This window comes from Cavia porcellus, unplaced genomic scaffold (assembly GCF_034190915.1).
Source record: "Cavia porcellus strain 051 isolate PalLab524CR breed Dunkin Hartley unplaced genomic scaffold, mCavPor4.1 scaffold_1, whole genome shotgun sequence".
Taxonomy (NCBI): Eukaryota; Metazoa; Chordata; class Mammalia; order Rodentia; family Caviidae; genus Cavia; species Cavia porcellus.
The window spans coordinates 110922813-110994901 of record NW_026947484.1 but is presented as its reverse complement, the minus strand read 5'-3'; the positions used below and the strand labels follow the sequence as shown (position 1 = coordinate 110994901).

The 72089-nt window shown below is 38.5% G+C and overlaps 1 protein-coding gene and 1 pseudogene across 1 annotated transcript; both read left to right on the top strand.

The window, feature by feature from the left end:
- Positions 1 to 14959: 14959 nt before the first annotated feature.
- On the top strand, positions 14960 to 55072 carry LOC100712697 (guanylate-binding protein 1-like; annotated as a pseudogene).
- A 1219-nt stretch (positions 55073 to 56291) lies between these two features.
- LOC101788145 (high affinity immunoglobulin gamma Fc receptor I-like) lies at positions 56292 to 58943 on the top strand. The gene is made up of 4 exons (XM_063249613.1): positions 56292 to 56328; positions 56477 to 56734; positions 57635 to 57925; positions 58801 to 58943. The coding sequence occupies exons 1-4, from the start codon at positions 56292 to 56294 to the stop codon at positions 58941 to 58943; spliced, it is 729 nt and encodes a 242-aa protein (XP_063105683.1).
- Positions 58944 to 72089: the final 13146 nt, after the last annotated feature.

Sequence of the window (72089 nt, the reverse complement as noted above, 5' to 3'; positions counted from 1 at the left end):
TTTTGTTTTGTTTATGTTAAATCTGATGGCATGAGCAGCTATTTGAAAGATAGCAAAACATATGGTAACCATTTGGATTTATTATTGGCTTGTTTTGAAGTCCTCTATTGCATTCATTGTTCTGGTTTTATTGTTCCCATTCTATTCTGTTCTGTTTGATTTCATATGTCTGAAGATACCTGCAGCTATTTTAAAGACAAAAAAAGGCATATGGACTATTGTTGGTTTCAGAAAGTTTTTTAAAATTTTATTTAAAGAAAGACAAAACAAAACAGAAAATGGGCAGAAATAATACATACTTTCAAAGAAAAGAAATAAACAGTAATAAATCACTAGTTGATGTATACATACTGTCCCCCCACAAATAATTGTTCAAGATACAAAAGTGGAACATATAAATGAGAATTCAACCAGGGAGACTGAAAACAGTTATTTTCAACTATCCAACAAAAACTAAGTAATATGGCTATCAATCCTATACACTTAGATATGTATGCATTTATCCATATCTTCATTTATGTTGAAATCTAGCAAAACTTAGTAGATTAAAATCATTCTGAACAAAGATTAATAGTATTGCTGGATTTCACATCATGACATTCCAGAATCAGCACTGGGGACTGCAGTGTCCCTTTTTTTCCTTCAAAATATTTGTTCATTTCATGTGTCATAAGATCAGTTCTCATGAACTGTTTATAGGTTTTACGCAAGCATGAGTCTTAACATGTATTTCTATCTTTTCTATATTAGAGGGAGAAACAGAACAGAACAAAACATATTCCTATAGACACACAAAAATAAAAAGACATATCAAACTGCTATATAAGGAGTTCTACCATGGTCACTGTGCTGTCTCTTATTATCATCAACAGAATCGGCTATATCATCAGATAAAGTATAATTGAATATATCAATACGTAACAGAGTTAATAGAAATACAACTTTGTAGATAGTGTAGAGCTACAAAAACAGGTAGCAATCAAATTGGAATGGTATCATAGTAGATTATTGTCATTTTAAGTATAGTTGTCTATACTCCTCAACTTCATACCATCAGCCTAACAGTTTTTAATAAAATCTGTCAATAATAAGCAGCAAACAAGTCAGATTTAACTAAGATCAGTCATGATACAGCAGTATAAGTCATACAGGGTTCTGGATTAAGTTAATAGGAAATTAAAGATGACCACTGTGCTATATCCTGATGTGTTCATGAAATCTGTTTGTGCCCTCAGATCCAGTGCTTACATACAAACTGGGATGGAACAAATTCCATTAAAGCAGAGTGGTGCGAGTAATAAAGGTTTTAATTCCTGATACACAATTAGCAATATCTTCTGTGGTCTTTTGTAAGACTATTCCTCCCCTTTCACTACCCCAGGATGTACTGTGTATTTTTGGGTCTCCCCAACACTCTTGGTTTTATACTAGGGGGGCAACCTGCTATTTGCCTAAGTATTTTCAAACTTTCTCACTCCTGGGCTTGATCTCTAGTTGTGTTTCTTCACTTATTAAAGCCTTTCTTCACTTCTCCTCACTCGTCTGTCTTTTCAACCTATCCATAAATACTGGTCCAATTACCCCTAGTACTCTCTGGTTCCCTATCACACCGAGTTCTGTTTTCTCGTATTTGATTTTGGTCCATATACTCTTCTTCAAGTTAATTATGTTTCTTAAAAGAACATCTCGGTGGACTCTACGTCTTGATGCACTCTGCCTGTGATTCTCTCTTTTTTCCCTTATGTTAGTGTATCTAGGCCATCTATATTAGAAATTATATCCAACCTTCTCTGTCTCATTTCTGTTGTGCTCTTTTTCAATCACTAGTTGTCTATTTGTCTCCTTCATTTTGCTTTTTGTTCCATTCGTTGGGGCCTCTCTGCCACTGTTCCTGAAATCCCGGTGCTTTTCTCTCTCTTTAGAATGTCCTGCAGTATTCTCTGTAGAGTTGGTTTGGTGACTGTGAATTCCGCCAGTTCCTCTTTATCTTGGAAGCATCTTGTTTCTCCATTAATTTCTAGGGACAGTTGTACAGGATACATCAATGTGGGCTGGAGGTTATTTTTTTTTTCAAGGCTTGGATTATTTTGCCCCACGCTCTTCTCGATTTGATGGATTGTGCCAAGTAGTCTGCCATAATTCTGATGGGTTTTCCCATGTAAGTGATCTATTTCCTGTCTCTGACAGCTTTTAATATTTTGTTATTATACTGGATTTCTGGAATTTTGATTATTATATGTCTGGGTGTAGTTCTGTTTTGGTTGTAGGTGGCTAGAGTTCTGTATGCCTCATACATCTGAATATCTTTTCCTTTTCCTATATTTGGGAAGTTTTCCTTGATTATTTCTGTGAATTGCCTTTGCAGTTCCTTTGTTTGTACCCCTGCTTCTTCATTCACATTCTTTATTCTTAGGTTATAGATCCTCTTGTCATCTTCTAGCCTTTGTATTGTTACTGCTTGTTTCCTTGTTATTTTAAAGGAATTTTTCCCTTTCATGTTTCCACATTGCAAGCCTGTCTTTCAGTTCCAATAATCTATCCTTAGTTTCTTTCAAGCAGTTTTGCCAGCTTTCAATGTAGTTTTTAAATTCTTGGTAATCTTTTTGAACCTGCTTCGTTAATTCTATGTTTTCTCCATCAAACAATCTCCTTTTTGTTTTTCCATCCTTCCATCTGTTTTTCTTGGGAGGCATTTAGCATTTCTTTAATTATTCTATTTATATCTTGCTTTACTTGGTTAAATACTTCACTTTTGAACTCGTCTATGAGGTCCCGAATATATCGCTTTTTGTCTATTGGTGCCTTGTCTGATACTGCATGTTTGTTGTCCTCATTCTCCTTTGCATTTACCTTTCCTGGATCAGTGTTCTCAGGATTGGGGACTGAGGACCCTTTCTTGTTGCTCATCTTCTCATATTTTTTGTTCCTCCCATACAGGCATATATAGGAGGCCCAGTTTCTTTCTTTGTTGGTTTCAGTTTGTCTGAAGCACGCTGATTCGGTTTCATAAAAGTTTGAAGTCCTGTGTCACTTATACTGGCCTATTTTGATTGGCTTTATTTTGTTTTATTTTCCATGGTTTTAGCCTCTTTAAAATTAAAAAAGAAAAACTGCTTTGTTCCTCTATAAATGTGTCTATCTCGTGAACTTTAATTTCTTAGCATACAGTTGTTTTTAGTTTGGCCTTATGACTCTAATTTTTTTTGTGTTAATTGCAATGTCTATCATTTCATTTTTGGTCTTAGGGTTAGAGTGGAAGTTGTTTCCATTTCTGTTGCTATTTCATTTTTATGGCTGTTATTGGTAGTGTTTGTTGGTTGGTTGGGGCCAATCAAACTAGTAAAAACTTGTTGATTTTTTTAATCTTCTCAATGAACTAATTTATACTTTCATCAATCCCTTTATTATTTTCTTATATTCTCTATTTCATTATTTTCCACTCCATGAACATTCAATAATCTAATCATTTTCTTCTTTCTACAGTGTTTGGTACACTTTGCTCTTCTTTTCTACAGTCTGACTTTGAAAACTTAAGTTGTACTTTTGAGGTCTTTTATTTTCTGAGTTCGTACTGTAGGTCTTACCATATATAACATCAGAATATGCCTCATGTTTATGCTAAATTGCTTCTACTGAAATATTACACATTTTACTTTTCTTGTGAATATTATCATAAGTAATTATTGTGAGTCACTCTTACAGCTATCGTTCTCTATGCAGTTTTTCTCATCTCTGTGCCACTACTGTCATACGTAGTAAATGTATATATGTTAAAATTCTATGACATTAGGATAATTAAGAGCTCATATAAGTTTATGCCTTTAAAAGATACCAAAGGTGAAAGTATAACTTTACAGGGTTTTCTTTGCTTCAATTTCTAGATCTTTATGTTTATTCCTGTAAGCAAGCATTAATGTCTAATGTTGTATCTTTTTCCAGTATAGTCTTACTCCCAACTACCTTCCTTGTACTGGCATTTTTCAATACACTTCTACATGTCACAGGCCTGTAATAAAATTATACACATATTGTGCTATGTGATATAATAATCAGTTAAGAGGAGATAAGAGAAAAATGTTTGCTTGTGCTTTGTTTTATAATTGTGTAATTCCCTTAGCAGTGTTCTTTTGTTTCTGTATTTATCTGTATTACTGTCCAGCTATGGGGGCCTTGGCCAGAGGTATGTCTAAGATAGGTATGTAGAAGTAAGGGACCTTTAGAGTCATATGCACAAGTCCTTCCAGAGTTCATGGTTAGAGATTAAAAGAGAGTTCACAGGGCCACAGTCCAAGTAGGTATGATCAAAACCCACTGCCTTAAGAAATGAATGCCCCAACCCTCTGCTCCCCACACTCCAATTGATTATTTAGATTGGCCCCAAGATCAATCATGTAACAGATCACCTGTCATTTCCGTGTCCTACCCCTGTTCCATAAGTGAATTCATGCATAGATATTCTTCTTTTGTCCTTTATCCTTGCTTTCTGGTTCTGTCAATAAAAAGCCAGAGAAGTTTCAGTTTGGGGCTGTCTCTGTGAGACTCTCTCACATGGAAGGGTCTTGTTAAATACAGTCCCTTTGGGCCTTCTCAGAGTGTTAACTGGTCACTGACTGAGTAATCTCTCATCCTTTGCACCTTGACACAGCCGTGAACTGCAATATTCGTCATCACTCTTTTCTTGTTTGGAAAAATTTAACATTTCTTGTACAGTGCATCTCCTGGTAACAAATTTTCTTCTAGATTCTCAGTCAGAATTGACCCACAAATCATTTCAGATAAGTTCACATCTAGAGAGAGTTTCAGAGCACTGAGTGTCTATCAGCTCTGACTTCCCTGGGAAATGCTGGTCTTGCAGGGCAGGGGCAGCAGCTGCTGGGCTTTCTCATGGGCCTCTGTAAGCATAGAAACTGCATGAAACCAGAGTGAGGGTGATCAGGCCAGGTGGTTTCAGCCACTATCCCTTGGCTACAATTTGAGCAATCTCTATAACTTGGAGTTGTAGGGACTTGTTGCTGTCCCTACCACTCCTATGAGACATATTGTCTTGCTTAGAAGATAATGCAAAGGAATCTCAGCCTTGCTGGCCATACCCAACCAGTAGTGGAATGCAGAAAATACCCAACCAGTGCCCTGGAATGCAGAAAAACAAGTCCTGACCCATACCCTAGACTCGCTATTCATTCTAGAGTTGTAGTAAATTTTCTGGAAGAAATGTTTCATTGTTTATGTATTCTTTTAGAATAATTGTAGGATCTTAAATACTTGAAATAATTTTGATACAAGTTGTAAAAAATGAACAAGCAACTTAAAATAGCTTCAGAAATTATGAGGCTAAAATATTTGGGAAAATGGAGTTTCAATAAAATGGTTTTATAAATGTAAGCAAAAAAGATTTCAGAAACCATAGTAGTTCATGCCTTTAAAGACAGTTTGGGAAGTTGAGGCAAGAGAATTGTGAGTCTGAGCGCAGTACAGGATACAGAGAAAAACACCAAGAAAGAAGAGAGAAAGAGTAGGGGAGAGAAACAAGTGAAAAGGAAGGGACCAGGTAAGGAGAGGAGAGAAGACAAGAGGAGGGGATGGGAGGGGAGAGTAGAGGAAGGGAGGAAAGGGAAAAGAAGAAGAGGAGAGGACAAGAGAGGAAAGGAGAGGAGAGGAGAGGAGAGGGGAGGGGAGGGGAGAGGGAACAGAAGAGAAATAGAGGAAAAGAAGGAAGAAAAAATATGTGTGAAATATGTGAATAAAAGATAATTTATGTGTGAGCATAACTGAACTACAAAGTTAATGTTTTATATAGGTCATTTCACTATTTTTCTACACTTCAAAGTATATATTTAAATCACTAAAATATTTAATTTATTACATGTTCTGGGTCATTTCATACTTAGTCACAAATAATATGAATTGAGTTTCCGTCTTGTGCCAAGTTCTGCTTTGTGATAGCATGAAATTCTAAATGTAATAAGAATGAATTTCAGGTGGTCAAAAGGAGCACACATTTTTAAAAATGGGTTGTGATTTGAACAAAGGATCCAGGCAGTCTTCTCTCAGAACATGTCCATTTGTAGGCATCCTCAGGTACATGAAAAAATTAACTTTGCCGTTATCAGTGATAACAAAGATACAGATGCAAATATTTGTGAAATAAAGATTTCAGAGGCAGGAAGAACATGGTCTGTCAGAGCAAATGAGCGATCCGACAGAAACTGGATTTCAAGAGTAAATATTACCTCCCCAGAAATATTCTAAAAGGCTATGGCAAAGAAAGGAAAAACAGAGAATCTATTCATCAAATTTCAGACACAGGTGTCTAGCATGAAGGAACACAGAGTACAGGAGGATGAAAAGAAAATATTGCAAATCTCTCACTTCATTCTCCTTTATCATTTCCTACTGTATAGAACAATAAGGAGGGGATAAAAGGTTGTAGAGTTTAAATGGCTTAAAATTGTATCACACCATTGTGACTTCCTTAGGGAATCTGAACAGAAATATACCTCTCTTCTGTCAGTTTTGTGTTGCCACAAAAAAATTGAAAAAAAGTCAGCAGCTGAGTCTCTTATACAGAAAAAAGATTTATTCAGCTCACATTTGTGGAAGCTGAAAGTCTAAGGTTGAGTGGCCTCTTTAGTGAGCCTTTAGGAAGAGCACAGCAAGCCGTGAGGTGTATCACAACATGGTGAATGGTATCAGGTCAAGAAGGCCTGCAGTGAAGGCGTGAGGACTTGCATGATGGTACAGAAAGTAAGAAGAGTCAAAGGTTACTTTCAAAAGTTATCCTGGAGTTTTCTACAAGAGTCAAAGCATCCTGCCACCAAATCCTAAGCACTTCCCACTAGGCCCTACCTTTTATAGATTGAGAGCACTTCGGTGTCACCACTCTGAGTTCAACACTTACATTAAGTCAAACTATGTAGGGCACATTCAAACCAAAGAAACCACAGTCTTCTTCTTGAGACTTATTGTTCCCATTACAGAGTAGAGACAACATTATTTATTTTGCATGATTGTACTCAGGACAGATTCTATACATAACTTAAGAAGCTGAAACAAAACAATATACAAGAAAAAGCCATTATTTTTCAATTATTTAGCCAGGAAACATGACTCAAAAAGCTTTGTGGTCAAAATTACTTGGATTTAGATTACTTAGAATTCTAAATTTGAGGCAAATGACAAAGCATTCTGTGACTCACATACTATAAAATCAAGGAGAAATGTTTGCTATGGGATTTATGTGCAATCCATGTAAAAAAAGAAGCCTCCTTCTGTATGCTGAGTATCAGTACCTGGTGAAGCCTGTTGCATTCATGACAGTGCAAGGTGCACCCTTTCTCTCACCAAATGCATCTCCTAGAAAATTATCAGCTTCACTGTGGGTGAGTCTGGTACCTCATGAAACCATACTTGAAAAATAAGACGATGCTTCCTAATTTCAGATGCTCAAACCCAAACTTGAGAAACATTGCAGTACATTCCACACCTAAAGGATATTTGTAAAAACAGAAAATGATTTCTAAGACGTCTTCCAACAAAATGTTTGATAATTCTAGTTGACAAACTTGCCTTAAGAGGCCCCTAAGCCAAAGCTCATTGCCAGGTTAGCCTCTTAAAGCAGAACTGTGCTCTGAGTCAGAGACCCCAGGGCTAGACTCATTTTCCCAGGTAGTCTAGCAGGACTGAAGGGCCCCAGGGCACTGTCTGCCTTCTCCCTCTGACTGTCATCTCTATGGAGGAGCTCTAAGGAATCATGACTATAGAAAAAATAAACAAATAAAAATAGCCTATTGCTAGACATTGACATATGCCTCTTGGTTTTTTGCTTTAGTCCTGTATTGAGGACATGACCTAGATCCCCAGTCTCCCAAATGAGTGTGTAGAAAAGCTTAAATGCATGAGGTAAGTGGTATGATTTTACAACTCCAGGAGGCTCAAAAGCCTCTGCAGACTTCTTGACTCTGGAGGCTAAAATGAGGGCTTCTATGGGCAGCCATATTTATTACATTTTCAAACAAATAGAGGGGTTACTGTGGAAAATATGGGAAATGAGCAGGACCATGGGGGTCACTTCAAGGACTTCTGCAATTAGCAAACTATGCCAAATCAGAACTGTATTATTTCCATGATGACACTTATGTTAGGAATGAGACAGCAGGAATGAGATGCCTGCAGCTGCAATCTCTATTTACTTAATTGGGGTTGGAACCAGGTGTCCCCAGCGGTGGCCTTAGCTTTCACTTCGAGTTATTGCTGGCCTCACAGGCCACTACAAACCTCAACTAGAATCAGTGATTCATAAGGTTCACTTACTACGAATCAGCTTCCTTCAGGCAGGGGGCCTAGGCCTAGGACAGACTCAGATAAACATAGAAAGCCAACTAGTTAATTTTAAATCCTGCTCAAAGCCACTTCATAGTGGTATCCAACAATCTTGGTCTTCTTTTCTAGTCAACATGTGGTGACAGGAGTAATGAGAGAGTAGGAAACTTGCTATTTCTCATCCCTTAAGTGCTAAATGGAATAGCTTTCACTATTTATTTTTTATTTCATGATTCATTTTTAACTATGCATATAAATCGAGTCCCAAAATGAAAGGTTTTTTATTCTATATAAATACTGTAATATATGCTCCCAAGCCATGTACACTATCTTCCCCTTGTAGAGACAAAAATCAAGAACAGTCAAAGATTTAAAATAATAATAAGCAGAGATCCCATACATGCCATTAGAAGTAAATAAAGGTGTGAGGTGACAGAAGGTATAGATGTGAGTGAGCCAGAGGCTAAAACAAAAGAAGCCATAGAGTTGCCAAAATTCTTGTGACAAAATAAAATACAGAAAATATATTGTTCTAAGGAAAAGGTTTTGATTCCAATTATTATTATAAGAATTCTCTGCTAATTGACTCATAAAAGTACTGACTAGTTTTATGTAAGAGAGATATTATAATTTCAAGTTAGCCAAATACATCTAAGTGCACTCTGGTCTATTCACAGTTGTCCTATGTGTGCTTGTCTGCCTGCCTGTCCACTCTATAATCAGTTACAATACTTACAGCTGTTATATTTCAGCTCAGCAATTTCTTCTTCTTCTTCTTCTTCTTCTTCTTCTTCTTCTTCTTCTTCTTCTTCTTCTTCTTCTTCTTCTTCTTTTTCTTCTTCTTCTTCTTCTTCTTCTTCTTCTTCTTCTTCTTCTTCTTCTTCTTCTTCTTCTTCTTCTTCTCCATTTCTTGCCTTTTTGGATTTAAAAAAATATTTGTCTATAACTTAATTTGGCTCATAGATGTCACCAGAGTTAAGGACATATTCCTACTCAAGTTGTCAACTGATCAAAGTGATGCTGAGACTAGTTTTACAGATACAGTACATATTGTTGGCCATGTGCAATAACTTTAGTCTTTCATTGTTCAAAAATAATGTGTTATAACCTGGCTTTCATAAATCATCAAAAATTTATGACAATTAAACAGAGACTCACTTAGGCTTGGAAAAACCACACAAGATATCTCTTGGTGAATAACAGAATAGCTGCTTAGAAATAAATAATTTATTCCAGACTTTGTTCATTAATGGAACCCCAATAGTTTCCATAGACTATGTGAGACATAGCCCAATAGATGTTGCTGAACATATTATTGTAATGTGTTTATGTTGCTTATCATAAAAAGATTAAGTTTTCTATAAACAGAATAATAAGATTTTCTTGGCTCTTGGTACACAAATAAATTAAGAGACAAAGATTTCCATATAGCTATGACATTCATTATTATTAATTTTATGAACTATTATATTTGTGCCTTTCAATTGAACAGATATTCTAACATATAAAACCAGGATTGTTTATGGTGATAACTTTTCCTAGTCTCAAATATCTGCCTTGCTCTTGTACTGCAGCTAATTGTGATAAGAGACATGTATCAAACCAACACAAAACCAACAACCAAATGATAGGTTCTTTTAAAGACTTATACAATGTATATGTTATATAAGTGTCACTGCTCCTAAAGATAATTAGGCACCAAACAGTCCAAACAATGTCACACACTAAAATTAGAGGCTAGACACTATAAACTTCTTAGGTACATTTATAGGTGAGTGTGTTCTGTTCAGATAACATTCTATTAAAAATAATGAAATAGGTGAGAGTTTTCTTTGTGTCATTTAATATATTGTGATCAGATGGAGGTGTTGACCAAAAGGTTCTTCTGTACTAAGATGAGCATTTACAAAAACAATGTCATCATGATTGCCATGCTAAAATACTATCTGTGGATCTTGATCTTAAGCTTTCTCCGTAAAGTATGTAACTGCTACCTATCAGCATTCTACAGAGATACAACTACCAAAACAACCATGCTTAGTAAGAAGTAACAATCCGCTGGCTGTACTTTATATTTTGAAGTGCTTGACATGTAGATAAACTACACTAGTTAAATTCACTGCCCCCACTACAATATTAATGTCACCGTTCAGTTCAACAACTAAAATCTAGAGATCAAAAGTAGAAAGGGAACTGCATGAAGATAACATCCAATATTTTTTGCCTGCCCCTCTATGGTCAATGAGAACCCAGGGCCTAAGAGAACCTCTTTCTAGGAGATCCTACAACTTTGGTGAGTGACCCAACCTTCTAAGCAGGGAGACTGCTTGACTCTAAAAGATGAAAGTCAGGAAATATGTAGTGTGCCAAAGGAGGGTCACCAAGAGGAGAAGTCTTCCATGTTCCACAGAAAGAAATACAGTCATCAAGGCTGTGACCTATCCTGATGGCTGACATGAACAGAGGAGATGAGATGTTCCATATATGGTTCCAAAGTAATGCCTAAGGAGACTTAAATGACTGTGATAGACAAAACGAGGTTAATTTTAATTAACACAGATATCACTTTAACTTGGTCTTAAACACCCAGCAAAAAGTACAGCCAAAGGATACATAAAACAATGCTACAGTAACAAACTAGATATAAAAGAGAGGCTCCAATTTCTGACCCATTCTGGCAGCTTCCAGCTTAATGACCACTATTATGGGTCACTAAGAAAAACTATGATAGAAGTTATAAAAGCTGAATGAGAGCCTTTAAAATTCTTTAACTAAAATTGTCCTTCAAAACCACCAAACTCTCCATCTTTTAACAGCTAAAACTGGAGAGATTTATAACAAAATAGGACTTCATCAGCAAACAGTTCTAGGAACCAGCAGATTAAACTCACTAGTGCAGTCCCTTAAAAACAATTCTAGACTTGGCTTTTCCCCCACCCTATCCTTTGGTTATGGTACTTATGCTCTGGTTAAACATGCTCTAATTTTTAAAAGTTTCTTTGTTCTTGCCTAGAGGCTGCCAGGCTCCGAGCGATCATGCAGACAAAAGGAGTGCTTGGGTCCTTTACTGAGATTCACCAGATCAACCTTGTAGATACAGCATTGTGCAACATGTGGAGGCCTTGTATAACTATACTCAGTGGGCTTTAAAGGAGACCTTGACTGGTCTCTCTCTTTCTCCCCTAAATTAAAACACAATACAATACAATTCAAGAATTAAAATAAAATAGGCAAGGTGTCCTGTAAAGCTGGATGATATTCAAAGTTCTAACAATAGCAGAAGGGGATACTTATGCCATTTAAAAAAAAACTACATGTGGTGTGTACATTCCTGATCCTTCTACTAATATAAATGACGGATTAATGCCATGTCAGATTCTGAAACACCCTGGACCTTCTCCTTATACTCTCTGTGGAAGAGATTTTTTGGTTACACTCATAATAGACTTTCATTGTTTGGCCTCTACACACTTAACTGTTTCTTTGGCCTTGTCTCCTACCGACTTAAAGCTGTATGCCTATCCAGGACACAAACACCTGACCTCTATTAAGAGCCTTTTAGAAAGATCCTCTGGAGAGTGTCTCTGACTGCTAATCATGACTACCACTCCCTTTATCAGAAAGAAGCCAGGATGATGATTGCATCCTGCCCCATCATGGCTGTGTCACACAGCTCTTCAGAGGAGAAAATATTATAGACACCTAAGACAGGAATAAATACTATAGGCAGTTAGGGAAGGTTAGACCCTTGAACAAGCCAGGACAAAGGTGAAACACATCTCAACTATGGCTGGAAACATATCTGCTAGAGACTGGGCCTCAAGATAAACATGTGATGACCAGGCTTATATGCGTCTTTGAAGGACAAACACCTGGCTTGATGAAGCCTAGAAAGGCATCAGTCACCCCAGTAGGTGACCAAGACTGCCAGACCTATCATTTCCTAGAAAAAGTCTCTGTTCTTTCCATGTACCTTTGTTACTTGATGTGTTTCCCCACCGGAGTATGGTTACCTAAGTAACTATATTTGTAGCTTATTGGTTTATCATAGCTGTAAACCACATTGTTCTCACATGGGTATCGCTATAAAGAATTTTTCTGTAGAGTAGGGTCCTTGAGTAACCCTTTGGACCCCCTCCTACCTCTCAAGAGCTATATCTCTCCCTATCAATGAATATCTTTCTGCTCTTAATCTCCATTGTGCTTAGAATTCATTCTTGGATTTTTAGAGAACTCAATAGGCATATCAGATATCTAACAGTTTGCAAGTTATAATATTCCCTTATATCATATTTAGAGGTTCTGGTATCACCCCTGCAACAGTATCAGGATCTGGGTGCTCATGACAGTGTACAAGATGCCCTTTCCCTCACTTACCTAAGGAATAACCAGCCCCATTGTGGGTCACTCTATTATTGGACTCCAGTAGTATGATGTCTTTTCAGTCTAATAGGCTAATACTGACCCCCAATCTTGAGAAACATTCCATCAGATTTAAGAGAAAAAGGACTTTTTTTAATCTTCAAATGGTTCCTAAAATACCTTTCAACAAAATACTTTAAGATTCTTTTTGTCAAAACCTCTCATTGGCATAAGCTTCACAAATTCCCTTGATGGTTGTTGATTCACTAAGACTAAATAATCCCTTTCATATCACTCTAAACCTATCACAGTTTGCTATCATTTTCACTGTTTGCTCAGGGAAGGAAGACTAGAAACCTCACAGGATTTTTGGGGTGTAGGGGCTGGGATAAAAGCCCTACAATCTAGTGAGAGACAGAGATGAGAGAAGTCTCACAGAGGGAAAGATCGGGTAGGACACTGATTTCACTTCCAGCAGCCTTTCCAGCTCTGAAGGGGATTGGCCTTGCAGCCTCTAATCTAGGTTTGTTACTTCCCTTAACAACTACCAGAACTGGACAAATCTGTAGTTGAGCTTGAGATGTGACAAGAAGTGAGATAAAATCCAGGCATTATCAGAACAGCAGATACTCTTGTGCCACTACTGTGCATGTCTGGTGTTACCCAAGGCACAAGACACTAGACGGAGCCTGTCAAATGGCAATAGGGTTGCTTTTCTCTTTGTTGACTTTGTCTCTGTTGGCTGGGGACATCATTAAATTACCATAGTTCTTCATAGGTTTGCTCAGAACTGCTCCTGCTGCTGCTAAGGAATTCATAGTGTTAGTGTTGCCTGTGGGCTGTTTTCAGGAGAAGAAGAGCACAGAAATGAGATGCAGAAGGGCAGCCACCCACACTGGTAAAAGACAAAGAGAGAGAATCCTGGAACCAACCCAGAGAGAAAGACATAGTTCAAGAAAGCAGTAAACTGGCTAACCATGATCTGAACTTGGATAACAAATGCAATTCTTCCTTCCAAGTAGAGCAACTCGGTGGCTTCTTAGTGCCCACTCACTGCATGCCACACATATGAAGAATTCAGCCCCATGAGCTTCCACTGAAAGAATTTCCTGTACTAAGGATGTCATCTTTCTTGCTTTGTGACCAAATATTCCTGTCCTCCAGATTTTCCTCCCATGAATTCTTGGGCAAAGAGTAGCCTCATTCATCAATTTTTGTCTCAATTCTCTCTCCTTGTCTTTATCCTCTGCATTCCCTACTCCTCCCCACCCATTCTCATTTCTCATTCTTCCCTACTAAATTGGGGGATAGGAGAAGAAAATCTAAAAGTGCATTGCTAGAAATATATTTTCTTTGAACAGCTCTCTTTTGATCTGCTTCCTGATTTCATAATCTTTATTTCTTTGTCATTTTTCACAGTATCTACTATTTCCAATTGTGTTCTCACCTCTCACTCAATTTGAACCTTTTCACTGTGAAGCTCACATAGGTCGTGTTGGGCACTGCTCTTGTACAGGCTCACTGGTCCCTGGAAGGGACTTCATGACATGCTCCCATGTTCACATATTTTCATAAAATTAGTGGAAGCAAATTGTGTTGGTTGCATTTCTGTGAAGGCATTCTGCATACCTTCCTAAAAGAATTAAAAACATCATACCACAGTGATGTATGTGCACCCATATTTATAAAAGCAGTTTGTAAGAGCCAGATCTTGGATCTTGAAGGCCATGTGAGGAGCACTGTAGATTCTCATGCAAGTGAAGTGAGCAGAGCCACAGGGACAGGAAAGAAGGAACACATATTAAAAACAAAAAATTATTTGTTCATTAAGATTTTTATTCATTAAAAAAATCAATGAATGTTGGGGAAGGGGATTTAGCTCAGCAGCACAAGCACCTGCCTGGCAAGTGCAATATCATGAGTTTAATCTCTGGTACCAAAAAAAGGTTTTTAATTAATGAATATATAAATGAGAATAGATTCTTACATATACACAGGATAAAAAGAAATTGTTTAAATCTTACTGTTTTTCATTTCATGTTTTACAAATATTGTTTATCTGAATCCAGAAAGAATACTGCAATAAATTAAATGGAAGATGTGAGTTTGTAAGGGCAGTTCATTGTGAAGAAGTCATGGCTGTGCCATCATTTTTAAATGAATCACTTTGGTAATATTTCCATCACTCCCTCTCATAACCTGCCTTCTGAGTGCAACAGAATCTGGAGATTCTGATTCTTTCCACTTCTTACCTTGCAGACTAGAGCACATGCTGAACATGGCCTCCCAGATCCATATGTCAGCCCCAGTGTGTCTCACTGTGAACACCAAAGGGCAGCTGGCAGTGAACCTGGAAGCTCTGAAGATCCTGTCTGCCATCACTCAGCCCATCATGGTGGTGGCTATCGTGGGCCTCTACCACACAGGCAAATTCTACCTGATGAACAAGCTAGCTGGGAACAAAAGGTGTGAGTGCCACCAGCAAGGCCCTGCTGAGCCCTCTGCCTACCACACTGCCAGTATCCTGCATGCAGGAGGTTGGAAGGAAAAAGCCACGAAGGAACAGTGCAAGCCAATCTACCCCTCAGTGAGCTTCATGTCTTCAACCTGTTCTAGGGTATGAGAGTGGGTCACTGGCTCTATTATTTATGCCTTAGTTTCCCCTTGAAAAGCATAAATTGTTCCTTTCCTAAAGGAAAGCAATACTATCAGTAACTACTTTATATACTAATAAATTATGACTCATTAAAATGTTCATATAATCAGAGCAAATTTCCTTTGGTTTTTTAAGGCTAAAAAAGTTTGATTTATGTTGCATATTTGTTGTTATTTAATATCAACATAATAAAATATCTATCCTTTTAAGAAATCTTTTTTAGCTATATTGAGGCACTAAGCAAACTCACATTTTTATGCAGCCATCACCTCCAGCCATCCCTAAAACCGTCTCGTCTTCTACAAGAGAAACTCTATTAATCAATAACTCCCAAAGCACTCATCCCCATTACTGTGCATTCTATCTCTGTGAATTCACTACCTAGGAATATCATGCAAGTGAAATCACACAAAATTTGTCCCTTGTGCCTTATGTATTTCTCTTAGCATATCTTCAAGTTTCATCAGCATTGTAGCAGATGTCTAAATTTTCTTGTTTTTCAAGTCTCAGTAACTGTGTTCATATACCAATTTGTTTATCCTTTCATCTGTAGATGGATAATGTGCTTTCTTTCACCTTTTAGTTTTAAGAATAATGCTGATAAGTATGTATAGCAATATCTGTTCAAGACTATATTTTAAATTCTTCTGGCTATATACCCAGCAGTAGCATTGCTGACTTACATGATGTCCATTTTATCTTAAGGAATCACCAGCAATTTTTTCATATTGTCTGCCCCAGTTTGTTTTTACCACAAATGTACAAATACTCTAATCTCTGCACATTCTGCAAATATTTTTTATTTTCTCTTTGCTTTTGTTTATTTGTCTAGATAGGGCCATTCTGATTCATGTGGAGTAGTAGCTCATAGTTTCAGTTTATGTTTCCCTATATAACTAATGGGGGAAATCATCTTTTCATGTGCTTATTGGTCAGTTGTGTACCTTCTTTGTAGAAATCTCTACACAAGTATTTTGCTCATTTTTCTCTAGTTGTGATGCATTGTAGGAATTTCTGATATGTATCACATACATGTCTGACAAATATTTTCTCCACTTCCATGTGTTGTCTTTTTACTCTATGAAAGTGTATTTTGATACACAAAAGTTCTCAACTTCGATGACGTCCACATTTTCTATTTTTTTCTCAACTGTTGGCTACATTTCTGATGCTGTACCAAGAAATCACTGCCAAATCCAATGACAGGAAAGTTTCTACCCAAGTTTTCTTTTGTGGGTTTTATAATTTGGATCTGGTGTCTAGGTCTTTCATCTATTTTAGTAAACTTGTGAGACACTGGAAACAGCACAATGCCTTCTTCTTCCCTTCTCCTTGCCCCTCCCCCACACTTGGCTTTATTCTTCTCTCTGTGTGCATTTTTCTACTTTTTCTCTTCCTAATGCTTTCCCTCCTCTTCTTCTTCCATTCTTGGTTTTCTGCATGTAGATATCCAGTTTCTCCAAAGGCATTTATTGATAAGTCTATCCTTTCTTCATTAAATAACAAAATGGTATGCCTACTGAAAACCATGCATATATTTGTTATAATAAAAGCAGTAAGTGTTATATAGGATAAAAGAATAATGTGTATGTATATTACTCTTGGAGTTTCTATTTTATTTTTGATCTATATGTCACTTTTTATACTAGTTCCACACTGTTTTGATTACCAGTTTGTACTATCAGAATTCCAATACCAGAAATTTTCAAAATTTCTATTTTCTGAAAGAAGTTACATTTATCAATTTTTATTTTTATTCTCTTTATATACATATTGTCAGGAAGAAACATGCCCTGCAAAGTACACAAAAGAAGAAATTTATGTAAATAATTCATCGTTCAGAAAATTAAAGTTGAAAAATATTTCCCACATTAGTAGAGCTCACAGTATTTAAACTACACCCAGCTTCCCTCCTTATATTTAAAACTACATTGTCTTAGCAGAGAATAATAAGCCTAGTCAGGATTGAAATGATCAAGTTTCTAGTTGTTTTCAGCACATAAGTAGAACTGCAGCCAGCTTCATTCAGCCCCTTCTAGCATAGAGCAGATTGGTGAAAACTGCTTGGAATGAGTCCCTCTCCTGTGCACGCACCAATAACCAAGGCCAAGGTTTCCCTAAAGGTGTCCCTAACCAACAGCACCTGAGTGGCACACACTAACATGTTGAAGACTCCCTGTGGTTTAAGCAGCTCAGAAGGGAAGGCCAGCCTGCCCCACTCCTGCTTATACTCCAGGAGTCAGCAGCAGATTGGAGGAACCAGAAAAAAGCAGAAATCCCTAGCCAACACACTTCAGAGTAATTATAACCAATACAGGAAGGGCTGGAGACCCCACTACCCACTTGTCTGAAAGAAACCAGGAACATGACAAGAGTAAGAAACAAAAGGCAGTCTCCAGCCTCCAACCCAAGCAGTACTGGTCCAGGATGTAAACATGGAAGAGATTAGGGGTGGCACACCTGCAGTATCTAAAGCAACAGCAACTGACATAAAGAAATAATTTTGTGAAATTATAAAACAGTTTAAAACAAATACTATTGCAAGTAAAGGAAGATATAAGAAAAATAATCAAAGAAATGCTAAGCATCTCTAAAGAAAGCCATAGATGGAAGAATAGAGGAGCATTGAAAAGAAAGGGAAACCTTCAATGAAGAATATAAAAAAAATTTAGAAAACATGAAGCAGATTCAAAGAGATTACCAGGAAATTAAAAACTCCATTGAAAGCTGGCAAAACTGCTTGAAAGAAACTATCAAACCCTGAAGACAGGCTTGCAGCTTGTGATTGTGAAAGGGAAGATCTCTTACAAATAACAAGGAACCAGGAAGTAACAATACAAAGAATAAGAATAAAAAATGTGATAGAAGAATCAGGGGTAAACACAAATGAAATACAAAGGCTATTTACAGAAATAATTAAAGAAAACTTCAGGAAAAGAAATAATATTCAGATAAACGAGGCATACAGAACTCCAGCCATCTATAATCAAAATAGATCTATAATCAAACATATAATAATCAAGATCCCAGAAAGTTAACACAAGAACAGAATATTAAAAGTTGTCGGAGAAAAGAAAAAGCTCCCCTATAAAGGAAATCCTATCCAAATCATCACAGAGTTCTCGACAGACCATCACATCAAGAAGAGCTTGGAGTGAAGTATTCCAAGCCCTGAAAGAAAATAACCTCCAGCCCAAATTGATGTACGCTGAAAAACTGGCTCTCAAAATTAATAGAGAAACAAGATGCTTCCATGACAAAGAGTGACTGGGGGAGTTCATAACCACCAAACTAACACTACAAAAAATACTGAAGGACATTCTAGAGAGAGAAAGAGCAAAGACCATGGTTTCAGAAACAGGGTCAGAGGGGGATCAATGAACAGGGCAGAGAGTTGAATGAAGGGGAAAAGTAGACAAACAAAGGCAGAAAAATAGCATGGCAGAGATGAGGCAGAGAAGGTTGGCCATAATTACTAACATAGATGGCCTTGATACACATCAAAAGAAACACAGGCAGAGTGGATAAGGAGATAGGGTCCATTGAGATGCTCTATATAAGAAATATAGTTAACCTGAAAATAATTTATAGACTGAAAGTCAAACATGAGAAAACAATATTCTATGTGACGGGGAACCAGAAAATAGTGGATGTAGCTTGCCCATCAGCTGCAGATTGGTTGTAAAGACATTAACTTTTATACAATGGAGAACTACTTAACTTGAGGCTCTTGTAGGTAAATGGATACACCTTGAGATCATACTCAGGGGTAAAAAGGCTCAGAATCACTTAGGTGAACTTAGGTGAATAGTGGGTTGCCTCCTTAATCTAAAAACTAAAGGAGTTAGTGAAATACACTAATGCATTGTGTGAAAGTGAAAGGGGAGGAATTGTATAAAAAGGGAAGGCAGTGAGTATTGTTAATCGTTTATCATGATTTGAAGCCCATATTGTTTTCATCACTCTGTTTAGTTTGGTTATATTCTGTCCCAGTTTGTCTACTTGTAGTTTGGTGGCATGAACAGCTATTCCAAAGATAGCAGGATATAGTATGGTAACCATTTTTGATTTCCTATTGACTTAATTTGAAGCCCTGTATAGCTTTCACTGTCTTACTATGACTATTTTATTTGAATCTGTTTTGTTTTGATAGTATCAAATCTGAGGGTGTAGGCAACTACTTTGAAGACAATAAGATTCAATAAGATACCATTTTGGTTTGACTAATATCTTTTGAAGTCCTATAATGTCTCCAATGTTTTGTTTTTATTAATTTTGTTCTGTACTGTTTTGTTTAATTTTATTATGCCTGATGATATGGGCAATTCTCTTGAAGATAATAAGAGGCATTATGGTAACCATTGTTGATCATCTTGTATTTAGGTTTTAAGCCATGTATTATGTCCATTTTTTTTTGACGGACCCCATTTTGTTTTGTCTCATTTCCTCTCTTCAAAATAAAAAAAAAATTTAAAACAATGTTTACTAAGAATTTCAAAAGAAATTAGAGATAATTTTTCTCCCAAGCTTATATAGACTTGGATTTTGAAAGAAACATTAGTATAAGAAAATGAGGTGAGTGTTTTGAGAAAGAAAAGTGTTATCATATTTCAAAATGGTGACAATTACCTATGGATAACTATAACAATCAGAAGAAACAATTTTATTATACACTCAGTTGTAAAGCATTTTTTTCCTCTCATGAATAAGCTAATAATATTTCCATTCACATAACTAAATACATCAGTATCAATCAAAGTTTCTTCAAATTACATGTGCACTGTTATCACATTGATTTGATATTCAAATGACAAATATGAAACATATTGTCATGTGATACAAACTTATGTTAAGCATAAAAACTTATATTGCAGTTTGAACTGCAATGATTAGTTCAGTTTGAATAACTGGAATTTATCTCTAAAGGTATAGCACAGCTCTAACAATTTCTGCTCAGGAAATTTTCTCCAAGGAGAAATACACTTGAGCAGAAATTTAGGATCAGATTTAAGGATGTGGCCCTGCTGACGTGCCTGTCAGTTTTTCTAGGGAGTTATAAAGGTTTTTGAGAAGCATTCCCAGAAAATCTGAGGTTAAACAAACACTTTTGCCTGCTTTTTTTCTTTTACATTAGAGCTTGAAAAACAGCCAGATGAATTTTATAAACCAAAGTTGAAAAAATTTTCAGTTCATTGCTCAATTTTACTTCAAATGACTTTCCGTCCCCTAGAAGAGGTAAAACAAGGATTTATTCTAAGCCAGTAGGCTACTATGTCCTTGTTCAGAAGTAAGAAGACCAGGGGAAAACATACCTTGAGGAACCCAGGAAGGGGCTACAAATAACTAGCATTTTATCTGTGTTATTTTTGAGCTGCAAACACCAATGTAACAAAGTAGAGTTGCTCAGCTATACACCTTACTGCCGGCATAACATTCACACTTTGATTCATTAACATGAATGGGGATCCTACTAGATTTGTTTTAGGTACTCACCAGACAAAGCACAACCAACTAACAAGTGAGTTATGAGTTAGAACATCAGGTTAAACACCAAGTTGTTAAACATCACCCACTATTAAAGTGTGATGCTTTTGTTGCAGGGACAAAAGCTCAAAGATTGTTTCTTGAACAAAAATGACAATTCATTAGTCTGGGCTTTGAAGGAGCTTTATGTGATATATTTTGTTGTTTCTTTCCCACACTACATTGCTAGGGAAAAGTACATAATATATATTTTAATCAGTTGATGAAGCTTCATATTAGAAAAGAATAACTGTCTTCACAACTAAAAATGGCAGCTTTATTAAGTATGTAAAAATAAGAAAATTGAAACTCAGTAATATTAAATTACTCCCATCCCTGCATGATAGCATCGAAGTCCAGATAAGAATCCAAATCATTTAACTTCTGGTTTGATATTTTTTCGTAATGTCTCCAGAAAAAAAAATTTTTTTAAAAAATAACCCTTTAAGGAGGAATATTGCTGTCAGCAGTTTTCTCAATCCTGCTGTGCACTAAAATAAATTTATAAAATATAAAGCTTCCCTCATCCTTATGCTTCTGCTGACTAACTAGATCTAATGAGTTTACTGGGAATGCAGTGCACTCGTTCTGCCAATCAGTCTACATGCTAAGACCTACACCACCTGATCAGTCTACTCAGTTTAATGTGAAAAGCACTGGGTTTATTCCCCAACATGAAGGAAAGGGAGGAAGGAAGGAAGAAAGGAAAGAAGAAAAAAAGGAAATAAGGAAAACGAAAGAAAGAAAGAAAGAAAGAAAGAAAGAAAGAAAGAAAGAAAGGAGTCTTCCTAGTTTAGAAAAGTACAGTCTCTCTTGCTTGTTACTAGGTATTTGGTCTCACATTTCCTGAAAGATGGCAGAGTGGTAAGCAGGAGAGAAAGAGCCTCTCCGAGAGTGGCTATCCAGAAACTGGAATATAGCAACTCAAGGAAGACAAGAAGGAGAGCAGTGAGTCCCCTGACCTAGGAAGGCTCTGAAGCAAGAATGGAAGTCTATAGCAAGAGTGAAGAGAGAAACTCAAGGGAGAAGGAGGTAGCCAATGGACCCTTTTCCCTCAGTTGGGGCTCACTACTTGGAAGGAGCAGTTTAAACCTGTGGAAACACGGCAAGTGCTGGCAACACCAAAGGCCACCACAGAGAGATGCAGCAGTGGAAGGGAGCAGTGGACTTGAAGGACTGCACTAGCTGGGAGTGAATGCTGATGACTCAATCATCCTGAGGGAGAGAGTGATTGGTCAGGAGCCATTTTGCAGAGGGACCAACTGAGCTTCAGAACTCAGAACAACAGCTGGTGCATCCAGCAACTCCCAGCTGAGTTCAGGCCCACAAAAAGTACATTGATAACCGCAGGCTGAATGGTCTCAAACTTATAGCCAAAAACCAGCCTGAATTTCATTCTCACAAGACTAGCCACCACATTGCCATAAAGCTACTGCTGGCTTGCTAGAAAAAAATCAACTCAGACCTAGACTCTGTCTCCACACGTTGTCTACCAGTTATAGCACAGACAAATCTGGAAGTGGACTCTCTCTCTCTCTCTCTCTGTCTCTCTCTCTTTTGTTTGTCATTGTTTTTATTTCTCCTTCCTTGTTTGATCAGGTTTTTGTAACATGGTTTCTAGCTTCCTTGTGGTTGTTGTTCTGCTTTTCCTTTATTTACCCCTTCTCTTTCCTTCCTGTCTTCTGCACCAGGTTCCCAAGGTTTGTGTGATTCCTCCATTGTCCTCCAGCCTTGTTTCTAGTCTCTCTGTCATATATGTCTCTACTTTTTTCCTAAGCTCTTCTGTTCCATGAAGGTAAAATTGATATATTGAGGTCTTATTTACTGAATATAAGATTCTGGTTTACTTCAGAATTAGTTTTATTTCCACAAATCTAGTACATATGATCAAAGATCACAAATTAACAGTTACCTTAGTTTGCCATTTTGTAGGTTATATTTCATGCTGTTGTTATTGCTGCTTGTACCACTTTAGCCATTTAGGCATAATTGTCCTAACCAGTGATTCTTCCTAGTATTCTGAAACAGAGATTGCCTAAGTGTCATAGAAAACACTGGGGCCAGTGCCAAAGAACTAGGAACAGGCAGTCACCTCTCATCCTCAGCAAACTGAAGATGTAGGATCTTGAAGCAGATTCAAAACCCAAAAAATAGCCATACCTGGAAGATACATCAGAGAAGTAGTCATTTCCTAATGGTTCTAAATACCAACAATAAACAATCCACCATAGGTAATTTATGGGCATCACCTCAGGAATTAATATTTTAAAAAAATAAAAACAAGAAAATTAGAAGACACTTAACTGAGAAGACATTCTAGAAAGAAATATCAAGGACTGCAACTCTGTGAACTCCAACAGAATGAATCCACCAGGCAAGGCAAACAATTGAGCAGAAGGAAGAAAAAGCAGGAAAACCAGACTTCTAGTTCACCAAAGGCAAAACCAGGAGGCAATGAGGTGGGGCAATCTGAAAACCACCAACCTGGCCTCTTCTAAGTGGTAGCAACAAAGCAAATGAATGACTCAAAAAAAATCAAATCAGAAATAATTTCTCAGATAGCTACAGTGATAATGACTGCAATGAAAACCATGTTTACTGACTCCAGAGCAGGAACAGATGAAAGATGGATGAGCTTAGAAGCCATGAATGCCCAACATAGGAAAACTCTTCTCTCCCATGAAATGGAAAGAAATGGAATCCATCCATGGGTTTAGCTGAGCTGCACAAGCACCCACTTCATAGGCAAGAGGTCCTGAGTTCAATTTCTGGTACAATAAAAGCGGGGGGGGGGATAGAATCCATAAAACAAATGCAAGCAGATATCCAGGAGATTAAAACTTCCACTGAAATTTTCCACAGTAGAATAAACCAAATGTGAGGACAGAATCTCAGATATAGAAGATAGACTTGCAGTTAGCAATCATGAAACAAAGATTTCTTTAAAATAGCAAGAGACAGGAGATTTAGCTCAGTGGTGGAAGAGCCTGCCTGGCAAACATGATGTCATGAGTTTTATCTCCAATACCAAGGCAAAAAAATAATAATAGCAAGGGACCATGAGAAAACAAAACAGTAGCTGCTAGATGATATAAAGAAGAATAGCATAAAATTGATTGAAGTCAATAAAAAAGCAGGAGATGGCATATATGATATTTAAAAAGAAAATTCTTCAGAAACATCATGGCACAAAACTTCCCTGTCAGAGAAAAAGAATTTAACATACTCAAGTGAGGGATATAGAATTCTAATTATCCATAATAAAAAAATCTACAGCCAAGCATATCATAGTCAAGAATCCAGAAATTCAACACAATAATACAATATTAAAAACTGTTAGAAAAAAGAAACAAATCACTTCTGAAGAAAAGCCTATTAGAATCACATCTCACTTCTCAACACAAACCCTCAAGTCAAAAAGAACTTGGAATGAAGTCAAAGAGTTTTCCTAAAGGAAAACAATCTCCAACCTCGATTGATATACCCCACAAAACTATCTTTCAAAATTGATGGAGAAATAAGATACTTCCATGACAAAGAACACTCAAGGAAATTCTTGAACAAACCAGCACTCCAAAATGTTCCAAAGAATGTTGTAGAAAGATATAAAAAGCACTATAATTCTATGGTAGGAAACAGAGAAAAAAACAAAAGTACATTCCCCACAGCAGGAGTGGGCCCATGAGAAAACTCAAGAGTGAGTTGGAGTCAGGTGTCTTGGTGCATGTCTATACTCTCAGCAATTGGGAGGCTGAGGAAGGAGGATCCCAGAGAGTTCAAGGCCAGCCTGCAAGACCATATCTCAAAAAGTGAAAAATTTAGAGAGAGAGAGAGAGAGAGAGAGAGAGAGAGAGAGAGAGAGAGAGTTTGAATACATTGCCTCTTAGCTTTTAAATTTGAGGTTAAAATTTTGAGGTTAAAGTAAACTTGGCAGAGTTCCACTTGCCACTGTAGAAGAACACGGTGTCTGGCACCTGAATGGAGCCCATGTGCAAAACTGAGAAGGCTTGGCCTAAGGAAGCTGGAAAGCAGCAGTCTCACGACATACAGTTCTGCAGGCCATTTATGGACACTGGATTTTGCCCTAATTAGATGGGAAGCTTTTAAGAATTTTGTGCAAAAAACTAAACATGAAATTTAACTTGTGTTTTTAGAAATCACTATGATGTCAAGTCAGGCATGCCTATAATCCCTGCTTTGGGAAGGCTGAGGCAGGAGGGCTGTCAGTTAAAGGGTAGCCTGGACTACCTAGTGAGACTGTCTCAAAAAACTAAAATGATAATGATCATTATGATTGCTGTTTGGAAAATAGATGGGAGAAGGACCAAAAGGATGAATCCTGATAAGGGCATCAGCCCTCAAACAAGATTCATGCACAACTTCCTGAAGTGACCACACCATTCACAGAAAGACTTAAATGACTGCAGTGTCAATCCCTGGGACACAAAATCAGAAAACAAAATTTAGCAACTGTCAAACATGCTATTTTTCACATTCTCCCTCCAAGCCACATATTTTCACACATTATGTTTCAAAATCACATACCATAAAAGTTTTCAAACAAGAAAACAACTTCTTAGTTTAATTCAAGGTTATTTGCAAAGGCGTTTTCAACAGAAGGATTCACATAGAAAGTGAAAGTATTTAACTTTTTCTATAATAGTCTCATTGCTAGAAAATGAGTTGTTTGGCTATTCAACCAAAGAGATGATTTTCTAAAATCTAAACTTTTAGCAGGTGAGATAAACAGTGATCAAGGAGAAAGAAACAGCATCTATAAATATGAACCTGTATGATTTCTAGACATCCTATTCTTCGAGTGAGATTTTTTCACAATAACTAGTGAAGAACACTGAACTGCATGCCATGGCTGGGACACCTTCATGACTCGGCGGAGATCATCAAATCTCAGACATCTCAAAACATGAAATTCAATTTCAGCTGCATTCTTCCCTCTATCTATATTGCATTTTCCCACAGAGTTTCCCAAACTGGGATTTTTGCTGTCTATTTGAACTTTCACAGTTTCCTCTCTTGTAGCAAAATACATACTGGAATAGAATATTACGGAAAAAATAAAATAAAAGCTTCTTATTTTAATCCCTGGCTCAAACATCGTCACACCAAGAGCATTGTGTACCTACAAAAATTGGAGCAGAAGAGAAGAACCAAAGAACGTAACTGTCCACAAAAACCTAAACAGTGAGAAAATGATTGCTAAATTATGCTGTTAGACCAATTTCATCTTAACCAGAAAAAATGCAAGTGAGTAGAGAGAATAAAACTGAACACAGGAGGGGGTGAGAGTGGTGTCTCTGTGGGAGAAGAGGCAAGATTGGGCCCAGTGAGGGCTCCTGGAACTCTTTCAAGTTCTGAGGGGCAAAGAGATCTTAGGAAAAGAGCTCTGTATACATTCGGGGACATCCACTATGCTCATAGGGGCTCTTGTTCTCCTTTATATTTGGCAGCCAGGCTGAAGGGTATCCTGTCCAGTGCTGTGTCAGGTTACATTTCTCCCCAGAAGATAACAGGTCACATTCACACTGATTGCAAAAGTCATGGTACAAGGGATCAGGCAGGGGATCAGCATGATTTCACCTAGCCTGAAAAACCACCCTGTGTCACAGGGAAGTTATGATGATCGCTCCATGATCTGCTTTTAATTTAGGTGGGCATGCACTTTGGAATGGTTAGCGAGTTATAATTTCATGACTTCTGGAACACAACTTTCACCGCTTCACACAAGAAGCACAGTCAGTCATCCTTGATACAGATTCCCACCATAGACCACACTTGAAAGGCTCAAGCCTGAGACTGAGATATGAATTTACACAGACTGGTCTTCCTGCTTTTCTTACTGCTTTCCTCAAACAAACCATTTGGGAATTTGCCTAAAATTTTAAAGTGATCCACACCTTGTTACTTTATAGAACTAGGGAAAAAAGACTAATCTCCCACCCATTATATCTTGGCTGTGTGGCCTTGCATTGAATTTTCAGCTTCCGGCTAAAGAATCAGGCCCAGGTTTCCAGGTTGGGAAAATGCAAGGTCCAGCTTCCCTTGGCAAACCATGGCCAGGCAGACATCGACTAAACAGGTCTCACTTAAAAGCCACATGGCCTCTGCAGGGAAAAACATAGTCCCCCATATCGAGGATCTTCTGATTGTGGATGAGAGAATGAGGCATTAGGCTACCAGCAATATTAAAGGTGTCCCATGTGGAAAACTTCCATAATCGCCTGGTCCAGCTCAGCTCTTCTTCCATTCACACTGAGGCCGAGTTCTGTTACTGCAACCTCTGCTTAGCTGAGGGGTCTCAAAACAGATAGCCTGTTTCAGTTAGAATAATGAGTTTTTCTCTGATAGGTGGTCTTAGCGAGCTCCATTGTGAACTGGCATATCAGCGAGAGTTCTGAAGATGAATTCTGGACAAAAGGAAAGGAGGTCCATGTTAGATATTCCTGAGCTGATTCAAGTTCTTCATTGTATATCATGAGTCCAAACAGAATGCCCTCGAATTTAGATTCCTGTCTAAAACTGGTACTAAAATATATTCTCACACTAGTCTTTAATTTGAGCTACAGTACAGAATAGACTAATTTGATTGTTTTCTCTTTTTTGAGAAAGGGCCTCAATTTGTAAATTAGGCTGGACTTGGATTCACTATATAGAACAGACTGGCTTTGAACTCATGGCAGTCTTCCTGATTCAGCCTCCCAAGTGGTGGGATTGCCAGCATGCACCACAATGCCCAGCCATGAATACCGTAAGTTATAACAAGTGTAGTCAGCCAGTCACAGAAAGACATATACAACATGATCCACTGATATGAGTGTATTAGCCAGGATTCTCCAATGACACACAATCAATAGCACAGAGAGAGATTTATGACCCGGGATTTACCAGAGGAAGCAGTGTCTGGGCCTATGGAGGCCAAGAAGTTCCTTGAGTGGCCTTCAACAATCAACAGATCTTACAAGGCCAGGAGCGTGACTCTGTCCAAGTCCAAAAGCCTGAGAACCTGCATTTCTGGTGTCCAAAAGCAAAAGAAAAGAACACCCCAGATCCAGGAGAAAGACACCTGCAAGCGCACTTTCTATTCAATGCCCCCTGTGCTGACCTGACCCTGTGTGCCAAATGGAAGGAGCATCTTGTCTGCTCAGCTCACTCAATAAATGCCAGTCTCAGAGACGCTCAGACATATGGCTTTACCAGTTCCAGAGGTTTCCTTAATCCAGTCAATGTCACCTCTAAGTTTCACCACCCCAAAAGTATAACTAAAATACTCAAATTCTTAGAAACAGTGTAGGATGCAGGAATAGGAGAACGGGGTGTTGCTTAACACATAAGGGGTTTCCATTGGGTGAGACAAAAAATCTCTACACTTCCTTGCACTAAAATGTGAACAGTCTTAACATTACTGAAATAGATGCCTAAGACACTTATGATGGTAAACTGTATGTGGTTTTTCAGACAATTAAAAAGAATATAGAAAAACTCATGCTTCTATACATATTTGAATGGAAATGCAAAAAACAAAGAAAACCCACCAAATAATAATGAAAGATTTAGAGTTTTGAAAACTGAAAAGAGTTCCTGCTGCCCTGAAAATTAGCACTTGGGAGGAGGCAGGAGTTCAAGTTCAAGGTCAGTCTGGGTTACAAAGCCAGATGCTGACTCAAGAAAAAAAGGAGTTGTGAATGAATATGGCAAAAATCTATGCTCTAAAGTGAAATGAATTTAGTAAAAGTAACATCTGTCTATCAGTTCATACTTGCACACTATTTTCAAAAGTGGAGAAACATCATGAAGTGATCCTGATTTTCACCCAGAGAAATGAGGTGATCATAGGTGTTAAAACAACCCACCAGGAAAACAACTCACTACAGTCTGAAAAAGGTGTGTAAGGTTTACATGATTACAGTGTGATTCTGAGATTAGTACAATAAAAAAGATGGTTTAAAAACATTTAAAAGTCAGAACAACATGTGAACCACATTGAGAAATATTAAATGCGTTTTACATAACTGACAGCAAATCAAATTCCTCACTTGCTTAAGGTCTCAGATGTCTCTCTTTGTGATCTTGGCTTCAGTTCCATAATCTGCCTTCTCCCTTCCTCTCCTCTCAGGACTTTTCCTTCATTTCAAGCTGCAGGCCAATCTCACTCATGAGAGTAATTGCTGTGAGGAATGGGACCATGTGTGTGAATCCTCACACTCAGAACAGCACAGGGCTGTGCAAATCAAGCATCTGCCTTACACACACACACACACACACACACACATACACACACACACACACACTGTAGTTTGTCTTTCTCACAGCCAGGTTTTACTTGCTTTCAAATAGACTCAGTGATCCCAAATGAGTGACTGAGTCCCTGCTGCTTTGTGTTCTGGAGCATCTGTGTGGAGTTCTTTACATGAAAAACAGATGATTATTTTGAAGACTCCCAAGCAAATATGGTAGTTCACATCTTTAATCCCAGCACTCTGGGAAAGATTGCAAATTGAGACACAGTCTGGGTAATGTAGTGAAACCTGGTCTCAAAACTTAAAAGAATAAAGAAAGAAAGCAGAAATGGGTGGAGGCTGAGGATATAGCTCAGTGTGTCTAAGGCCACAGGGTTAATACCCAAGACAAAAAAAAAAAAAAAAAAACCTAAAGAAAACAAAAAGAGAGAGAGAGAGAGAAGAGATCAGACTAGAGGAGAAAGGACAGGAGGAGAGAGAAGAGGAAGAGAGAAAAGAGAGGACAGGTGGAGAGAGGAGAGAAAAAGAGAAGAAAAGAATCCACACAGGGAATTCCTCGGGTTGCTAACATTTGTGCCATCACTGAAACCACAAAACATAATACTGACTACTGAATGAACTTGATTTGGGCTGTCAGATGGAATGATAAAAGATTCTATTGACTGCAAACTAAATCAACAGGAAAGGTAGGAAATGTAGCTGCCTCATATGCCCTTTGAAAAGAAAAAATTCTAGAAAATTTTTCGCAGCCCAAATTACAAACAGAACCAACAAGCTTCCTGCCAACTCATTGTGCTAGGAAAGGATCTGCTTCTATAACCTCCCAGTTTGCCAAGAAACAAAGAGCTCACTGCACTTTCAGTTTCCTTTCAGAATGAAACCAGTTTCAAGCCATCCTGAATCAGCTCCAAAAATACTTTATTCAGGAATAAAACAAGAGAAATTGAAATTTGTCACTTATTTATTCTCATCTATTCAGCCTTCAAACCTAAGGAATATAAAAGGAGAGACAGATTAGCAAAAATTTCAGTTCACTTTGGAAATCACAGACACATAAAGGAACCCAACCTGAGCTTCTTGTAACACACTGACTCATTCTTCCAGGAAACCACAAATCAGCCTGCTGTCTGGACAAGCAGGTGAGAAGCAGCTATTAAATTACAGTAGCCATCTTCAAACCTGTATGCACTCTGCTGGGAAAAGTGCAAATACTGACAGCTACATCACAAGCACATAAAAAGAAAAATTCATTAACATTTGTAGTGTAACACTTGCTGCCTGTAGTAGACCCCACAGGCCTGTCACTTCTGGTCACACACACTCCAACTTCTTTGCTTCAAGGGAGCCAAGCAGTGAGATTAAATGGGAGACAATGACCCTACAAATACATGATCTTTCCCAAGATCAACCAAAACTTGCTTGTTAAGGTGTCACTGCTGCCCCTCTGTGAAAGGAGACAAAAAGGTCCAGTGACACTGGGAGCCAGGGGAGGGACTGCAAATATTTTCTAGAGCAAACAGCTTAATGTCTTCAAAATCCTTCCAAGAGCATCATCTGTACCCATATGTCCTCTGCACTGTGTGGAGTCATCCATTCAAGGACTCTGACTGAAGACTCATTACTCTTCTCAGGTGGTTGGGCACCAGAATGGCTCATTAGAGCTGAGAAATGGCGAGGTCTCCAACAGGCTGTGAACATCTCTTCTTGGTCTAGAGGGTCCCTAGCATCTTGGACCTTGACTCTAAAAAAATATGATTCATCACAGCCTCATTTCTTGACTATGATATGCTTGCTTGCAATACAGCCATTCTGTTGTACAATTTCCTGAGAGCCACCATTTACAGTAACTGTGACCTCTCCCATAAACTGGGAATGGGGTGTGCTCAGCAAAAAGGTCAGCACATCTTACCTAACTTTACAGTTAGACATTGAGATCCATCCAGCCCCTCCTGGTGTCTCCTTGAAAGACTTAGACACATCAGATTGCAGTCTTGCAACCAGACCCATGTGTATAGCAACACAATATACCATAAATAAATCTGGAAAGAAGCCTATTGGCCCACCAAAAAATGCAAGTGGTATTTGTACATAATAGGCTGTTACTCTGCCATGAAAAAGGATAAACTTGAGTCATTTGTAAAAAAGTCAATGCACTTTGAGACCATATTTTTAAGTGAAATCAATCAAGCTCATATGTTTAAATACTGTATGATTTTTCTTATATGAAAAACCCAAAATACAAATAAATTATAGAACAAAATAAAAGATAAATAAAGAAGAGGTAGATCTTTTGCACAACAGAAGGTCCAAGAAATGGAAGGCGAGGGAAAGCAGAGAGGGTTAAGAATGAAACACAGAATTAACATGTGTTAGGTACATACACCAACTTCCCACAATGAATGTAATCAGCATTTACTTCAACCATGTTCTAACCAAAGTCAAAATTTTTAAGAACAAAATATTTATTGTACACTGGAAATTTTCCAACAGGGTTGAAATGAAATTAATTAATTACAATCCTTTCTTGGTTTTATAATTCACCAATATCCTTAATCTCTGGCCCTTTATATTTATTCTTGTAGGTGCAGGTGAACGTAGCGTCATCTATTGCAACACAGCTCCACTCTCACCCACGCTGTTAAAGCTATTACACTGCCATATGCAGTACACCCTGCAATGCGACTATACACATGCAATCGTCTTTTTAATCAGTTTAGAGGAGACAGAAGAAACATACATCTATGTTGTGCTTTATAATTACATAAATCTCCCAATTGTGACCTTTGTTTTTCTATGTGGATTTGCATTACTATCCAGGGCCCTGCCGCCCATCCCGAAAATCCTCTATAGTATATTTCTTATGACGTAGATCTATAAACCATACATTCTCTTCAAGTCTGTAAGTAGAAACTGCCTGCATGCTATTTTCAGGCACAGCCTGCCCCTTAGCTCTTTGCTTTCCTGGAACCGCCTCCCTTCCTGGGGAAAATCCGCGAGCTCTGCTCTTCCCTGGGCAAGAGCAGCAGCTGCCTGGCTCCCGGCCTGCCTCTGCAGCAAGGCCTGGGAACCACAGTGGAGAAGGGAATGAGTCTGAAGGGGGTCAAGCCAGGGTTCTTGGTCCCTGTGCCTCAGCTAGAGCCTGCGCTCTGTGAGTAGAGCGGGTCCCGCCGTGGGAACACTGGACCTGGTCCCTGCACTAGGAATTTAGTCCCTGAAACTTGAACTGCAGGGCAGAGATGCCTGTGCCCTCTGGCTCCAGTTTTACCTAACTTCACAGTTAGACATCCAGATCCATCCAACCCCTTCTGGTGTCCTCCGCCGAGCTGGAGGACAGCGCCGCCTGCCGGGAAGTCTGAGTGAAACTGCTCAGCTGCAGTCTCACCCTAGGGCTGGACTTCCCTTCATCCCAGAGTGGAAAGGAATCTTCTAGAAGAAATGCTTCACTGTTTATGTAGCTTGAAGGACTATTTGCTGAGAATTTAAATAATCTTCACAGAACTAAGGATGATATCCTTAGAGAAAAAGGAAAAATGACTTTAACATGGCTTTAGAAACATGAAACGAAACTAAGCAGAAGGAAATGGACAGTAGGAATAAAATTATTTTGCAAAGTATAATCAAAGCAGTATAATGGAATTATACTTTCATGTGGTACACAATTTTAAGTGCTTCTGTGAATGAGTTAACATATAGATATGTAGGGATTTCAGTATTTCATGTATGCTCAAAATTCATACATCCCAATGGACACCCATGTGGGGCTGGCTGCATATCCGGGTCACCTTGTGCTTCGCCACATGTAGCATCCACCGAGCTTCCATCACAGGCCAAGCCCTGCTCCAGATCCTGGGGCGCCTCTGCGGATGCATGAAGCTGCAGGCAGCGTGATCTTCAACTCCAGGTTGTAAAAAGAGAAATGAAATTAAAATAAAATAAAATTAGGTGGAGACAGAGAAAATGCCATGGTAGAATTTTCTAAGAACTGTCAATTTATGGAGACCTCTAGATGAGAAACAAGGAATGTTGCCGAGATGGAGGCCAGTAAGGCTCAGAGGCAAAGCACTGTGGGTGTAAAGACTGATGAGACAGCGTGCTAGGATTGGGAGGACCCACCAAAAAATCAGCCAGCCAGCCTTTCTGGTAAGCCCTGCAAGCTTCCCTGGTTCCAGGAAGAGAGAAATCAGGTAACAGCTCCAGTGAGCCTACCAGGCATGGGAGGGGCTGTCCTGAGAATTAAACACCCTTCCTCCTCCCTCGTCCCAACTCGGAGTAATCCACTGGTTCTGAGGGCAGGCTGAGTTGATAGCAACTAAAGTTATTTACAAAGCAATTCAATGCTTGTATTGCTCGGTTGATTTTGCAGGCCTAGAGCCAGCAGTCTGAGCATCTCTTAGGAGGATGACAATATGAAATACAGCAAATAGGGGGGATTTCATTCTGTCTTGTCTTGGAAATCCAATATTGTTCTCACTGTTTTGCTTTGTGATGATAGTTTTCCTTTGTGAAGCATTCTGTTTGGATTGGTTTTATTCTGTTTTGTTTTTGGTTTGATTTTGCTATACCTGATGGAATGGACAACCATTACGAAGTTAACAATATATGCTATATTAGCTATTGTTGTTATCCTAATAGCCAGCTTTGAAGTTTTGTATCAGTTTTGCTGCATTGTTTTGATAGGCTTTGTTTTGTTGGATTTTACTATCTTTAAAATAAAAAGAGGTAGCCAAAAAAGACCAGTGAAGAAAGGACATGGCTGTGTTCTAGCAACTGAAAGGCTCGGATGCACATTAACTTTAGAGAAAATGAAAATGCTACTTGCCCACAAATATTTTATTTTGCTTTATTTACTTTGCTGGCACAGGGTCTTCCTGTGCAGCCCAGGCTGACCTTGAATTCAATATCCTCATGCCTCAGCCTCCCAAATGATGGAGTCACAGGTATATGACACTGCGCTCGTCTTCAGAAATACTTTAAAATATCACAGTAATAAAGGAAAAGAAAAGAGAGAATTGATCTGTGTCCTTTAAATTGTAGGTTCTGGCTTCAGGGCATGGAGCAATACATAGTACGGTGAAGTCAATAGAAAATTTTGTAAATCTCTGCCTTCTCTCTTCTCATATCTTTCCTTATAGAATGAAGGAAAACAGGAATAAACAGAAGGAAATTTCAAGTGAAAGCACTTAAAATGTTAATCCCACAATTGTGACCTGCTTAGAAAATTTAGGTGGAATATATTGTCAGTTTGTGATGCTATAAAAAATAATTTAAGCAATAAAAAAATAATTTCTGTATTTTACATGCAAAAATGATTTACTGAGTTCACACTTGTGAAAGGAGAAAGGCCGTGGCATCTGCCCCTTGCTCGGACTCTGGGAAGGTTATCTTTGGTACCGCACACCATAGCAGATGCCTTCATAGCAAAAGCCCTGCTTGTCATCTCCTTTCAACGCCTCTTCCCCTCTTAGTGTACAATAGCTTTGTTTCCACGTTTTCCTTTTATTCTTTTTTTTCTTTTCCTCTTCTTCATTTCCCCCTCCCCACCCCTGCTCCCATTTCCATTTGAATATTGTCTTCCTATTTTACAATATCTATTATATTTTGGTCCTTATTTATACCTTTGATTGCTCCCAACACAGAAACACCGTAATATTTAAACATGAACGTCCAATTTATTTCACCTAAGAGTATGTTCTCCAGGTGCATCCATTTACCCAGAAATGTCTCACAGTTATCCTTCCTTATGGTACAGTAATACTCCTTGGTATTAAAACACCCACATCTTACTTATCCTTTCATGCATTGATGGACATTTGGCTATTTTCAAATTTAGCTATAACAAACCATACTGCTATAAACACAGATGTGCACATATCACTGTGGTGTGATGCTTTTAATTCTTGTGAGAAGATACTAAGAAAGGAAATAGGCTAAATGTAATCTCTAATTTTAAGGTTTTGAGCAATCTCCACTCTGATCCCCACAGGGGATTTTTGTTTTTTGAGACAATTTCTTGCTAAATTGATAAGTTGTTCAGATTGGGCTCAAACCAGCAATCCTTCTTATTGAACCAGCTTACTATACTGTCTACATGTTACTGAGTAAAATACAGAACAAAAAGTGTTGTTACAGTTGTCTACGATTTTGTAAGAGCTTATGTTACATGTGAATTCATTCCTGACCACAATCATACAAATTATGTGGTAATGTCTCTTTCACAGTACAGTAATGAGAATACAGGATGGTGCCGTGGCTTAGACATGGTGTACCTGTGTCCCTTGCCAGTTCATTTGCTATGAGCTTTGTCCGCTGGGTGGCAGTATTGAAAAGACATGGAACATTTAAGGAGTGTGGCCTGTTAAGAAGTGTGGCAAGTGATTGGAATTTAACAGGGTTAATACCTTTCTCCAAGCTGTGTGTCGTGGCTTTGGTAGAAAGTCCCAAGGGAGTCTGTTGTTTGCAAAAATGAGTGTGACACATCTTTCTGTCTCACCATGTGTTGTCTTTTTTCTCACTTCTTTTCATGTGAGGGCTGCCATGATTCTTCTGTAAACAGCACTGGGGATGCAGCTCACAACAAACATGCTAGATTTCATTCCCAGTACTGCAGGAAAAGGAAGAGGAGGAGAAAGGGAGACAGGGTAGAGAAGGTGGGCCCTTGTCACATTCCTCGTGGTGCTGTGGTTGGAGACAACTGACAAAACCTGTCTGCCCTATGTGTTTCCGTAAAATTGTAGGGAAATGCTTACTGTGTGTTTAATCCACCTAAGTCATTTGACATTGAGCCTGGAACACTCCTGTAATGTAAGGAGCCCATTTCTGGCTGTGTGTTATCAAGACTCTAGATCTCTTACAATAACTTCTGAATTTATGACTATTTGCTGATTCAAAAAAATTCAAGAAGTTTCACAACATCGGTGGAGATAATAAAGCACAGGGACCAAGTGAGAGACTGAGAAGTGAGAAGCCAGTCCAGCCACACATACTCCTACACTGGTACCTGCTCTGCACAGCAGAAGCACAGGTAAGATGCTGACTTCCTTTCCAAGCTGCCTGTCCAACTCTTGAGCTCAAGGCAACACACAACTTCTAAACCTGGGGCAAGAAGGGGAAGAAGTTAGTAAGGATTGTTTACTTTCCTTAAAACACACCATGATCATGAAGGAAAGAAGGTGAGCCTGAGCTGGGACAGCTGATCAGGTAGGACCCAGATTCTATCAGAGCGGCAGGTCCCCTAAGGCCACGACTTACTTGAACTGTCTTAGGTGCTCAGTACATACATTCCAGGGCGCTGAACTGAACTTAACTTCCCATTTGTTGACTTTGTGTTGAGAGGGGACACATTTAAATTGCCAAGGTTCCTGAAGGGCTTGCTCAGAACACCTCCTGCTGCAGCTCAGCAGCAGTCACGGCTGCCATGGGCTGTTTGCAGGAGAGGAAAGCATAGAAATGAGACAGAGGTAGAAAGATGAAGCTTCTGAAAACAACTTACCTCTTAATCACACATCTAGACTTGATTTCAAACTTGATGTCTTCCATCAGAAGTAGTGCAGTCTCAGTGATGTTTTGGAGCCTGCTCCCTCTGTCCCTCTCACCAATAGAACCTGGGCCCTTCCCTGAAGGGAAGTCAGCATCTTACCTGTTCTGCTGTGCAATCCAGATCCAGGCCTCCCTCTGGCACAGTCTCCTGTAGTGTAGCACCATGAATGGCTCCCTTGCCTGTCTAAGTAACTCCAAGACCTCAGACAAATTTTGCTGTCTTTGAGAAAGAAATTCCTCTCCTGAATTCCTGGGCAGGGTCTACCTCCATCCATTACCTCTGGTCTAAATTTTCTGTCCCATTATCAGCCGCATGTAGTCCACCTCTTCTACTCATCTCTTCTTCCTCTTCCTCTTCCTCTTTGTTCTTTTCTACTAACTAGAGGCCAAAAAAGCACAAAACTTGAAAGACTACTGCAGGAAATGTATTTTCTTTCAACAACTCCTTAATTAGCTAATACAATCTGCTTCCTGATTTTCTAATGCTTATTTCATTATTTCATTCATTTTTAGCATCATACACTACTTGTGATTGCACGCTCACAACTCTCTGCATTCACACTCAGTCAGTGTGAAGCACAGGTAGCCCCAGTGCCAGGCACTGCCCTTGCCTGTGCCCCTCCCAAGCCCACGGAAAGGTCCCTGCTTATGTCCAGCCACAGCCAGTTATTTTCATAAGACTTGCAGAAATAATTAATATTTCTTTCCCTTCTGGGAAAGCAGTGCTAGAATCTCTGTGCATTCTAATAGCCACCTTGGGAAGGCATAAAGAACACACTAAAATCCCAGGGAATTGTCCAAAGGACATGCATCAAGCAATGAACCATTTATTCCTGGGGTCTTTGTTCATTATAAAATTAATTAATGAAGAAATCTTTCTTTTATTTTTATATATACCTAGGATAAAAAAGAAATTCTCTAAATCCTATACTGCTCTTCTATTTACTGTCTTGTGTAAATTTTTAATCACAATCCAAAACAGTTTTTTCACAATAATCTAACTAACTGGAAGACTTGGGTTTTAAGAGTATTGGTATATTGATAAGATACATTTGTTATATCAACTGTTCATTTTTGAAAATATTTTTTACTCATAGTGTCCATGTTTAAGGTATTTTACTCCAGCATACAAGGTGGACTAAGCCAATAAAGCTTTGGCGGCTTTTATGCTGAATCTCACATAAGGGATTTTGCGCAGAGAACACACAAAGCTGCTATCTTGAGAGAAATTTGGAAGAAGCCAGGGCAAAACAGGGGAGCTGTACTGAAATCCCAAATACTGTGTGTAGTCATCTAAGTATTGTAATTTTGTAACTTTTTTATAATTTAAAAAGTTATAGTTGTAATCCCACTGAGCTGTTATTGGAATCCCAACATTAATTTTAATTTTAGATTAATTTTAATTAAGATTAATTTTAATCTACCATCCTCAATGCACCCCACAACAAGAGTAAAGACACCAAGACATACTCTAAATTAAGGGCAGCCAAGAGGACTTAAATCTAATCGCTATCAGGACATGTGGACAAAGACCTTGATCTTAGGCCTCTGCCAGAATTTATTATCTTGTGAAGAAGAGGGCTGGCTCAGGAATGAGTGACAGTGAGGATGGCAGAAGTTATGTGAGTCACTTGTATTGACTAGCCGATTGAGAAAAGACATCTGTAAATTGTAGAGATAAAGATATATAAAAGGATCAAAGTATACAATCTAATTAAGGTGGCAACTGAATTGTTTTGGGAGGCTGTTGCTTTGGCTTTTGATACGTAAACCTTTGTGCCCTGGAGAGTCATAGGCTCTTTACCTTAAGGCTCCTACCCAGTTGGCATTTTTGGAGCTATTGGGTCTAACATCCCACTGTGCTCATATACTTTATACAGAGAACACTATATGAGGAAACAGGACTGTTGGTTGGCTTTAGAGATTATGTATCTCTACCTTGGCTAGACTTATTGATAATGCTGAGAGCCAATTAAAAATACCATAGCCAGCTCACTACATATCCATATAATGAAATGTCTCCAAATAATCAAATTGCATTAATCGTTTTACATTCAAGGGGTGTCACTAGAGTTGTCTCCCACAGTGCAGGAACAAGGTCATAACAGTAGTCCAGGTAGGAGGTTGTTCACTTCACTAGAATGGTAGAAGTGAAATACACATAGAAAAATAATACTAAATTGTTACTTTAAGGTAGAGCCAACAGGAGCCAACTAGAGCTCCCCTAAACTGGTTTCAAAATATAAGAAAAAAAGCATTCAAAGATGGCTCCAAATTTTCAGAAGGATGATTTTTTTTCAAATATTGAGATTCTCTCAAACATTGATAAAAGAAATAGGTAAAGAAAAAGGTTTAATGGAGGAAATTCCAAGAACTGTGATATTTAAGAGTGACCAAAGGAGTGGAAATAGAAGTTAGACAGCATGCTGACTTTGACATGCAGTGAAGGAATTAAGAAGGACAGACTGACTCATGGCATTGTAGTAGTGTTTAAACCCTGTCGTGTGAACAACAGCAAATGGGATGGGAGGACTAGGAAGTGGCACTAACAACTCTGACACAGGGCTGTGTTAAAAAAGGAGAACACAGTAAGAAGCTGAGGAGGGCAATGCAATACAAAATTTCTCCCATCTTTTTCTCTTTAAAAAATTGTATTTATTCATTATGCTTTCATTTATTGGCACTACTGAGGCTATATCTGAAGACCTTTTGCACACCACACATGTGTTGTAACAATAGTTCATATTTCATAAGTATTTTAATTATATTCACATAAATTCCTCAGATGATACGAGGTTTCCTTCATGTATCTTGGTGATGTACACAGTACTTATTTACTCATGCTGGGGAATTTTATGAATCTATTTTCTTAGAACAAAGACTAGATTCTGACTCTTTTCACTCCTGTCCTTGCAGACAGAGCACACACTGGACATGGCCTCCCAGACCCACATGCCAGCCCCAGTGTGCCTCTTCAGAACATGGAAGGTGAGCTGACAGTGAATCAGGGAGCTCTGAAGATCCTGTCTGCCATCACCCAGCCCGTCGTGGTGGTGGCTACCGTGAGCCTCTACCACACAGGCAAATCCTACCTGATGAACAAGCTGGCTGGGAAGAAAAATGGTGAGTGCCACCAGTAAGGCTCTACTGAGCCCTCTGTCCACCACACTGCCAGCATCCTGGTTGTGGGTTGGACAGGGACGGGCAGAACAAAAAAAAAAGTAGTGCAAGCTAGTCTGCTACTCTCTTGTAGAGTTTTTAATCTTTTATCCCCTCTGCACCAGAAATAAAAGTCACCTCGTCCACCTACTATGCCCTAGATTCCTTTCAGAAGCATAATCCTTTTCTAGAAGGAGGAAGACAATAATATGAATAATTAATTTGCATAGTACTATGCCATGACACTTTTATTAAAGTGTTCATGTAGTAAGTGCAAGTTTTCATGGATTTTTAAAGTTTAAAAAGCCTTGGAACTTGGTTTATTAGCTCAGTAGCAGAGTGCTTGCCTTGTGTGCTTTGAAGCCTTAGGCTCAGTCCTCAGCATCACCACTACCAAAAAAATAATTTAATTTGTATTCCATATTCTTTTTTATTATTTAAAATACATATAATGTGCAACTTATTCTCTTAAGTATTTTATGTGTGCATATGTACATCATTAGACATTTTTGTGTAACTATTTTCTATCCATCTCTAGAATGATCTCATCTTATGGAAGAAAATCTATGTCCATCACCTCCCCACACCATCCCCCACCATTCTATACTCCGTCTCTATGACTGTGATCATTCTGAGCAGCATATAATCGGAGTCATTCAAAACTTGCCTTTTCATGACCTAACATGATGTCTTCAAGGTTCATTGGTGTTGTGGCATATGTCAAAATGTCCTTTGTTTTTATTTTATTTTTTTTTTTATTTTATTTTAAGGAGGGTAAAATTAAACAGAACAAAACAGATCATAAGAAAACAATGTAAGAGACACAGATTTTAAAGCAATACAACTGGAGAGCTTCACTGTCTGTTATGGATTAAGAACTGGTGGCCAATTCAATGCCAGCTGGATTATATCAGCATGGCACTGAGCAAAGGTGCTCCACCTGAAGAAAGTTGCCAGCATAAATAGGTGGAGAAAGAGAAGGGAGGCATTAATGTGTTGTTGCACTGAGGCATTGTGGGTTCTCCAATGTGTTGGCTGTGATGCCTTTCAGGACAGCACTGGTCTTTGTTATGAGTGTGACTTCTTGGCTACAATGTAAAACACTCATCCCACCAGCACAGCTCCTACACCCCACTGGCATGGACTTTCTGGCTTGCACTGCTGACCTTTTGTCTTTCCCAGCATGGATCCATAAAAGAGACTGGTGTGCGTCCTTCTTGTGGGCTCTGAACCCAGTTGGATTCATGGGAGGCGTTGTTACGAGCTCTGGGTTTTCATCTGGACTCATGTGGGACATTGCTGTGGGATTTAGGCTCTTGACTAAATATTCTGTGCCTTTGATGTTGCACATAGATTTCCTGCATTTTCTTGTGTTAACTCCCAGTGACCATTATAAAAATAATATTATAAACTCCATGTCCTGATTCTAATTGTAGTCTGTGTACAACCCCCAACTACAACATTGTCTATCACACTGTCTCTTGTTTTCTTCCAAATAGTTGTCCATATCTTTTCATACAATGAATTCATACAAAACAAAATAGTATAAAACTGTTCAGAACACGATGATGAAGGCATTTTAGGTCTTCAAAACCAGACAATAGGGAAGTCAACAATGGCTGCCATAATGTCCCTAATTCCCTTGAAAATAGCTGTCCATACCTTCACATATGTTGAAGTTAAACAAAACAAAACAGACTAAATTACTCTGAACAAAGAATAATAGTACTGCTGGATTTCACATTATGATGCTCTAGAATCAGCACTGGGTACCTTAGTGTCTCTTTTACTTTAAACTAGCTGTTCATTTCATCGTGAATTATACGATCAATTCTCATAAACTTTTTAGAAGTTTTACACATGTATGAATCTCTCCATGCATTCCTATCCTTTCTGTATTGGGGGAAAACAAGACAAAACAAAACACATCACTAGAAAAAACATACTATGAAAAAGACATATAAACAACAATAGCAAAGAGCCCAGAACACTGACAATACAGGCCTTCAAAACAATGTGATATGAGTGTAACTAGAGTTGTTATTTTACATAATGATCTTCAAGAGTTCCTCAGATCACTGTACAATAATACGCACAATTGTTCCAGTCCTATCAAGGTTAACTATTTTGATCCAAGAACTTATAGACTTTGTAGCTCAATCATCTTAGCTATCCTAAGTGTGTTTATATACTTTTAAACATTTTTCCTTTCACTTCCTTTTTTATTTTTCCTCATTTTCCCTGAGATATTAATTATTCTTTAAGCAGCTTCTTGTCCTTTCACTAATTATTGAGTTATTTGTATCTTATGTACTCTTACCATTTCTTTTTTTTAAGGATAAAAAGGAAGAAAAAAAGCAGAAAAAGTGTACAAGTTATATAGAATTTCAGAAAAAGAAATACACAGTAGGAAATCACTAGTTAATGGATTACATATTGTCATCTTAAAAATATTTGTTCAAGTTACAAGATTAAATCATATAAAGTGGACATTCAAACAGTGAGACTGCAAACAGTTCTGTTCAGTGATCCAACAAAACTCAGTAATATCATTGTCTATCTTATACACTTAAATATACGTACAGTTATGCTATTTCTTACACTAGGGAGACTATACATTTTTATTTACACATGTGAGCTTGATTTATTTCACTTATGAATATGGGCTCAAGTTGCATCCGTTTACTTAAAATTATCTCAATATGATCATTCTTTATAGCAGAGTGGTACTCCATTGTATTAAAATATCACAATCTTTTTTATCCATTCCACAGTTGATGGACATTTAGGGTGTTTCCAAAATCTGGCTATTACAAATTGTGATGCTATAAACATGGACACATGTTTGCATATCATGTTTTTATGCATGTTTACATGCATGTGTTTATAAACATGCACAGATATCACTGTGGTATGATGTTTTTAGTTCTTCTGGGAACATGCCCAGAAGTAGAATAGCTGGTTTAAATGGGACTTCCAAACTCTGCTTTTTGAAGAACCTCCAGACTGATATGCACAGTGGTTGCACCAGTCTACACTCCCACCAACAGTGCAGGAGAGTTCCTTTTTCCCCACAGCCTCGCCAGCATTTGTTGTTGGTAGTTATCTTGATCCTGGCCATTCTTTCAGGAGTGAGATGGAATCTCAGTGTTGTTTTAATTTGCATTTCTCTAATGACCAATGATGATGAACATTTTTTCATGTATTTACTTGCCATTTGTATTTCTTCATCTGAGAAGTGTGTATTCATCTCAGATGCCCATTTTTGGAATGGGTCTTTGAAATTAGGAGATCTGAATTTTGTTAATTCTTATATGTTTTAGATATAAGGATAAAGGTCCCTTTGTATGAGGGACCATTCACTAAAATTTTTTTCCCAATGTGTGGGCTTTCTTTTGGCAGTTCTGGAGATTTCTTTTGTGCAAAAATTTTTTAGTAGGATGTGATCTCAGTTATTGATTCTGTGAAGCATTTCTCATGTGGTTTGATTCTTGTTCATGAATTCTCTACTTACCCCTATATCGTCAAGATTTTTAGCTACTTTGTCTTCCAACAAATTTAGTGTTTCTTTTTTAATATTTACATCTTTTATCCATTTAGTCTTTAGTTTAGTACATGGTCATAGGCATGAGTCTAGTTTTAGTTTTCAGCATATGGGGAGCTGATTTATCCAGCACCATTTATTGGAGAGTCTATCTTTATTCTAGTGGATGTTTTTGGCCCCTTTATCAAAGATAAGGTGGCAAGTGTGTTTCTAGTTGTACTTGTATCTTCTGATCTATTCCATTGATCTTCAGGTCTGTTTTTATTCCAGTACCATGCTGATTTTATTAAAATAGTTTGTAGTATAACTCCAAGTCAGGTATAGTGATGCCTCCTGCCTTGCCTTTGTTGTTTAGAATTGCCTGTGCTATTCCCCATCTATTCTGACTCCAGAAGAATTTTAGGAATAATTTCTCTAGACATGTGAATTATGCTAGTGGTATTTTGATTGGGATTGCATTAAATCTGTATAACAATTTTGGGATAATGGCCATTATCACAATGTTTGTTCTTCCTATTCATGAACAAGGATGTCTTTCCATTTTCTGAGGCCCTCTTCGAATTCTTTTTCAGGGAATTATAATTTTCCCTGAACGAATGTTTTGCTTCTTTTGTTAGATTAATTCCTAAGTATTTCATTTTGTTGGATGGTATTGTAAAGGTTGTGGCTTCATGTATTTCTCTCTCAGTGGTTTTCTTATTAGTGTATAGGGATGGTATTGATTTTTGAGTGTTGACTTTGGATCCAGCTACATTACTGAATTTATTTATTATGCCTAGGAGTCTTTCATTGGAGTTTTGGGGGTCTCCTATGTAGACTATCATGTCATCTGCAAATAATGATAATTTATCTTCTTCTTTTCCTATCCTTGTTCCTTTATTTTCTCTCTCTTGTCTAATTGCTCTGGCTAGGATTCCCAGCACTATATGGAACAGGAGTGGTGACAATGGACATCCTTCTCTTGTTCTTGATTTTATAGTAAAGGTTTTTATTTTTTGGCCATTAAATATGATTCTGGCTGTTGGTTTGTCATAGATGGCTTTTATCATATTGAGGCAAAAACCATCTATTCCAATTTTCTGTAAGGTTTTTGTCATGAATAAGTGTTGGACCCTATCAAAAGCTTTTTCTGCATCTATAGAAATGATCATGTGGTTCCTATTTTTGGCTTTGTTGATATGGTGGGTTACTTTTATTGATTTGCATATGTTCAACCATCCCTGCATTCCTGGGATCAATCCCACTTGGTCATACTGTATAATCATCTTGATGATTTGCAGCATTCTGTTTGCCAAAATTTTATGGAGAATTTCTGCATCAGTGTTCATTAGGGAGACTGACCTGTAGTTCTCTTTTTTTGGCTGGGTCTTTCACAGGTGTTGGTATTAGAGTAATGTTTCCTTCAAGGAATGAGTTAGGGAGAATTGTTTCCTTTTCAATTTCATTGAAGAGTTTGAGGAGTGTCAGCATTACATCTTTGAATTTCTTGTAGAATTCTGCAATGAATCCATCTGGACATGGGCTTTTCTTTGTTGGTAGAGATTTAATTACATTTTCAATTTCATTAATGGAAATTGGTTTACTTAGCAGTTTTACATCTTCTGGACACAGCTTTGGTAATTCATATGTTTTTACGAATCTGTCCATTTCTTCTGTGTTATCAAGCCTATGAAAGTAGAGGTTTTCAAAATAGATATTCATGATTGTCTGTATTTCCACAGGGTGTATAATGATTTCACCTTTTTCATTCTTTATTTCATGAGTTTGAGTTTTTTCTTTCCTTTTTAAAATAAGTTTGGCTAGAGGTATGTCGATTTTATTTATTCTTTCAAAGAACCCACTTTTTCATTCATTGCTCCTTTGTACTGTTTTCCTAGTCTCTATTGCATTGATTTCTGCTCTGACCTTTATAATTTCCTCCCTTCTTTTAGTTTTGAGCTTGACTTGCTTCTTTTTTTAGATGTTTGAGGTGTAGCATCAGGTTTCTTTATTTGTGTTTCTTGTATCCTGATGTGGAAGTTCACCACAATAAATTTTCCTCTGAGGACTGCTTTCCTTGCATCCCACAGGTTCTGGTAAGATGTACTTGTATTTTCATTTGCCTGAAAATATTGTTTAATTTCTTCTTTAATTTCCTCTGAGACCTACTGATTGCTCAGTAGTGCATTATTCAATTTTCTTGTGTTTGTGGGGTTTTTGCAGTTTCCTTTGTCATTAATTTCTAGTTTTATGGTGCTATTGTCTGATAACATGCCTGGAATAATTTCAACTCTTTTGCATTTACTTAAGCATGAACTATGGGCTAGTATATGGTCTGTTTTAGAGAACATTCCATATGCTGCTTAGAAGAAGGTTTATTCTGATATTGTTGCGTGTACATATCTATGTTGTACAACACTCTGTACATATCTACTAAGTCCATTTGTTCACAGGTGTGATTCAGTTCTGTTATTGCTTTGCTGATGTTCTGTCTGGTTGATCTGTCCTTTTGTGTCAATGGCATGTTAAGGTCTCTGTTATCATTGTGTATTTGCTTATTTGATTTTTTTATTTCTGTTAATATTTGTTTTGTGTAGCTGAGTGCTCCCAAACTTGATGCATAAATATTTAAGATTGTTATCTCTCCCTCTTAATATTTCCTTCTAACTCATAATTAGTGGCCTTCTTTATCTCTTTGGATCACTCTTGGTTTGAGGTTCACATTGTCTTCAAATAGAATCGCTACTCCTGCTTTTGGGGGGATCCTGTTGCATGAAGTATTGTTTTCTTTGACTTTGACTTTCATTCAACGTGCTTCCTTTTGGGTTATATGGGTTTCTTGTATGCTACATATGGTTAGATGTTGTTTCTTGATCCATTCTGCCAGTCTGTGTCTTTTAATTGTTGAATTGAGGCCATTTACATTAATGGTTATAACTGATATATATTGGTTTACTTTTGACATGCTATCTTTCTGCTATGGATGTTTTACTTTTCCACTCTGTTTATCTGTTTGCCTTGTTTAGTGCTTTTTTCCTATGTCTGTCTAGAATGTCTTTCAATATTCTTTGCAGGGTTGGTTTGGTGGTCATAAAGTTCTTCATCTGTTCTTTGTCGCAGAAGTATCTTATTTCTCCATTCATTATGAAGGACAGATTTGCAGGGTACATCAGTCTGGACTGGAAGTCATTTTCCTTTAGGATCTGAAATACTTCATGCTCTTCTTGAATTCACTGTTTGTGTTAAGAACTCTGCTGTGATTCTGATAGGCTATCCTTTTTAGGTGATCTGTGTCTTCTCTCTAGCACTTTTTAATATTCTGTTCCTATGTTGGATTTCTGGGATGGTGATTATTATATGTCTGGGCATAGTTTTACTTTGGTTATGGTTATTTAGAGTTCTACATGCTTCACAAATCTGTATGTCAGTTTCCATTCTCCTGTTTGGGAAATTTTTAGCTATTACTTTGTAAATAGCCTCCTGATATTGTTTGTGTTGTCACCTTCCGTTTCACTTATACCTATCAATCTTACATTGTTTTTCTTTGCACCATTTTTCAGTTGTTGAATTCTTATTTCTTGTTCCTTGTTATTTCTAAAAGATCCTTCCTTTCCTGTTCACCAGCTGCAATCCTGTCTTCGAAGTCTGAAATTCTATCTTCACTTTCATTGAGGTGGTTTTGCCAACTTTTGATGGAAATTTTGATTTCTTGTACATCTCTTGGAATCTGCTTCATGGATTGTGTTTGTTTATTGTATTCTTCATTCAGAATTTCCATCTTTTTGCACTGTTTCTCTAATTTTTAACTATGTCTTCTTTAGATGTGTTCAGCATTTCTTTTATTACATTTATCATTTTTTCTTTCACCTTGAGACTATTTCTGATTTGAGGTCTTTTATAGCTTCCCAGAGTTGTATCTTTACTTCAGTTGATATCATTTAAGGCATTTTAGTTCTATGGCTTACATTTTCTTCTGTGTCCATGTGTCCTATGCTTGCTTGGGTTGGGCTGCAAGTTTGAGATTGCATTTGGCTCTTTCATTTTGTCATATTTCCAGGTTTTGAGTGATGTTTCAAGGCTTCCCCCATATGTTGAGTATCACCTGGCCCACCTGCCTTCCGGGGAAGACAGCAGGCAACAACTAGCCACTTGGAGTTCCCTGGGCTTGCACCAGTTAGGTCCACAGGGACTCCCGTGCAAACTCCTGTGATTTCAGAAGCAGTGTGTGGTCTTACCAGCTGGGAGTGACATTCCAAGGCTTCCCTGTGTGCTGGGTTTAAACTCACACAGGCTCTGTGACCAGGACTCAATTCATGCCCCTATTAGCTGCTTGGAGTTCAATGCGTGTGGCCCAGTTAGGCCCAATTCGACCTCCCAGGCATCCTTTGGTGACTTCACATACAGGGCATGGTCTTACCACCAGGGAGAGAAGTTGCAAGGTTTCCCTGGCTGCTAGGTTTCAACCCATGCATGCTCTGGGACTGAGACTCAATTCAGGCCCCTGCCAGCTCTGACCTTTGTTTTTAAAGCTCAATAATTGTACATCAAATTCTTTATCTACTTACCTGTAGATGGAAAAGTGACTTCCTTCACCTTTTGGCCTTTAGGAATAATGCTATACACATGAAGGTATAAAAACTTCAGTTCAAGTCTGTGCTTTAAATTTCTCGAGGGCTGGGGATATAGCTCAGTGATGCATTGCCTGGCTGGCAAATGTGAGGTCATGAGTTTGCTGGTACCAAAAATAAATTTAAAAATTAATTTTTTAAGGAGTAGGAGTCTTTCCAGGCACAGTACTGCTGTCTTGAATGGTAATTACATTTAAGTTTTTGAGGAATCACTACACCATTTTTCTTATTGCCTACATTATTTTATGTTTCCACCAGAAATGCACAAGTGTTCTAATTTCTTCACATTCTGCAAGTATTTATTATTTTCTGCTTGGTTTTGTTTGTTCGTTTGTTTTCAGAGTGGCTGTTCTGATCTGGTTGAGGAAGAATCTTGTGATTTTGATTTACGTTTCCCTAAATGACTATTAATGTTCAGCATCTGTTCATGGGCACCATTACTGAAAATCATTTGACCAAATGTGAAAGCTAATTCCAGGGCTCTTTTTACTATTTGATTGGACTCTGTATCACTTTTCATGCTGCTTCCATATTGTTTTGATTACCAGTTTTTCAGTATGAGAATACTGAAAGTAGGGCTTCTCCAAATTTGTACTTACTTCTAAAGACTTGCTTTTCTTACTACTTTGGAGTATCTAGAGATGTTGCACCAAGATTATGTTAAATTTTTTCTACCTCTACAAGAAGTTCATTGGGACTTCTGATAGGGTTTCATTAAATATCACTTTGGGTAGTAATGACATATTAAGAATATTAAATCAGAGCTGGCTCTGGTGTTGCACACCCGTAATCTCAGCACTGTGAGCCTGAGGGAGGAAGATTGCTGTGAGTTCAAGAATAGCCTGGGCCACAAAGTAAGTTCAAGCCCAACCTGAACTACACGGTGAGAGCCTGTCTCAAAAACATTAAAAATATATTATATATTACATATTCTGTATATTCTGCATATATTCTCTATGTATATATGTACATACATATATATATATATATATATATATATATATATATATATTCTTCTTTGTATTAACATGGAATGTTTTTCTAATTATTTGTATCTTCTTTAGTTTGTCCAACAATTATCTGTACTTTTCAGTATCTAAGTCTTAAGGGTGTAGTGGGAGTTGTTTATTCCCAACTATTTTTTTCTTGTGAGGTGCTCATAAATGAGATTCTTTTATTAATTTCCTACTCAGGTTGTTCACTTTTAGTGTGCAGAAAAGCAGCTCATTTCTGCATGTTGATGTCTATACAGTAATATACCTGAATTGATTTATTAGAATTAACAGGATTTGAAGTAATTTTTTCTGTATGAGACCACATCATCCATTCAGAGGGATAATTTTACTCATTTTCATTCTTTCAAAATTTTGGTGGTTTTACTTCTTTTTCTTGTCTATTTTGGACCAGTCTTCCAGAACAATGTTAAACACAAATGGCCAATGTAGACACCATTTTCCTGTGCCTGCTCTTAGAGGAAAAGCTTTCAGTCTTTTACTACTGAGTGTAACACTGGTTGAGTATTTTCATATTGGGCTTTACTGAGTTTAGGTAGTTCCTTCTATTTCCAGTTTGTTGAATAGTTCTGCAGTGCTAGGTATTCAACCCTATGCGGGCTGAGCTGTATCTCCAGCCTTTGTTTATGTTTGTCTGTGCTTATTTGTTTGTTGTTGTGCTATTGGGAATTGAACACAGAGCCTCAAACATGGTAGAAAAGCACTCTACTACTGAGAAATATTCCAAAGCCATTTTAAATTTTTGTTTTGAAACAAGGTCTCACTATATTGGCCAGGCTGAACTTGAAGTGGGATCTTTGGGACAAAGCCCCATCACACTAGAAAGCTTCATGTCAGAAAATTATTGGATTTTTTCTTTCTATTAAGTAATCTAGTGTTATAATTTCTGATTGGAATTGAGATCGGTACTTGCTGTAACTTCAGTGATCACTCCTAAGCTTGATTATGCTAACATTTATCTCACTTTCAGGCACACTCACTATTAAAACTCACACTGTGTTTTGCAGGCTTCACTCTAGGCTCCACGGCACAGGCTCACACCAAAGGAATCTGGATGTGGTTTCTGCCTCATCCCAAGAAGCCAAACCAGACTCTAGTTCTGCTTGACATCGAGGGCCTAGGAGAGTTGAGAAAGTAAGAGTGATTTGGGAGTAGCTCCTTATTTTTGTATTGTCTCTAAAGTATGCAATTTTCACTTAAGAGTTTGCACTCAAACATGACATATATTTTCATTTTTGTTAGGATGACGCTAAATTTAGCAACCAGAGATCCAGGAAATTTCATGCCAATTCTAGCAGAAAAGCAACATGGTCAGTACACAGCAATTTTCTCACATGCAAGACAGGAGCACAAACACTCAGTGCCAAAGGTCTTATCCTGCAGAGAACTTTAATTGTTTGTGTTTTGAAGCCTTCTGACTTTTTGCTTAAATTAAAGCTCTAGCCAAGTGTGATGGTGCACACCTGTAATTCCGACACTCAGGAGGATTTCCATCAGTATGAGGCCAGCTGGGGCTACAAAATGAGTTCAAAGCAAGCCTGAACTGCATAGTGACACACTGAGGAGAAGATTTTAAAACCTCTATTGCTAACTAAATGTATTTATTCAAATTATTTGACTTGGCTTCAGTTTTCTAACCTGTAAATTCATGTACCAGTTCTATACTGTTATGTGTAGAATATACAATGTAGCAGTTCTGTACTGTTACATGTAGAATAACAAATGGCCTTATAGAATAATTACTGTTACATGTAGAATAATTTTAAATGTTTGAAAGGACAGATAATATTTCAGTTATATAATACTTCCTATAAAACTGCTACAAGTACTATAAATCAATTACTTACTGAATTATTTTATTTATTTATGTATTTATTTATTATCCACTCAATCAGTCCTGGGATTTAAACATTGGGAACTCTGCTACTGACATAGGTTCCTAGCCTACTGCCTTTTTCTTTTTTTTTAGACAGGGTCTCTATTAATTACCCAGGCTGGCCCTGAACTTGCAAATCATCTCACACAGGTGGAATTATAAGCATTGACCACAATACGCAGCTCTAAATCTCTTCTAAGCAAATTTGAGAGATAGGGCCAGAGAGAGAGAGAAAGAGAGAGAGACAGAGAGACAGAGAGACATAGACACAGAGAGACAGAGAGAGACAGAGATAGAGACAGAGAGACAGAGACAGAGACAGAGAGAAAATTTTTTATGTTTAAATTTCCTTTAAGACTTAGAATACCCACTACCTTGACTATTTTTTCAGTTATTTTTCATTAATCATAAAAGCCTGGTCAGAGTCAGTATAAAACAAACACTAATCAAAATAATATTAAAGTTCAAAGAAAACAGACATTTTTGTTTGACATTGGGATCCTTTTCTACATAGTCTAAAATTATCAATAAATGATCATAATATTACCACTGATGACATTTCAAGTGACATAAGAATAAAAAATACTCATGACCCAAATTGTTCTGGCCTGCGGAGTGACCCCCAGAATGACTCCTGGATCTTTGCCTTGACAATACTTCTGAGCCAGCACTTTTGTGTACAACAGCATGGGAGCCATCAATCAGAGGGCCCTGGACCAGCTGCAGTATCCTTTTTATGGTCTAGAACACCAGGACAAGCAAGCCAGAGCCCTGTGTTAGTAAACCAGCCACTGACTCTGGATCCTGGTGAAGCCCGCTCAAGAACAGAAAACATAAACAGTAACTTAGGTGCAGGGAAAGTTCATGTATCTACTGAAGAAAAGGCACTCATGTTGGCAAATGTAGTTTTGGGAATTCGTTGAATAAATATGGCATGGGAGGTTCTGTTATCTTTGCCAGTTTTCCTTAGCTCCTCAGCTATTTCAGAGAGCTGAAAGGCCTGATCAGAGCAAAATCCTCTCCTAATACCAATGAGACTGAAGATTCGGTTGGATTCGTGAGCTTCTTCCCAGACTTTGTGTGGGCGCTGAGAGATTTCTCCCATGACTTGGAGCTAGAGGGACAGAGCATCTCTGCTGAAACCCACCTGGAGAATGTCCTGAAGCTAAAGCAAGGTAGCAGAGATGTATAATTGGTGAAATGAGGTAGCAAAACATCAGAAATTATTATTTTTTACTTTTCTACTTATCCTTTTTTTATACTGTTTTCTATTGCTGCCACCTACCTGCTGTCAGAAATTAATGTTTAATACTTGAATTAATAGATTTCATTTAAAAATATTTTCTTCTTTGTTGAAGGAATAGGTTTATTTTTTGTTGGTGTGTATTTACTACATGTCTTAATTACATTAGGGATATTTGTACATCTATGTCATATATTGATCATTTTAGAACTCTTCCCCCCAACACATGCCCTCTTCATCCCTTTCCTTGCTCTTTCCCCATTCCTCAAAAGTCTACTTTCCTATTTCTTACCATATCTCCTTTATCTCACTCTTTAATTTATATTTTGCATTTTTCATATCAAAGAAATTATGTGACATTTAACTTGCTGTTGGTGGCTCATTTCACTTAACATGAGAGTTCCATGAGCCACTCATTTTCCTGAAAATAACACAAATTTATTCTTCTTTATGGCTAAATAAAATTCTTTGTGTACATGGGTCACATTTTCTTTACCCATTCATTGATAGATGATCATATCAGCTATGCCTCTTCTGGGTGTATACCTGAAAGAGATAAAGTCATCAGACTGTAGTGGTATGTGCATACTCACATTTCTAGCAGCATAATACACAATAGTAAGCTCTGGAAACAACCTAGACGCTCATCAGCAAATAAAGAACATGTGTGATCTTTTTTCCTTTCTGTCTGTCTGTCTTTCTATTCAGACAGAGTCTCACTCTGCAATTCAGGTTGGCCTTGAACTCCTTTATGTAGCCCAGGCTGGCCTCAAACTCACAGCAATCTTCTAACCACAGCCTTCCTGTGTTGGAATTACAAGTATGCCCCAACGTGCTTGGGCAAGAATATGTTTCTGTTTTCTTTTACCTTTCTTTTTGCTATAATTAGCTTTACAAACATGCTTAAGACATGTGCCTCTGTATTTAATCAAAAACTATGAAATACAATAGACACATATTTTAGGTCAAAGCACAAACAGTGAGCCATATGTGGTGGTGTACAGCTGTAATCCTAGCTCTCAGGAGGCTGAAGCAGGAGGATTACCATGAATTCGAGGCCAGCATGAAACACATAGCAAGACCCTGTCTCAAAAAAAAAGAAGAAAAAAAAGGAGTGTTGTAGTCCAACTGTTGGAAACCTTTAGCCCACAGAAAAAGGATGGCTAATGCCTCTTGCTAAAGTAAATGCTATTAATGTCTTTTGTAGAATTATTATTAATATATTCTGGTACTGGGGATCAAACTCATGACCTTTTGCCAGGCAGGTACTTGTGTCAATGAGCTAAATCCCCAGCCTTGTTTGGAGAATCTTTTATGCCCATATCTTCTACTCTGATTAACTATTTTAAAGATAACGATATTCAGCATATTAACTGTTATTATTCTCCTATTATTTTATTATGAAATTTTGTTTCACTTTTTCCCATAAAATAAAAAAGAATAAAAATAAAATAAATGCTACTAGAGCAGTGCTGTAACCATTGACCTACTTATTGTCTCCAGAATGTATCATCCTACAGAAACTGAACTGCATACATAGGACAGCGACTACCTGGCCTGAAAAAGCCAAAAACACATGGCCCTTTTCCACAATGGTCAAATCCTTACAGTAAGAAAATCCCTTTTTTATCTTCCTGCAGGCACCAGTGAGAGAGAGAAAAATGCTGATCTGTCCCTACTCTGTATCCAGTTCTTCCTGCAGAAGAAATGCTCTGTCTTCAATAGGCCTAGTGATGAAAAAATGCTGCACAAGCTGGAGACATTGCACGATGATGAGATGGACTCTGAATGTAGGCAACAAGTTACAGAATTCTGTTCTTACATCTTCAACTCTTCCAGGACCAAAATTCTCCCAGAAAACATCAAGATCAACAGGCCTCGTAAGTACTCTTCCCCCTATTTTCTCTCTGACAAGGTGAAAAATAAGAAATACAACAAACCTATCTTCAGCTTTGAAAAGTATAAATCTACTGCTTCTGTTATGTAAGATTGCAGATGGTGCCAATCTTTATAAAATATTTTATTATTCAAATTTCTTAATGGAAAAGGATGGTAAAAGTCGAAAGGGGAAACCAGTTTTATTTCTCAAAACTGCGTTCCTGAACTGGACATGGCAGCTACTATACAAGTGTCGCTATTTGAATTTAAAGGTAAATTAATCTAAATACAAGAAAGTTAAAAATTGAGATCTCATGGCTATATTACAAGGGTTCACATGCCCAGGTGCTAGTCCCTATTGTATCGACACATAAAGAAAGTTATTGTCTAGTCTATTATCCAATATGGTGGTATCATTGATTGTGATTGCATCTCTTCTTCCATAGTGATCAAAGGCTCCCTTTGGACAGTGATGATGAGATACAGTCTTTTTCCTAATGGTACTTGTTATTAAAATGCATGCAAATATTTACCAGAACTCTATGTGATTTAGAACCAGGATTCTTGATCTTTGTCAGGCATAAACATCACATGCACATACTGCTGAACTGGAAGAGCTAATTCAATTAATCTGACACAGAGGTCAAACTGTTGCATTTCTAGCAAATTGCAGAGTGATGCTGAGAATATTGATGCTTTGAGAAAAATATGATGAATGACATGCTGAATTACACAGATAAGAAGCTTTTCTTTCATGTTATAACATGCATTATCCCTTGCTCTCTATATGTAGGTCTAGAGAGCCTGGTGCTGAGCTATGTCAGTGCAATCAGCAGTGGGGATCTGCCCTGCATAGAGAACGCAGTCCTGGCCTTGGTCCAGAAAGAGACCTCAGCTGCAGTGCAGAAGGCCTTGACCCACTATGACCAGAAGCCAGGCCAGAGGGTGCAGCTGCCCACAAACACCCTGCAGGAGCAACTGGACCTACAAAGGGCCTGTGAGAGATAGACCATGAAGATCTTCATCAGAAATCCTTTGAAATTCCTTCAAGAGGATCTAGTGGTAATTTTTTTGTGTGTTTCTCTTGATTTGGATTTCTAAAAGCAAAGATCTATGAGGAAATGAATAATTACATTTTAAGAATAAATTATTGCTTGATTTCGACAGTGCAAGATACAGCAAAGCTTTGGGCCTTTGTTGTTCATCTTTGCAGAGGCTTGTAGGCCTCGTGATTATGTATCCATCTTGGGACCCAGTTTATCCATTTAACCCTTAACTACAGGCTTGGTTTGTCTCCTCTATGTTCTGACTCTATCTTGGCCTGATTCCTTTTGAGCTGCCTATGAACTTCTATCTAATTTTGCTATCTGTAATACTTTGGTGTACATATATGCCTGTCACTGGAAAATTCCTAAGAGTGGAATTGGTATATTCTCATTGGTACTTCCAGTGAGTCACAAAATTGGTATATTTCAGCTTTCATAGAGACTGCTAAGTAGATTTTCAGAGCTGTTGTACCAATGCATAATTTATCATTTTATACAGAAGATAAGAGTTTGAGTTCCTTTCATGCTCACCCAAACTAAATGTTTTAACTTTTGCCATTGTAGTAGATGTGTAGTAATAACACATTGTAGTTTTAATTTGTGTTTCCTTAAGAACGATGATATCAACAGTTTTCACATGTCTATTATGTATTTGAATATTCTTTTATAAAGTATCTGGGCAGATCTTTTGACAGTTTTTCTATTATTAGCTGTCTTTTTCTTATTGACATACAGCGGTTATTTATATATCTGGAATGAGTCTTTTTTCAAGCACTGCACATACAGTCTCACATCTGTGGCTTGCCTTTTCACTATGGCAGCATCAAACACTCTAAAAGTTGCTCTATGTGTAGCACTGGAATGCCTGCCTTTCATTTTAGATATGTTCTGAAGGGAGAAAAGCCCTACTGTATAGTCTCCTTGTGTCTCTGAAAGCCTGATCTTAATTTACCTAAATGAATAGCCACAGGGAAAGAAAAACTAAGGAAAGTTTTATGGTTATGTACAGAGGTGTATATTGAAAGGGAGAGCATTTGACCTGACATTCGTTTTGGCTGATGATATTGTGTGTGGGTATTCCTACCAATTCTGTAGCTCACAGACATCTGGATATGATTGCTATTTTGTCTTAAAGTATGTCACCTTATTAACAAATATTTCAGAAGTTATGAATACATTTGGTTTTTCATTTTAGTTTAACAAATTATCAGGGACTTAAAAATTTAAAACAACACACTTATTATCTACCGGTTTCATGGATCGGGCTTAGCAGCATGCTCCAATTAAAGTCTCTCAAAGGCTCCGAGCAGGGTGTTCACAGCACTGTGCTCCTTTTGGACATTCTTCCAGGGTCATCAGTGGAGTTTACTTCCTTGTCATTATAGACCTGATGTCTTCCTTTCTTGTCAATTGGGAACTCCATTGTTTTCACGCATTTTGGGGTCTGTGTTCTTTTCAGCTTGGCTGCTGCTTCAGCCTTCCAAGAGAGTCCTCACTGAAGGAGAACCTTTGACCTTGAGGTATCATGGATGGAAGAATAAGCTGGTATACAATGTGGTTTTCTATCAAAATGGAAAGCCTATTAAGTATACTTATCAAGATTCTACACTCACTATTCTGAAAGCCAACATGAATCACAGTGGCATCTATCACTGCTCAGGCAAAGGAAGATTACCTGTCCACTTCACATCGACAAGAGTACCTGTGATGGTGAAAAGTATTGTATCTAAATAGTTGTAGAGCTATAGTTGTAAAGATCCAAAGGACCAGCAAAAATCATCTAAATCCTCATTTCAATTCATAAGAGATAAACTGCTTCTGTGAATGGGTCCCTTCTGTTGCTCTTTCCAGTATACAAAGTCCTATCAATAATCACAGGAGCTAAACTCAAAGCCAGGACATAATGAAGATCCATTTTATCAATTTGATTTTAGTTTGCAAAGAACAGAAACTGCTTCAAGATAGCTAGAAGAATTATTAGAAAATAGCCCAGTAGAATTTCATGAATGCTCCATGGAAGTGAAAACCAGCAAGATATTAGGAGCTGGTTTCATCTGTCTCTCAAGGACAGTACAGCCTTTCTGGCCCTACTTCTCTCTAAACATCTGCAAACTAAACAGCTTCCCCTGTCCAAGTTTACATGTAGCTCTTGCTCTGACTATTTCATGATCTTTCTTCCTCTTAACACCCACAGTCACCAGTGACATTTTTCCGTCCCCCCCCAAAAAAAAATTCATTCCTGTGAAAAGGAAATTACTGTGTCAAATTATTGTTTTGAGAGAGGAGCACAAGTAAGGAATCACTGAACTGGCAAGGATGTGAGCTAGTGCCTACTCTGGGTAGATCATTACCAAGAGGGTGCAGTTATATAATATCATGGCCATTCAGGGAAGATTGGGCCATATAAAGGAATTCCCCTCTATGGATGCAAGCAAGCTGATAGTGTTAATTATGTCTGTTAGGAAACCCCCATAATGACTGTCTTGTAAGCTGGAAGAATTCAGCTTATGGATGCAATTTTTGGAGACAAGTTTCCAAGGTGGGAGAGGGTATGACCTTGTGAAAGAACCTTGATGCTGAAGGAGACAACTCTGTCCCCTATCAACTTTCTCTTCAGAGCTGTTTCCAGCTCCAGTGCTAACCTCATCCTTCCGCAGAGGATCCCCACTTCAGCAGAGGAAACTAGCCAAGCTGAGCTGTGAGACAAAGTTGCTCCCACAGAGGTCTGGCGTGCAGCTTTACTTCTCCTTCCACATGGGCCACAAGACGCTGAGGGGCAGGAATACATCCTCTGAGCACCACATCCTAACTGCTGGAAAAAGTGGTTCTGGATCCTACTGGTGTGAGGCAGCCACAGAAGATGGAAATGTCCTTAAGCGCAGCCCTGTGTTGGAGCTTCAAGTGCCTGGTGAGTGAGGATTGGAAGTAACTGGCAAAGGAGAAGGGGCCATTTGCTGCCCTGAGGCTGAGGCTTGTTTAGGGGTTTGATGGCCCAGCCAGTAGGAGGAAGTGTTTTTAGGAAAAGCTTGGCGTTGGGCCTTTCCACCACTGGTTCAGAAGTTCAATATGCTCTTCACAAACTTCATTGTTTCCCTTCCTGCCTTTTATTTTCCTTCCCTTCATCTCATTCTTCCCTCTTTTCTTCTCCTCCTTCATTTTCTGTTCTCGCTTCCTGTCACTCTTGTACCACCTTGTTGCCCACTCCTCCATTCGCATCCCTGCCCTGTCCCTCACCAACCATCTCACCAGAATATACTGAGCTTCTCCTGTCTGCTGCTAGTGGATCTGGGAATACAGACGCTGGGGTGCCATTTTTGATTCACATAGTGGATTTATAGGAAGTGATCTTGTAGAAAGCACATAAGAACCTGCCCACGTGTCTGTTAAGAGAGGTAGTGAAATGGTGAGTTCAGGAGGAAAGATTCTTTGGGAAAATCAAAATAAAGTTAATCTTCAATCCAAGCATTAAATAATGTAGAAATAGCAGTGATCTCTGCAATGAAGGAGTAAATCCTTAGCTTGGGTCCCTGGTAGTTAACTCTTCCACGGAGACTGACCCTTCGGGGACACCATAGAGCCCAGCTGGCGCTCCCTCCAGTTCTCCAGGCCCCCAAATTGCCAGTGCCCCATGGGGACAAGCACACTAGGCCTCAGTCAATCTCATTCCAAACAGAACTCAGCCAGGTACTTGTGGTGTCTAAGTAGTGTCTCTTCTCTTTTTTTCTGTTTCAGGCCTCCAGTCACAAATTTCTGTCTGACTTTACATCCTTTTCTGTATGTCATTGGGCATAATGTTTTTGGCAGATACTATTCTCTGTGTGAGAATATGCAAAGAATTGCCAAGCGAGAGAAAGTGGAATTTAGAAATCTCTTCAGCTTCTGATCATGGAGAGGAAGTAACTTCAGAAAATCCCAAAGACATTTAGGAGAGGTGAAGTATCAGGAACAAGACCCATAGCAAGAAAGGACACACTGAAGCCCTGGCAGGGAGACAAACATTTGCTCAAAGGGTGACCATAGATTTAGGGACAGCTCCTGCCTCTTCTTCACTGTGGTAGCGCTTAGACACAAATATCTGAAAATTGAATGTTACATTGCATACTTATAACTGTGGGTTCCATAGCTTGTAACTGTTAAAGAAAGCTGACTTCAGTTGAGACAAATGTAGAAATTTGGTAATGAAAGATAATTTAAGACGAGACTTACTCTAAAGAAATCATCAAAAATTTGGAAATCAAAAAAATTTAGAAGTCAAATCTAATTATTCTACTAATTTGAAAACCAGTATATTTCGAAAAACAGGATAAAAAGTTGAGTGTAGCAGCCAGGGATTTAGCTCAGTGGTTCAAGTGCTTTCCTGGAAAGTGTGAAGCATTGAGTTTGATCCCTGGTACCAAAGAAAAGGTAAGTGTATGCGTAACTACAAAAGATTAAGGCACAAATTTGAGCGAAAAAGAAGAGATAGAGGAAGGCACGCTGACGTGCACATGCACACACACCCTGGGTGGGGCAGGGGGTCATGGAGACCAGAAGGATGGGTGTAGAGTGGAGAGAACGCAAAGAAGAAAATAAAACTTACACATCTGTGACTTTTGAGAGACTTTGAGAGAGAAAGCTCACATCTGTGTGTTTAAGATAGTTATTCTCATGGCTTTTCTAGTTAGCAGAGAACATTTCCAATCATGTTATTGACATGCAAAGGAGAAAATCATGAGGAGAAATGGTCGTGTAGTTCTTGTCTTTTCATCTGGGGCTTGCTCCAACCCTCTCGATCCAGAGACCCCAGACATCCTATCGGTCCTTTCCAGGCTCTGGTCTAAAGGAAGGCAGAATGTAGTTGCTGTTTTCTGTAATAAACCCAGGTCTCTAAGAATAGGCTCCAGGGAATTTCAAGGAGGGAAAAGCAGTAAGATCATAAAGTCTTGGCCCTTGCCTTCAGAGATTTACTCTACTCTTCTGATTCCTAGTTGGGTGGTAATTTGGGAGCAAAACATTTTCCTACTACTCTGTAACATAGCTGGCATTGAAAACTGAAATATGTGAATAAGATTTTAGTAGAAATTTAGGGATTAAAAAAAGAAGTAAAACAAACGTAGCAACAAAATGTAGCTTATTTGGCAAAGAGGGATCATCCCCACCAACCATCTACCCTGGCTCCATGTGCTCCATAAAGCTCACCTTTAATACCAACCTCCTGGGAGCCTCCCAGAGCAAGAGGGGGCCTGAATCCACTGCTTGTCATCTGTACAAAAGTGAACAATCTTCTCTTCACTTTTAGAAAAAAGGCACAATTATTACCTCAATATTATCTCCAGTGTTCGTGTCATTTTATGTGATATTAGCAGTTGAATCCAGGTCTCCTGCCTGCCAGGCAAGCTCTCTGCCTCTGAACTACATCCCCAGCCACCAATGTTTGTATAAAAGAAGTGACTGCATATGGTAGCAGAAGTTTTGTTGATTACACAGGTTTAGTATTACAGGCTGGAGAAATGGAAATGAGAACTGAAGGGAATGAGCCTCAAAGGAAAGAGTCCCAAGGACCTTTAGTAGTGAAACTATCTGTAGAAGACTCCAGAGAAATCACAAGCTGGAGGAAGGGGTGCAGTTTCAGAACAGAAAGCGCTGCCTACACTCACAAGGTGGACAGAAATCTCAGGGAAAGGGCTGATGGGAAGGAGAGCAGACACAGATAGCAAAATAGCATAATTTCCTTCCCATTGTCACCTTTCATGCTCCTTTGTCAGACTTTTCCATGTTTATATCTTTGTCACAGTTTTTTTAATGGGACTTTATTATATGAATCATTTATTTATTATATGAATCATTTATCACACAAATTTCTTAATTGGGCAATTTGCATGTCAGTCTTTCCTTATTTCTGGATCATAGCTGTACCCGGAATAGGTTCTTCAAGTCCCCCATGTTCCTGTCTGCTCTTCCAGCCTCAGGGCCTTGGGCCACTGAGACCTTCTCCAGGTAAGGTCCCAATCCTCTACTTCCCCATAGGGCTTGGGTGCCTGCTCCTGGCACTCACCCCTCTCCATCTGTTGGCTCATTCCTCTTTATTTTTATTTTTACTTCACCCAGTACTAAAACGTCCTTGTTGACTCTGTTGAGGAGAGAGGCTGAAAGGATCCTGAAACACTTCTTGCTCAGCATTTCCCATCTCTGGCAAAGCCTATGTGTGGATACAGAGTTGGTGGTGGTTAACTCTACTTGGGAACAGGAAAACCAAAGACAGGAGAGCAGAAATGTCTCTGGGTCTGCCCTTGAGCAGATGCTCAGGCACTGACAAGGAAACTGTACCTTAGGGTATCACTTTTGGAGTCAATAAATTTACTTTCAGGCACAAAGAAAATGCACCCATCAGTTTAAGTCTTCACACCAGGTTTTCAGTTTTCCAGGAGAACTGGAAACACCTGACATGGTGCTCACCAGAACCTTTGGAGCAGGCCACCTGGCACTGGCCTAGAAAGAGCTGTTCTGTGCCTTGAGACTCACATGCCACTGTCAGTCACATTCACCTGCATACACCGGAGAGCACCTAAAGCCAGTTAAAAACCTAGGATGGATCCTCAGTCAATAAAAATAGGAAGCTAGCAGATAAGTATCACGCACTTGGCCACTCTTCAATCGGGACTGTATTGTAATCCACTCTATCTCACAGAGTGCTCTCTAAAAGGCTAACTACAGGTCTCACAGTGACAATCTGCTCATTAGTGCCTCTTTTCCATCTTCCACTGCCTTATATTTATAGAGGTTAGGAACAGAATTAGGTGTTAGATATGGATATAGTGGCCCTTCATGAGATACTCTGAATGCTAACATATTGTGGAAAGTTGGGCTAGAATTTATAACCATTTTTTTTACTTAAGGTGTTTTTGTTTTTGTTTTTGTGGTACAAGGGGTTGAACTCAAGGCCTTCCCTTTGAGCTACTTGTCAGCCTCCCCTCCTTTTAATACTGTCTCCTTAAATCCCTTAGGATTTAAGTATTTGTATGCTCCTGCCCCAGTCTCCCAGGGTGCTGGGATTACTGCCATGCAAACCTGGCTTCCCATTTAAAGACATTACCTCTTTTTCTTTCAAAAAATGCTTGGCTCCCAGGAAGACTCATGAAAGCAAGGTGGATAGAGGAAGGGAAATATTAACTGCCTCTGTGGGTCACAAATAGGCACAGCTCTGTACCTGCTCTAGTCATACCTGAATTAGGCTGTGGCCAGATAGACCGAGGAAATTTACATTTCAGATAAACATTGCATTTCCAAATAAAGGAGTGCGCTGGAGTTAAATTCTTGTCTTATATTTTCTCGAATCGTCTAGAATAATTGTTTCATTTTGGTTAAAAAGCACTGGATACTATAAACCCATGTTCATATTATTAGGTGAGCACTTATCTGTCATTTATTTGTCCCTAAAGGGGATGTTAGTAGGTCCCATTGTAAATGATTGCTGTACTTGACAGTCGTCATTGTACACAAACTTGAGCTTGTCCCTCCTTCAGAACCTGGGATGGACAAACCACTGAAGGCTCCTGGCCCCTGCAGGCATCCCTCACCAGGTCGTCCCTTGGCGGGCCGCTGGCGCCCCCGTGTGCTCTCCAGCGTGCACTGCTGACCTCAGATGCAAGCTTTTCTGCAACAGGCTTCCAAAAGATATGCTTCCCTGGAACCCAGTGGAAGGAAAATTGTGCTCTAAGTGGAGCAGCAGAGGGGATGGGAGTGGGGAGCAGTGATGGCTGGTAAAAGACCAGTAAGCAATCGTTCTGGTCTAGTCGCTCCGGTGCAGAGAGGGGCACCAAAATTCCGAGACTGGAGGGGTGACAGCTCAGGCAGGAAGGAAGCAGCTCCGCACCCCCTGCCGGCCGCGTTGAAGATCGTGGCCTCCGCCGCCCTGGTGCAGGGGCTTCTGCCCACCTGGAGCGCGGGCCAGGTGCGAGCGCGGTCAGGGCGGCCCGCTGGGAGGTGAGGACTCCAGGCCACGGCCACAGAGCTCGCAGGAACCAGCTCCTGGGCCTGTCGCGAGAGACCCAAGCAAAGGCGGCCAAAGGTGGTGGTGGGACAGAAGCCGTAGAGCATTGGAGATGGCTCCCTGCTGGCCGCGTCCCCATCGCGCCTTGTGGACCCTGCGTGCGCCGAGCAGGCCTGCTGCCCTCAAGTGAGGGAAGCACAGAGCGTTGTCCACCAAAGTCCAAGGCGTCTCCTGTCCTGGATGTCAAGTTTCCTGGCCTGCAAGAGGCCCAGGAAAGGACCTGAAGACAGGAAGCAGCTGGGAGATGGCGCTGTCCTCACTCCCAGGTCGTGTAGAATCCAACTCCCTGGCCAGGAGGCTTCATTTGCGAGGATGTTGGGCCCCTGTAGTTTCCAGAACGTTTTGTGGTTTGGTTTTCTGTTTTAAAGACAAGGTCTCTATGTTCCAAATTCACTCACTCATAGTGAGTTCGAATTCATTTTGTAGCCCTGCTGACCTCAAACTCTAGGAGATCCTCCTGCTTCGTCGTCTTTCCGAGGGCTGGATTTACAGGCCTTTGCTATTATGACCTGCAACTCCCTGGCCTTCTGAGCCTAAACTCAGTGTCTTCGAGTGGACAGGTGTGGAGAAGAACAGGCAGTCGGTTGGGAGGGAAGTGGATCAGTAGGGTCATCTGTGCTGTCCAGTCTTGGTCTGGAGAACCCTGAACTCTTTTGGGGAGCATAGATGTCTCTTTATGAGAGTCCTAGCCCATTTCAGAGCACTCAGAGTTTCCTACTTTGTTTTTAAATTTTTTAATTTTTACTTATTTTAAGAGATTAAGACAAAAGAGGACATAGCAAAGCAGATCAAAACACCAATTTAAGTAACACAGTATTTCACCACAAGACAACCTGATATAACAGTAGCTACCATAGTGTCTCTTTCTTTGAAATAGTTGAGCATACTGTCATATACAATAGTATCAAACATAACAAAAGAATATATATAAAACCAAGAGAATGAAAGTATTACAGGGCATTCAGAACCAAATAAGAAAAAATGAACAATGTTTACTATATTATCTTATTGTCCATAAAAATTTGTTTATACTATCACACATATTAAAATACAATAAGATACAACATGACAGAATCAATGGAAACAGAAGAACAAAAGCATGGTAGAACTTCAAAGCAAGATGACATTAAATCAGCAATGGCTATTATAATGTCTTGTTTTCCTCAAAATAGCTGTTCATACCATCACAGACAATAAAATCAAACAACTCAGAATAAAACCATTCCAATTAATGAATGAAAACATTATAAGGCTTCAAAGCAATGTAATGGGGGATCATGATTACCACATACTTTTATGTATTCTTACCATTTCTTACACTAGGGAAACTATTCGGTATTTATACATGTGAATTTGATTTATTTCGCTTATGAGTATGGTCTCAAGCTGCACCCATTTATTTATAAATATATCAATGTGATCATTCTTTATAGCTTTATACCACAAATTTTTTATCCATTCCTCAGTTGATGGACACTTAGATTGTTTCTAAGATCTGGCTATTACAAATTGTGCTGCTATAAACATGGGTTCACATAGATTGCTGTGGTATAATGTTTTCAGTTCTTTTGGGAATGTGCTTACAAGTGGAATAGCTGGGTCAAATGGGACTTCCAATCCCAGCTTTTTGAGAAATCTCCAGACTGACCTCCACCAGTCTACACTCCCACCAGCAGTGCAGGAGAGTTCCTTTTTCCCCACAGCCTCACCAGCATTTGTTGTTGGTTTTCTTGATCCTAGCCATTCTTTTAGGAGTGAGATGGAATCTCAGTGTGGTTTTAATTTGCATTTCTCTAATGAGTAATGATGATGAACATTTTTTCATGTATTTACTTGTCATTTGTATTTCTTCATCTGAGAACTATGTATTCATTTCAGATGCCCATTTTTAGATTGGATCTTTGAATTTTGGGGGTCTGATTTTTTAACTCTTTATATGTTTTAGACATAAGTCCTTTGTCTGGGGGATAGTTCACTAAGATTTTTTCCCAGTTTGTGGGATTTCTTTTGACATACAGAAACTTTTTAATAAGAGGTGAACCTAGTTATTGATTCTGGGAGGTATTTCCCGTGCGGTTTGATTCTTGTGTGTCCTACCTGATTCCAACATGTCTTCCAGTTGGTTGGCCATTTCTTTGGGAGGGTTTTATTCCTAGCACTCACTGCAAGTCAATGCAGATCCTTTTCCAACTCCTTTTTCCATTGGGCTCACCAACCTCTGACTTCAGCACAGCCACAGCTCCAGCAAGTCACAGCTGCGGGGGTTTGGGCAGGCCTGGTGAGTTGTGGCAGCCTGAGTTTGGGCACTCCAGCGAGAGCACTATAGCTGCTAATTTGAGCTGCTCCAACGGTAGCCCTGGGACTGCATGTTTGACTAGATCTTTTCCCTTTAGTTTCTTCTTGGATAGAGAGGATCCATCTACCTCTGTCTGGACCTCTCCACAATGTTTTATTACAGCGTCTGAGTTGTCTGCTGCAGGAAGCCTCTGTATTCTGCTGTTTACCAATCTACCATCTTTAGCTCCTCCCTAGAATTTCTTAGATATACACAATAAGCTCCAAAAAGTTTGCATACAGAATGTGACAGTTAATGTCAGTTTACCAACTAAGGAGACACATAACATTCATCATGCTCACTTATCAGACTTTAAGGTCCGTACTTCTTTCTGCTCAACAAAAAGACTCAGTGGTACCTGCCATAGAGGCTAAAAAAAAAAATCTCCCAGGCGTGATTTCAAAGACACCTAATGGAAGTCCATTTCAAGGTGTTACTGTACTTTTTTCAGAGGAAAACACAAAACTTTTCTCTACCTTAAATAGATCTCCCAGCAAAGGTTAGCCAGTGTTGTTGAAAGTACTTTTGAATCATAAAGTAAAACTGAGTAAGTTAGATTTCACTGTGAGATAATGTTTGTTCTGCAAAAGACTCCAGTAAGAGAAAAATTATATACCACAAACTACAGCTCACATATCTAACAAAGAACTTATATACAGAAAATATAAAGACTCCACTTATTCCACAGTAAAATACAGACAGAAAAGTAAACTCCCAATTGAGAAATGGATTAAAGGATTGAAAAGATATTTCACCAGAGAAAGTAGATGGGGGTCAGACAAGTACATTAAAATATGATTAACATCATAGGCATCAGTAAAATGTAAAATAATATACTGCTGAGAAGAAATTACTTACTAGAATGAGGTGAGGGAAAGTCATTAAAATTACTTTCTCCCACAGCTACAGGATCTCCACCCTCAATCTGAGAGTCACTGTTCCAATGCCAACTGTTTAGGAAAATCTCCAAAGAACCCTTTGGTAATGTTGTTATGCCTTTCCAACCAACATGGGCATTTATCTGCCCCCTGCCACCCTAGTATAGGACTCGATATGTCTCTGTATATCTAATTTGTGTGTGTAGAGTCAGCCTCTACTTACTGGGACAGGCATAGCATCTATTTGTTGGTGATTATGGTGAAGTGAGAACTCAGTAAATCTGTCTCTCATATTCTATCCCTCCCCAGTGAACCATTTTCCTTTTGGGTCACACTAAATGTCTCTTCATTGTTTGGTAACCTCTTACCCTACTTACCTCATTTCTTCTAGTACCCGGACTGGTATGGCCACCTCCATACCAGGCAACTTGTATTCTCTACTTATCCTCTACTTTGAGATCCTAAACAATTCCTGGAAATAGTCTTTCTTGGTTTCTCTTCTTTAGACATCCCTGTCAGTGTGGTTACCCTAGGATCCTTTTCTAGTCTTCCCATGTTCTTATTCATAAATCTCTTCTGAATCAGAGCTTTGCCAACTATAAACAGAAAATATGCTCACCAAGAGAAACCTTGGCTTCCTATCTAGGTATAACTGCATTTGAGTGATCTTCTTGAATCTAGCCTGTAGATGCCTAGCACAATATGTCTTCATATATCCTTAGATTATTTTTTGGGGATCTCATATCTACGTAGGCACTCAGCTATGAACTTCTTAGATCTGCTTTTGTTGTATCCCACAGATTCAGTTAGATTTACATTATCTTTGGACTAGGATTTTTTTTAACTTCTTTCCTGATTTTTCTGTGGCCCAATGATGACTCAAGTGTGTATTAATTCAATCTTCATGTGTTTGGATAGTTTCTATGGTTTCTTTTGCTGTTTTCTAGTTTTGTTCCATTGTCATCTAGTAAGATACAGGATATTATTACTGTTCTTTTGTGTTAATTGAGACATTTTCAGGTCTAAAATGTGATTTATATTGGAAAAAGTTTTATGGACTGCTGAGAAGAATTTGTATGCTGATATCATTAGAAAGACTCTACACGTATCTGTAAATCAATTTGTTTCATAGTATACATCGACACTGATTCTGTCTTTGTCGTTCTGACCTTTTTATGTGGTTTACTTCTCTATTTGTGAAGGTGGGGTATTGAAATCGCCCATAATATTTGTATTGGTATCCCTATCCCCCTTCCTGTTGAGGAGTTTTTCCTTTACTGAATGAGATGCACCGATACTAGAGGTATGTATATTTACAATCATTGTATCTTCCAGGTGAATTACTCTGTTTATCGATATGTGTGAACTTTGTCTCTCCTGAACACTTTGAATTTGTCAGAAATTATTGATAGTCCATTTGTTTTTATAGGAATAAGTCAAACTACCAAAGGAGAAATTTGACCAGGAGCACAAACAACTTCAAGGGGAGATAAAGCATCTCAAGAACAGTATGAAAAGTGCAGGTGGCAGATGTGTCAAGCTCTAAAGACCTAAGGAAGCAAGTCATTCTTATCTATTCAAGGAATAGATAAAACAATTTTACATTTTGGAACTAGAGTCACTTCAATTAATGGTATTTAAGTCATAACCACAAAAACCTGCGAAAACATGGAGTACAATAATTGAAGTCAACTTCATCATCCTTAAGTGATTGTAAATTTTGTGCCAAAAAGAGATTTTGCCATTTCACACTTTCACAGAATACTAGTTTTCAACGTGGTGATTTTATATGTGCATTTGACTTATTTAAATTGTACCAAGGTTTGAATTATTCTCCCTTACATTTCCCTCTTTTTCCCATAAGTTACATCTGTTTTCTTAAGGGAGCGACTATAAGTGCCCCATTGTTTTCCACAGTCATGTGCATCTTCTTCCTGCTGGACGGTTACTTGTCCCTGTCCTATGGCTGAGCCTTGAGGTCACATTGATCCAACAAAGTATGAATTGAAGAGATGTGTATATCCAAGCAGAAGATTTTAGGTATTTTTCCTTTAAAACTTTAATGAATTTCAAGTAGACACTGTTGCAGATAGTTCTTCAGAACCCTGATTTTTGGTTGTTTTGAGAAAATGAAAAGAAGTGGAGTAGGTGAATCATATGGTTCTTCTCTTCAAAACTTTTAAAAAGAAGTTTAATACTTTTCCAGAGCTGTTACACAATTTTACATTCTGAATAAGAGTGCACAAATGTTCGTTTCCTCACATCCTCACAAACACTTGCATTTGTAGTTTTTGTAATAACTGTTATCCAAATGAGAATGAAGTGATATATAGTTGTTATAATTTGCATTCCCTTGATGATGATGATGAGTAAAGTTAACTATCTTTTGATATGCTTCTTTGAGACTTTTGTCTTCTTTGAAGAAATATCTGCTCAAGTATGTTTTTATTTAGATTGTGCTTTTTGGTATTTGGTACTGTTGTGTTCTTATATGTTTCAATATTAATTTGTCAGATAGAGTGTGTGCAAGCATTGTCTCTTGTTTAGCTGACTGCATATCACTGTATGGACTGCTTGCTTTGCTTTGCTGACAGCTTTAGCTTTCAAATGGTCCTTTTTGTTTCTTCATGCTCTCATTTACATTATAGCTGACAAACCACAGCAAAAACTAATGCCACAGTATTAGTGCAATTTTTGAGGCTGTTAAAACTTTAGCACAGATTGTATGAGTTATACAGAAAGCCTTGCCTAACTTACAGTTCTGATGGTGCAAGCATTCACATTTGGTGACATTACTGTTGCAAGACTTCCAAGTTGGCACAGGGCAGCACCTGACAAGAGAGACTGAGTGTGCACATGCATGTGTCTGTGTTTTCTCTCCCTTTCCATGTGAGTCACTACGATTTTACCACTGGAGCTTCACTCTTACGATTGTCATAAAAAATAACCACGTGGAAGGTCACTATCTCTAAGCACTATATTCAGATTATGTTTTGATTTTCTCAGTAGCTTGCAATACGGTTTGAAATTTAAATATATGGAGCACTGAAAACCACTTAAACCAAACATCAGTCACAAAGCCATTCCTTACTTTATCTTAGCAATTTTACAATCTAAGGTTTAAATCTTGCATCCATTTTGAATTCATTTTGTGTATGGTATACTATATGTCTAATTTCAGTCTATTGAGTGAAAATATCCACCTTACTAATAATCCTTAGTAAAGAAATTGTCCTCCTCCATAATACATTCTTGGCCTGTTTCCCAGGTCACCATTAACTCTGTATGTGACAGTTTTTTTCTGAGCTTCCTCTTTTGAACCATTGGGCTTTCTGGCTGTCTCCATGAAAGTATCACATTGTTTAGATTATTATAGCTTTCAAATATATCAAGTATTGTGTCAAGTTTTGTGTTTCCAGAAGATTATTTGGCTAATCAGAATCCTTTGACTATACAGTCTAAGTATAGTTCTTAGATTAATTATAGACTGTATATTTATGCATTTTAGAATATTTATTCTACTTTATAATACTCTACTTTCATTCATGTTACAATCATGAAACAGAATATACATCCCAATGAAAACTTTGTTATCTTTCATGATCGAATAACAGCATCTACTTTTTAAAAAGGGAAATAGACAATTTTCGTCTGGTACTAGGAGTTAAACTCAGGGCCAACTGATGTAGTCAGGCATAGCAAGGCAAACAATTACATACAGGACTCAGAATTTATAGTATTATTTTATGATGATCACCCAAGGTTAAACACAAGAAAATGCAGGAAATCTTCCCACAACACTAGAGGCCTAGAAAATTCAGCTGAGGGCCTGGATCCCACAGCAGTGTCCTGCATTAAGTTCAATTGATGTCCTGGAGCCCATGACAATGCCCCCATGAGGCCAACAGGAGACCTAGAGCCCAGGACAATGACTCATGCAAGTCTTTTTCATAGATTCACACTGGGAAGGCCTGAAGGTCACTGGTTGAAGCTACATGGTCTATGCTAACAGGGTGAAGGATCTGTGATAGTAGGTTGAGGGTTCTATACTGGAGCCAAGAAATAATATTCAAAATAAAGACTAGGATGCTCCTGAAAAGTACCACAGCGATCCTCAGCCACGGTGAGGTCCAGAACCCCTCCAACAATGAAAACAGTAGAGTGTGTGTCAGGAAGCCACTGTGACAGGCTTCTCCTGAAGATTAAACAGTACACTTCCTTCCAGGAAGGGATGCTCAGTATAAAGAACAGTGTTCCCTCAAAGTGACCCACGGTTATTTCCTTTTTTCTTTTTATTTATTTAAGGAAAGACAAAACAAAGTAGAAAACAGGCATAAATAGTACATACTTTCAAAGAAAATAAATAGTAATAAATCACTAGCTGATGTATATATATTGTCCCCCTATAAATAGTTGTTCAAGGTACACAAGTGGAACATAAATGGGATTTCAACCAGGGAGACTGCAAACAGTTCTGTTCAACTATCCAACAAAAACTAAGTAATATGGATATCAATCCTATACACTTAGACATGTACACCTTTATCCATGTCTTCATTTATGTTGAGACCTAACACAGCTTATTAGATTGAAATCCTTCTGAACAAAGATTAATAATATTGTTGGATTTCACATCATAACACTCCAGAATCAGGATTGGGTACTACAGTGCCACTTTCTTTCCTTCAAAGTTTTTGTTCATTTCATCATGTGTCATCACATCAGTTCCCATAAACTGTTTATAGGTTTTAGGTAAGCACGAGTCTTAACATATATTTCTATCCTTTCTATATTAGAGGGAGAAACATAACAAAATAGGACAGAATTAAACTTTTTCCTATAGACACATAAAACTAAAAAGACATATAAAACTGCTGTATAAGGAGTTCTACCATGGTCACTGTGCTGTTTCTTGTTATCATCAACAGAATTGGCTATATCATCAGATGAAGTATAATTGAGCATATCAGTACATAACAGAATTAGCAGAAATACAACTTTGAAGATAGTGTAGAGCTACAAAAACAGGTAGCAATTGAAAACTTTTTTTGAAAGTATAGCCTGAGGTTGTAGCTCAGTGGTAAAGCACTTACTTAGCTTGATAAAGCCCTGGGTTCTACCTCAGGTCCTACTAAAAAAAAATTCCTCCTACTCAAAAGATTGTAAATTGTGAACCAAGGATATATTTTACCACTGTATCTATAATGGAAGGTATCACTGCTGTCATTCAGGTGCTTCTTTTTCCAGATGACCATCAGCATATAAACAGACTCTGAACATACTCTTACGCCAAAGTCTCAGCACAGAGTTGGGCATCTATTGGCCAAGCGTACAGTGCATTCTAACATGAGGGACAGACATTCTAGTTTCTTACTGGAGACAATGTATAGTTCATTATATGGAGGCTTCCCCATCAATGAGCAATCATGTGATTTCCAGATGCTGGAATGAGTAATCTTCACTCGTGGGTCTAAGGAGAAGCCTGCTTCCTTGCATAGAGATTTACAGTCTCCATATAATCTTCACAGAGATGGATAAAACCACTATTAAGAAAAGGACTCTGAGTCATAAACAAATGGGTTAAAGAACTAAATTTTCCTTCTTGCTAAATTCATCCAGATATGTAGGGAGCGGCACGACCGCCCCGCTGCTGTCTCCCTGCCTCTCCCTCATATCGGCACATAGTGCGCCTACATCAACCATGATCCTCTCTTGCTCACATTGCGTACACAGACGTGACGATGACCCATCAGAGATCACCCCGTAGCCTCTTCCTGTCCCACTGGCCTGCCCTTACCCTATAAAAGCTGCAAGCACTTCCTCAATAAAC

Coding starts and splice junctions, on each gene's coding strand:
- LOC101788145 (XM_063249613.1), top strand. CDS start 56,292: ATGCTCCAATTAAAGTCTCTCAAAGGCTCCGAGCAGG. Junction 56,329..56,476: donor TCTCAAAGGCTCCGAGCAGG/GTGTTCACAGCA, acceptor TGTTCTTTTCAG/CTTGGCTGCTGCTTCAGCCT. Junction 56,735..57,634: donor AGTACCTGTGATGGTGAAAA/GTATTGTATCTA, acceptor CTTTCTCTTCAG/AGCTGTTTCCAGCTCCAGTG.